General features: G+C 47.4%; 1 protein-coding gene across 1 annotated transcript; it reads right to left on the bottom strand.

The window, feature by feature from the left end:
* Positions 1–45417: 45417 nt before the first annotated feature.
* On the bottom strand, positions 45418–48623 carry LOC109764448 (uncharacterized). The gene is made up of 2 exons (XM_020323261.3): positions 47174–48623; positions 45418–45748 (listed from the first exon to the last, which is right to left on the bottom strand). Exons 1-2 carry the CDS (start codon positions 48615–48617, stop codon positions 45621–45623), a joined length of 1572 nt encoding a protein of 523 aa, XP_020178850.2. The 5' UTR covers positions 48618–48623; the 3' UTR covers positions 45418–45620.
* Between the last annotated feature and the right edge of the window lie 17748 nt (positions 48624–66371).

The following is a 66371-nucleotide window of genomic DNA, read 5'->3' on the forward strand; positions in this document are numbered from 1 at the left end:
GGTTGCCATTATGATTGCCGGCTGGCCATTGGCTGCTCCGAGAGAATGGTGAGGGCACTGAGGGCCTGGTGAGGTGACGCGTGTGGGGCTGCCGCGGGCCAGAGCTCGACCACTCAGATTTGTTGACGTTGCAGGGACGGACCCATGCGCAAGCGTCGTGCCAGCGCGAATGGCTCCAGAGGTAGATGTCAATCGAGCAGGCGATAATCACAAGCTGGTTAAGCATCAAAGGCAAATCAGCTTAGGTAAATGCAGGATGGATACATGCCACTGGGTCAGACCCGAGCGGCTTGGGGATGATGCAGCCCGAGGGGCGCCCCCAGCAAGGTAAACTAAAAGCATAAGCAATAGGGATACATGCCGCAGGGACGGGCCCATGTGGCCTGGGAATGATGCAGCCCTGAGGGCGCTCCCAGCTGGAATGAACTTGAAAGACGTCACCTGGTACCATTGTAGAAGGGGTGTTGGAGTAGTTGAAGACACGCGGTGAAGAGGCCGACCCTCACGAACCGCTGGGGCCCTGAGCCTCGGGAGGCTCTACTGGTCCAGGTGGCTCCCCGAGGACCGTCTCCATCTCCGCCAGGACCGCGTGATGCCTGGCCTCTTGAGCCACCAGAATGCTCTGCAGGTGACGCTGGAAGGTGGCAGCCGCGTTCAGCAGGCCGAAAAGCATGCGGACGTAGCTGTGCGGCAGACCCTCGCAGCATCCCACGCGCGAAGGCCGGAGGCGCTCCTGAGATGCGGCTCAGTTGAGCCCCGGGACATCAATGCAGACGCGCAGCCCGCCATCCTCGCCTGGATGGGGAGCCACGCCAGGCAAACGGCGACCGCCGCGTATGACTCTTGCTTCCTGAAGCTCCTGAGTGGTCTTGGTGATGAACTCCTCAGGGTTGGGATTCCCACGCCATGTGCCGTCCTGAGGGAAATGTGCTGCGAAGCACGCCTCCAAGTGCTGCCCGAGCGCCTCCCTTGTGATTTTGGCAAAGTCTGAGGCCCTCCAGAAGAGAGCCCCCGAGCCCTGCCCGAGGAGGGCGCCGGGCACGCCTTCCTGTGCGATGGAAGGTGGCGCCCCTTGCACGGGCACGGATCTTGATGCGGCACCTCCTGAGATGCCAACCTCCTGAGGCCTTGAGCTGAGCGGTGTCTTCTTCTTCTTGGGGATAGCCTCCGGAGGGTTCTCGCCCTTGCTGTCCTCGTCCTCGATTGATGCAGCTTGGAAGGCACACTCAAGGGAGCACACCGCATCTCTTTCTTCGCAGGGGACGGTGATGATCCCGCCGCTTCCAGGCATCTTGAGGACGTTGTAACCGTGGTGGGTCACCGCCATGAACTTGGCCAGGGCCGGATATCCGAGGATGGGATTGTATGGCAGGCGGATGTGGGCGACGTCGAAGTTGATGAGCTCAGTGTGGTAGTTGTTGTGCTGTCCCAAGGTGACAGGGAGGCGAACCTGCCCTATCGGGGTGGTGGAGCCGTCAGTAACTCCTGAGAAAGGCTTGGTAGGCTGAAGTTGATCATATGGCACTTGAAGGTTGTCGAACATCTCCATGGACAGGACGTTAAGCCTTGCGCCGCCATCAATGAGGGTCCTGGTGACTTGCACGTTGCTGATGACCGGGGAAAAAAGCATCGGGAGAACGCCAGCAATAGCCACACACTTGAGTTGATCTGCTGAGCTGAAGGTGATGGTGCACTTGGACCACCTGAGTGGGCGCGTGGCTTCAAGCCTGGGGAGGACTGCATTCACCTCGCGAGCAAACTGCTTGAAGATACGCTGAGAGGCTGGGGCCTGAGCTCCGCCCAAGATGCAACCGATAGCACGTGGCTCCCGGAAGCTCCCAGCCCCCTCGTCATGGTGGTGGTCGTCATTCCTTCTTGGCGGTGGCGGCAGAGGAGGAAGGCCTGCGTTGCCCTGTGGGCAATCCTCGCGAGGCTGATCCCTCCAGGCGCCCTCGCGAGGCTGGTCCTGCCAGCGGTCCTCGCGAGGTCGGTCACGCCACACCTGGCGGGGGCCTCGGTCGTCCCATCGTCCTCCGCCTCGTCCTCCTCCTCGGCCGTAGCCCCGGTCGTTGCGCTCGGGGCGTCGACCGAAGCGTCCTTCTCGAACGGCCCTGAGCTCTTGGCATTCATTGGTGTTGTCGGTGTGGAGGTTATGGTAGGCGCAGAACGGTCGGCTGCCCTTGGATGACTCCGGCTGGTCCCTGCCGTGCTTCATGTCTGGTTCTGCTGCAAGCACGGCTGCTCCTTTGCGCTTCACGTCCTTGGCCTTGGCCTTCTTCTCTTCTGGGTCAGCAGCTGGAAGCTCAACAAGGGAGAGGCGTCCCTCCTCAGCTCTTGTGCACTTGGTTGCCAGGTTGAACAGCTCCAGGGATGTGCACAACTCCTCGTGGATGGCGAGATCTTCCTTCATCTTGACGTCGCGGACGCCATCAGAGAACGCTGAGATGATGGCCTCGTCCGTCACCTTGGGGATCTTGAGGCGGGCGTTGTTGAAGCGCTGGATGTATTTCTGCAGGGTCTCTCCAGGCTGCTGCTTGATGCGGCGCAGGTCACCCGCGGCCGGGGGGCGGTCCCGAGTGCCCTGGAAGTTGGCGATGAAGCGGCTACGCATCTCGCCCTAGGAGGAGATCGAGCCAGGTGGCAGGTTCAGGAGCCAGGTGCGGGCACCATCCTTGAGCGCCATGGGAAGCCAATTCTCCATGACCTTCTTGTCTCCGTTGGCCGCCTTGATGCCCAGCTCGTAGAGCTGTAGGAACTCCGCGGGGTCTGCAGTACCGTCATAGCGAGGAGGCAGGTCCGGCTTGAACTTGCCCGGCCAGGCGACGCTGCGCAGCTCGGTGGTGAAGGCACGGCAACCTGTTGTGGCCACTGGAGCTCTTTGCTAGCGCGGGGCCTGCTCTTGATGGTACCCGCGTTCTGCCGCCAGGGGCAGCACAGGGTCTTGGCGCGCCGGGACGCGGTCTTGTCGTGTTGGTGCCGGGAGCATGGGAGCGCCTCCTTGAGGCCGAGGGATTTCATGTCAGCTTCTTTCTTGCCGCGCGGGCACTGGATGCGGTGGGTCACATCCAGGGGCCGCGCGCCTTGGAGCTAGGGTGCCGTCTTGGGGCAGAGGTGGTGGAGGCGCTCCCTGAGCCACGTCGCCCACGCCTGACAGAGGGCAAGGCAGCGAGAGGGACGGCGCGGGAGAGCCCCTGCGGCGCTGACGAGCTCGGTGATGCGAGCAAGCCATTCTTCGTAGAGGTCGTTGACGGTGCGGTAGTGCAGGAGCTCACGTGCCAGGAGCAACGCGGCCTGCGCGTCCGTGGGGGCGCGACGAGCGTGAGACGACGAACCAGCTGGGGTCAGTGACGGAGTTGCGGTGCGGCCTTCCCGCCGCACCGAGGGCTGCAGCGAAGATGCTTGCTACTCGTTCCCCGCCGGGCCGGTGGCGGCGTTGGCGGCAGGCGACGGAGAACGACGAGGAGGCCCGCCGACGGGAGCCGTCTGGGCGACGTGGGCGGCAAGAGCAGCTCGGCGCTCGGTGCGAGCTCGGCGAGCGTCTGCCATGGATGCGACGAAGCGATGGGACGAAAATCTGCGGAAAGAAGATTTCGGCACACCCCTACCTGGCGCGCCAAATGTCGGATATCGGGTTCCGGCAAAACCCTCAAGGTTCGAACACTGGGGTGCGCACGAAGATTTCTCCCTACCGAAACACGCCCTCAGCCTCGTCGCGATCCCTAAGCTAGATCGATGAACAACACAAGAGACACAAGATTTATACAGGTTCGGTCCACCGTTGAGGTTTAATACCCTACTCCTGTGTGTGGTGGTGGATTGCCTCTTGGGGTGATGATGAACAGTACAGAGGAAGAACAGCCTCGCGAGGAGAGGTGTTCTTGAGGTGGTGTGGTGTTCTACTTGGGAAGGATTCGATGCCTCTCGATGATCTCCTCCCTTCTTACTGTGGTGGCTAGCCCTACTTATAGAGGCCCTGGTCCTCTTCCCAAATATTGAGCGGGAAGAGATCCAACAATGGCCATCTTGAAAGGGGACAGCTAGCACAAGCTATCCTGACTAAAGGTGGTCTTCGCCTGCCAAAGCTGCTGGTGATGACGCCGTCTTGGGATCCACGGTGACCTCCGTCCTGCCGTCCTGCTGGCCTTGCTCTCGTTGCACCGATATGGAAACCTTTGCTTGATGCCTCGGTGTCACGACCGGTTTTTCAATAAAATAATTATTGATAGACCAATCCCTTTTACGGACCAGTAAGGAAAAATTCCTTCTCACTGGTAGACAATATCTTGGTCACAGAAGAAAAATACCAGGAGTACTGAATATAATACAAGGTTGAGCGGAGGATGCCCAACAATTTATTACATGCACGCCGCTAAAACAAGGCGGCGGATAGGGTGGCATACTACTAACTCACGATAATGACGGTGGTGGAAATATCACTGCGAAGCGAGTGATATGACTCCTGAAGACTACAGCTCCTCGAGCGTCGGAGTGAGGCTCGAGGAGACTTATTGCGGGTGGCGGAAGCGTATATAATACAAGTGACCAATATCCGGGATCGCACAGGACTGACTGGGACTCCTCTAGGCGTCGGACGCGCTATCAAAATCTTCATCCAAGAGATCGCCTTCGTCAACATCTGGCCAAATCAACAAGCCAGGTGAGTACTATGAAAGTACTCGCAAGACAGTTCGGACAAAAGATATAACAAATGCAAACATGAAGCATGAGAACAATTTAACCAGTGCGATCAGACATAGAAATAATAAACACTGGGTGCCAAGCGAGGGTCTGAATGACTCCTCGAGCGGAAACTGCGAGAATAGTAATACTGGTGCCAAACGAGGGTCTGAATGACTCCTCGAGAGGAAACTGCAAGAATAATAATAATGGTGCCAAATGAGTGTCTGAATGACTCCTTGAGAGGAAACTGCAAGAATAATAATGCTGGTGCCAAACGAGTGTCTGAATGACTCCTCGAGAGGAAACTACAAGAATAATAATAATGCCACAGTCGGACGTCTGAGCGACATCACATAAAGGGCTTATAACAGAAAATAAAAGACGAACATGCCACAGTCGGACGTCTGAGCGACATCACCTAAAGGGCTTATATTTAATGTAAGAAACAAAAACACGCCACAGTCGGACGTCTGCGCGACGTCACATAAAGGGCTTATATTGTACCTCAATAATACAATAGTTCGGGAACATAAATTATCACAAGTACGAGACAAATATAAAGTTAGTCCATCCACAGGAATAATAATTTAACTGGATTTACCACTTGAGCTTGTTCACCGGGGACAAGTTTTTCACGCGGATAGATATGGATATACTGATTACACTACTTGATCATGGATACGATGACTTGGAAGGAATTGACTCTGCAGAGTTTGTACTTAACCACAGCCAACGGATTTCAGTAGTCACAGGGACTAGTTCCGTTTACGGTGTTTTGGAAGAAACACGTCTAACCAGTACACACCCAATTCAACATTCCGAAGCCAGGGATCACCCTCAGCAACGTTCAAGAAAAACCTTGAGACGGGGAGGCTACAACCTCGCGTAGCATGGGATCAAATTTCTATATGCGCGCTCTAAGGGGGTGCCCCCCCTCTCGGTCCCAACCGGAAACACCCATGCCCCCTGACCGGATGACTGGCTTTAATCCTGGGCCAAGGTACCATCATCCCGGCCCCTCTGTTTGGTGTGTACACAGAAAGAGGTTACCAACTTACTAAACCGCATCCTGGCAAATGAAACATGTGGTAGCACGGAAGGGGGAAAGAACGATAACGTGACCCCGTCCACGTTAGCGTCAGAAATAGTCGGATGACGCAAGGCTGGTATGCTACAACAGTACCACCTTGCTGCCCTTCATGTCACCACATGATTAGGCCATCTCTCATCAGAGATCATCGCAACTATGAAACATGCGGGGGAAAAGAACAATAACGTGACTCCGTCCACGTTAACGTCGGAGAAAGTCGGATGACGCAAGGCTGGTATGCTACAACAGTACCACCTTGCTGCCCTTCATGTCACCACATGATTTGGCCATCTCTCATCAGAGATCATCGCAACTTTGGAACATGCGGGTAGTTGCCTTACAAGCAACGAGGTATTTACCGACACTCATATGCCACGCACAAAACTTTCAAGCAAACATGCAAACACCTGTCATATCAAATGTTCAAAACATGCTTGCCTGGTTCGGAGAAGTCGGAGTCTAGCTCGGCGAAGTACGCGGCTCCGTCACCTCTTCCGGAACCTACGGCAATCACGAAAACGGGCACTAACGTGAAAACCAATGCGTGCACAGAAACTTCTCCAAAAAATTTCCAAATAAATCCCATAAAAAACTAGACAGAAATTTAAGAAGGTCAGAAAAGGAATCACTCAAAAATTCCTTTTTATTAAAAAGTTATAAAGGTTTCTGTCCAGGGACCCATCTGTAATGAAACAGAAAAGTCCCAGGGTTTTAACTGAGAAAACAGAAAACGGTTCGACTGGAAATGCGCAAACTCAAGAGGGAAAGCGTATTTGCCCGAAGGCGCCAACAGAAAACGGTTCGCGAAAGAATAGAACAGAGGCTGACATGCGGGGCCCACATGTCAGGTTTGAAAAGCTCGCCGGCGCCCGAAGACTGCGGTGGACGCCGGCGTCGAACCACGGCGAGTTAGGAGGATCGGAGGGTACCAAGAGCTTCAGTGTCTTCTTCCGCGTCGGTGGGTGGTGGACTCGACCAACGGGGAGCACCACGTCGACGGCGACACTTTCTCCGGCGGGCGGCGGCTCGGGTGAGGGTGGAGAACTCCGGTGGAGGGCTGCAAACTTCGAATTGAAGCGCGGGTCAGAAGGAGAGATGCATAGTGAAGCTACTGGCAAGAGATGGGAGGCGGAGGCGCACGCACGGGAGCGAATCGAGCTGGATCCCGTGGCGGGTCACGGCGGCCGGAGTCGAGGAAGGAGACCTCCTCGAGGCTCTTCCAGTGGCTAGGCGTGCTCTAGGTGGAGTGCAGGGATGGTGTGGGTTCGAGTTGAAGCTCGGGGCCTCTATTTATAGGCGGATCGACGGGGTGGCCGTGAACGGAGAATCTCCGGCGAGCGATTACGGCGATGCAGTGGATTGGCAGGAGGTTTGAGTGGCCAGGCAGCATCAGTGGAGGTTACTGGTGTCATTCCCCTGCTAACCTCGGCTGGTCTTGGCGTAACGGCGTCGGTCCACGGTGAGGTGACCGCACGGGCACGGCGGCGGCAGAGAGCGCGCTCCGCGCCCTGCGGTTCACGACGAGGGTGGCAGCGCGTTTGGGGGAGTGGGAGGCCACGCGGCGAGCTCCGGTGGTTTGGGCGGCGCTGGGTGGCGCCGTCAGCGCCGTGCCTCCCGCTGGCGGCCGCAAAGCCGCCGCTGGCGTCGGTCACGGGGCGGCACACCTTCTGCTGCTCGTCGCTGACGTCCGCAAGGTGCCAGGCGTTCGTGCGGTGCAGGAACAAGGGGGAGGGGACGGGGAGCAAGGCGACATCGGGGCACTGTCGAGATCGACAACCATCTCTGAAGAAAACGACAGTAAGCCACTGAACTGTTCTCTGAACTTTCTGAACCTGATTTTGACAATGCACTGCAGGTGTTCTACAGAAAGATTTGGCAATGAGAAAAAAAATTCTGGAGCTGGTACTTGGTGAGGTGACCACTCAATGCACCCAAAGGCTGCCTGATTTTACTTGGAATTTTTGCAAAAGGATTTGAATGAATTTCACCAAATTTGACAAATCTGGTCCAAACATGCAGCAAGTGTAGTTTGAAAATTTTGAACTGAAGACCAGTGGATCTTCATGGATCTTGGTTGAGGGTTCAAAGGACTAGGGAGGGGAGTTGGTTTGGGGACAAAAATCCAAGCAGAAAGTGTAGCTCCTTTGTAAAACACCAATGGCTAGAATAGAAGACAGAAATTTGTTTGAATAAGATTTAAATGGAAATAATCACATGGGGAGGTTCAACTTGCTGGATTTGATGCAAATCATGATCCAAAGGTGAGGGAAGGGTTAGGAGAGAGTATTTGCACTAAGGCCATGGCAAGAAGGAATTGTTGAAAGTGGCAAAGGATTATTCCAAAAGCCATAGTGCAATTTTCAAAGAGGTTTTCAAAAGGCATTTTTCCAAGTGAAAAGCATTTTGTCTTGAGTCCAAATAAAAAGCAAGAACCTCCAAGACCAAAGACAGGTCTTGGGTGAATCCAAATAAAACTTTTGCCATAAAAAAATATTTGAAAGGGAGAGTTCTTTTGAAGAAAAATTTAAATCACCTCCCTCAAGTCAAATAAAATCTTTTGAAAAATCCAATTAAAAACTTGGGTGTCACAACACCTACCCCCTTACGAAAAATCTCGTCCTCGAGATTTCTGCTGATCCTCAAATAGATATGGATACTCTGCCCAGAGAAAATCTTCCCTTTCCCATGTAGCTTCATCCTCAATGTGGTTGCTCCACTGAACTCTGAAAAACTTTGTTGTTTTCTGACAGGTCCTCCGTTCAGACTCTTCCAATATTTTTACTGGCCTCTCTCTGTAGGTGAGATCTGGTTGCATATCAATGTTCTCATGAGGTACATGCTTATCCGGGTTACTCACACATTTCCTCAACTGTGAGAGGTGAAATACGTCATGGACGTCTGACAGTTCCTTAGGTAGGTCTAGTTGGTAGGCTACCGTGCCTCTTCGTGCCTTTACACAAAATGGCCCAATAAATCTTGGGGCTAGCTTCCCCTTAATTTTGAACCGTTGTAGACCCCTCATAGGAGATACTCGGAGGTATACGGAATCACCGGGTTCAAAGCTGACTTCACGATGCTTCTGATCATAGTAGCTCTTTTGTCGGCTCTGTGCTGTCTTGAGTCTGTCCCTGATTTGTTTAACTTTCTCCTCGGCCTCTTTAAGCATGTCTGGGCCGAAGATACGGCTGTCACCTATTTCTGACCAATTCAGTGGGGTACGACACCTCCGTCCGTACAATGCTTCAAAAGGTGCCATTTGCAAGCTGGCTTGGTAACTGTTGTTGTAAGCGAATTCGGCATACGGCAAACTCTCTTCCCAACTGGATCCATAGGTGAGCACACAGGCTCTTAGCATATCCTCTAGGATTTGATTTACACGTTCCGTTTGTCCATCAGTCTGAGGGTGGTACGCTGTACTGAAAGCCAGTTGCGTGCCCAGAGCTTGTTGTAGGTGATCCCAAAATTTGGAGACGAATTGTGTGCCTCGGTCTGATATTATAGTCCTTGGGACTCCATGCAAGCAAACTATATGGGAGAGATAAAGTTTGGCCACTCTTTGTGTGGAGTAGGTAGTCTTTACGGGAATGAAATGAGCAACCTTGGTTAGTCGGTCTGTGATGACCCATATGGCGTCATTCCCGCGTTGTGATCGGGGTAATCCGACAATGAAGTCCATTCCTATTTCATCCCATTTCCACTCCGGTATCCTGTTTGGCTGGAGTAGCCGTGCTGGCTTTTGATGCTCGGCCTTGATGCGCTGACATGAATCGCAACAAGCAATGAATGTGGCTATATCTCTTTTCATACCGTGCCACCAAAATCTTTCTTGAATGTCCTTGTACATTTTGGTTCCTCCAGGATGGATCGAGTATGGAGCGGTGTGGCTTTCGGTTAAGATTTGTTGCTTGAGTTCCTCAATGTTAGGTACGCAAAGTCTATCTCCGTACCATAAAGTTCCTTCACTGTCTGTGATGAACTCTGAAGCCTTACCAAGGTTCATTTTCTTCTTTATGCCTTCGATGCTGGGATGTCCCTGTTGAGCCTTCTTAATTTGTTCCACCAGGGTGGGTTGTATCTCTAGATTTGATACGGTGCCCTCAAAAACTAACATCATGTTGAGCCTAGTGAACTCTTGCTGAAACTCAGGCCTCAAGTTTTGCGGACCGTCATTGTCCGAGCTGGGGTTTCGACTAAGGGCATCTGCCACTACATTTGCTTTCCCTGGATGGTAGTGAATGCCGACATCATAGTCCTTGACCAATTCCAACCAGCGTCGTTGGCGTAAATTTAGCTCTGGCTGTGTGAAGATATATTTGAGGCTCTTATGGTCCGTGTATATTTCACAGCGATTCCCCAACAGAAAGTGCCTCCACTCCTTGAGTGCATGAATAACTACTGCTAGCTCCAAGTCATGTGTTGGGTAATTTTCCTCATGTTTTCGCAGCTGCCGTGAGGCATATGCGACTACTTTGCCATCCTGCATTAGTACACATCCGAGACCTTTTCGGGATGCGTCACAATACACGTCAAAACTCTTGTCAATGTCTGGCACAGTTAATACCGGTGCGGTTGTCAGCTTCTTCTTTAGTTCTTGGAAGCTCTGCTCGCATGCTTCCGTCCATACAAATTTCTTGTCCTTCTTGAGCAACTGTGTTATTGGTTTTGCCACAGTGGAGAATCCTTCAATAAATCTTCTGTAATATCCGGCCATTCCTAGGAAACTCCGCACATCTGTAACGTTGGCGGGCGGCTTGCAGTCAAGTATGGCTTTGACCTTTTCTGGGTCTACGGCCACGCCTTCTTGGTTCAATATATGGCCCAAGAAACCAACTTGTCTTAACCAAAATTCGCACTTGCTAAATTTGGCGTACAACTGATGTTTCCTCAATTCTCCCAAAACAATTCGGAGATGTTCAGCATGCTCTTCTGGTGTCCTTGAGTATACCAGAATATCGTCGATGAACACCACAACAAACTTGTCCATGAATTTCATGAACACCTTGTTCATGAGGTGGACGAAATATGCGGGGGCGTTTGTTAGACCAAAAGGCATCACTGTAAACTCGTATAACCCATATCTGGAAGTGAATGCTGTCTTGGGGATATCTTCTGTCCGTACCTTCAATTGGTGATATCCCGATCTCAAATCAATCTTTGAGAATACCTTGGCTTGTGCGAGCTGGTCAAACAAATCATTTATCCGCGGCATCGGATATTTGTTTTTGATGGTGACCACATTGAGGGCTCGATAGTCTATACACAGTCTCAGTGTCCCATCCTTTTTCTTTGCGAACAACACAGGCGAACCCCATGGTGAGGAGCTGGCTCGAATAAATCCTTTGTCCAATAATTCCTTTATCTGCTTCTTCAACTCCACCAATTCTGAGGGTGCCATTCTATAAGGCTTCTTATAGATGGGGGCGGTGCCAGGTGCTAGTTCGATGCTGAACTCTATCTCTCGGTCTGGTGGCATGCCTAGTAGTTCTTCGGGAAATACGTCAGGAAACTCGCATACCACTAGAACTTTTCTCAGTTCTGCAATGTCCACTTTGTTCAGTTTTGGTTGCTGTGATTGTGGCCTTTCTTGAGCAGAAACCATTATTGTCTTGCCGTGATGGTGAGTGAGAATCACTGTCCGATTGAAACAGTCAATGAATCCTTTGTTGGTGGTCAACCAGTCCATCCCTAAAATGACATCTAGCCCTTTACTCTCCAACACGATGAGATTTGCTTGGAGTTGTAGTCCTTTGAACTCAATGACCACTCCTTGGCAGTAACCCTGAGCGATTTGCTTATTTCCGGGGGACTTGATGATCATAGATTTTTCCAAGGGAAGTATCGGAAAACCATGTTGCAAAACAAAACTCTTCGAAACGAACGAATGGGAAGCTCCAGAATCAAACAAAACCGTGGCAGGTACTGTGTTGACAGGGAACGTACCGAGCACGATGTCTGGGGCATTCTGCGCCTCTTCCCTAGTCACATGGTTCAGGTGACCCTTCCTGTGGTTGTTGTTGGGGTTGAAATTGTTGCGCTTGGGGGCTGGATTGTTTCCACCATTGTTTGGCTTGGGTGCCGAGTTCTTTGGCTTTGGGCACTGTTTAGCATAGTGCCCTTCTTGACCACAAGCATAGCAGGTGACCCTGGACGGTATGTGTACTCCTTATCCCTGGCATGGAACTGTCCGACGGGCCTTGGATCAGTAGTCGTGGATCTCCTTGCTTCTGTTCGTGGAACCTCAGCCTTGCTTCGGTTGTTGCGAGCAAGAGTCGTCTTGTCCCTCTTTCGCTTACGGATATCTTCCAGACTACGGCGCTCATTCTCTAAGGTAATGGCCTTGTCCACCAGAGTTTTAAAGTCCGGAAAGGTGTGTACAATCAGTTGGCATCTTAGTGCTGGTGCCAGGCCGTCCAGGAATTTTTCCATCTTCTTGCTTTCTGTCATGTGCTCGTCGTAGGCATAATGAGACAGCTGGGTAAACTGACCATTGTATTCTGTTACTGACATGCCCCTCTGCTTCAGGTCATCGAACTCTCTCTTCTTGATCTTTAGGATGCTCCTGGGGATGTGTGCCCCACGGAAGCCTTCCTTGAACTCTTCCCAGGTGATGTTGTGTTCACTGGGGTGCATGTGTAGGAAATTTTCCCACCATGCTGCAGCTGCTCCAGTAAGGTAGTGTGGTGCATAAAGCACCTTCTCATGATCTGAACATTGAGCAATGATCAACTTCCTTTCAATGTCACGAAGCCAATCATCGGCTTCCAGCGGCCTATCGGTGTGAGCAAAAGTTGAGGGGCGAGTCTTCTGTAACTCAGATAACTTGGAATGCTGTTGATAGGGCTCACGGTGGTTTCCCATATTGATGACATGGTTCATCATCTCTTGGTGCTGTTGCTGGCTTTGCTCGAAGAGACGGCATACTTGAGACAGGGCTGCTTCGCTGTCTTGTTGACTGGACTGACCCTGAGTGAAATTGTTGCTAGTCTGTGTCCCGTAAACCTCTTCTGGTTGATTGGGCATGGAGCGAGTCCACGGGCGAGACATTTTTCCAGTCTGGGGTATTATTTTGCAAAACCCATGAGAAAAAAAACTGTGTAGCACAAGGAAAACTTTGCAAAGGCAACAATTTAAAAGATCTCAAGGTTTTCAAGGAAAAATATAAGCGGTTTCGCATGGAGAAAAGACTGCTTAACACAAATCTTACACGCGAAATACAAACACATGATACAGCACTCAGGATGTGCGTACACATTCCTGACATGTTATTTAGGCTAGCGGACTACTCCGGAAGGCAGCAAACACACCAATACAAACTAGCGTACAGATTAAAACAACACATCATACAAGCAGGCATAACGCGCGGCTACTCGGTGCTCTCAGTCGGAGATGGTGAAGATTTCCTTTCCCTTGCCGATGGCAAGACTCAGCGGTCCAGGAGAATCCACCTCCACCTCCTCTCTAGCTGGCTCCTGGCGCATAACGCTGCGCTGCGGTGACGGTGCGGGAGCGACGAGCGGCAGAGCGGGTGCGGCAGGCGGTGCGGCTCTGACTGGAGTAGGAGCGATGACTCGGTCGAACTCTTCAGTGGTAGGCAGACGGCGAGCAGTGGCCAAAACGGCCGGTGCATACGAGGCTGAAGACGAGACGAATGTCAGAGGCGGTGCCGTGTGGAGAAGCTCCTTCCTGCTGGCAGGACCGCCCCGGACTAAGTCCATGCGGGCAGCCACAAGATCGTCTACGAGGTTGTCGAAAGACTCCTCCAGAGCCTTGAGATACTCCACAACCATCTCGATGGCTTCATCTCGCTCTCCCCGATGGCAGGCGAATGCATAGTGACTGGTGTAAGGCACATGGCATGGGAGGTAGTGGTAGCGACGAGTCTTCATCGTAGGAAGGATGTCCCGAAGACGAGCTATCGCCTCACGGGCAGCCATCTGCATGGCATGCCTCTCCGTAGTCATGGCCCTTCCCACAAAATGGAAGTGGCGAGCAGCAGAACGTCCTCCCTTGAATTGCACCACAGCTTGGTGCATAGACACGTCGTCACTGAGCTTGTGCTGATAGAGTGTGAACTCCGGGCGAGCTGCTGGCCCGATCGTGAGCTTGGTGATGGAGACGAGGAGCTTGACAAACCCCTCGGGTACGTTCGTGAACACTCGATTCTCACAGCTGCTGCCAGCCATCTACAAAAGTAGGCAAAAATTCTGAGTAGTCATGTCATAAATTTATGATGACCAACAGAAAATAGCTACAATTGCAAAATGCTGAAAAAGCACAAAAGACGCTAATAACCGATTAGCGATCGCACCTAGTGGCTTCCTACAGTCAGCCTGGCTCTGGTACCAAGCTTGTCACGACCGGTTTTTCAATAAAATAATTATTGATAGACCAATCCCTTTTACGAACCAGTAAGGAAAAATTCCTTCTCACTGGTAGACAATATCTTGGTCACAGAAGAAAAATACCAGGAGTACTGAATATAATACAAGGTTGAGCGGAGGATGCCCAACAATTTACTACATGCACGCCGCTAAAACAAGGCGGCGGATAGGGTGGCATACTACTAACTCACGATAATGACGGTGGTGGAAATATCACTGTGAAGCGAGTGATATGACTCCTGAAGACTACAGCTCTTCGAGCGTCGGAGTGAGGCTCGAGGAGACTTATTGCGGGTGGCGGAAGCGTATATAATACAAGTGACCAATATCCGGGATCGCACAGGACTGACTGGGACTCCTCTAGGCGTCGGACGAGCTATCAAAATCTTCATCCAAGAGATCGCCTTCGTCAACATCTGGCCAAATCAACAAGCCAGGTGAGTACTATGAAAGTACTCGCAAGACAGTTCGGACAAAAGATATAACAAATGCAAACATGAAGCATGAGAACAATTTAACCAGTGCGATCAGACATAGAAATAATAAATACTGGGTGCCAAGCGAGGGTCTGAATGACTCCTCGAGCGGAAACTGCGAGAATAGTAATACTGGTGCCAAACGAGGGTCTGAATGACTCCTCGAGAGGAAACTGCAAGAATAATAATAATGGTGCCAAACGAGTGTCTGAATGACTCCTCGAGAGGAAACTGCAAGAATAATAATGCTGGTGCCAAACGAGTGTCTAAATGACTCCTCGAGAGGAAACTGCAAGAATAATAATAATGCCACAGTCGGACGTCTGAGCGACATCACATAAAGGGCTTATAACAGAAAATAAAAGACGAACATGCCACAGTCGGACGTCTGAGCGACATCACCTAAAGGGCTTATATTTAATGTAAGAAACAAAAACACGCCACAGTCGGACATCTGCGCGACGTCACATAAAGGGCTTATATTGTACCTCAATAATACAATAGTTCGGGAACATAAATTATCACAAGTACGAGACAAATATAAAGTTAGTCCATCCACAGGAATAATAATTTAACTGGATTTACCACTTGAGCTTGTTCACCGGGGACAAGTTTTTCACATGGATAGATATGGATATACTGATTACACTACTTGATCATGGATACGATGACTTGGAAGGAATTGACTCTGCAGAGTTTGTACTTAACCACAGCCAACGGATTTCAGTAGTCACAGGGACTAGTTCCGTTTACGGTGTTTTGGAAGAAACACGTCTAACCAGTACACACCCAATTCAACATTCTGAAGCCAGGGATCACCCTCAGCAACGTTCAAGAAAAACCTTGAGACGGGGAGGCTACAACCTCGCGTAGCATGGGATCAAATTTCTATACGCGCGCTCTAAGGGGGTGCCCCCCCTCTCGGTCCCAACCGGAAACACCCATGCCCCCTGACCGGATGACTGGCTTTAATCCTGGGCCAAGGTACCATCATCCCGGCCCCTCTGTTTGGTGTGTACACGGAAAGAGGTTACCAACTTACTAAACCGCATCCGGGCAAATGAAACATGTGGTAGCACGGAAGGGGGAAAGAATGATAACGTGACCCCGTCCACGTTAGCGTCAGAAATAGTCGGATGACGCAAGGCTGGTATGCTACAACAGTACCACCTTGCTGCCCTTCATGTCACCACATGATTAGGCCATCTCTCATCAGAGATCATCGCAACTATGAAACATGCGGGGGAAAAGAACGATAACGTGACTCCGTCCACGTTAACGTCGGAGAAAGTCGGATGACGCAAGGCTGGTATGCTACAACAGTACCACCTTGCTGCCCTTCATGTCACCACATGATTTGGCCATCTCTCATCAGAGATCATCGCAACTTTGGAACATGCGGGTAGTTGCCTTACAAGCAACGAGGTATTTACCGACACTCATATGCCACGCACAAAACTTTCAAGCAAACATGCAAACACCTGTCATATCAAATGTTCAAAACATGCTTGCCTGGTTCGGAGAAGTCGGAGTCTAGCTCGGTGAAGTACGCGGCTCCGTCACCTCTTCCGGAACCTACGGCAATCACGAAAACGGGCACTAACGTGAAAACCAATGCGTGCACAGAAACTTCTCCAAAAAATTTCCAAATAAATCCCATAAAAAACTAGACAGAAATTTAAGAAGGTCAGAAAAGGAATCACTCAAAAATTCCTTTTTATTAAAAAGTTATAAAGGTTTCTGTCCAGGGACCCATTTGTAATGAAACAGAAAAGTCCCAGGGTTTTAACTGAGAAAACAGAAAACGGTTCGACTGGAAATGCGCAAACTCAAGAGGGAAAGCGTATTTGCCCGAAGGCGCCAACAGAAAACGGTTCGCGAAAGAATAGAACAGAGGCTGACATGCGGGGCCCACATGTCAGGTTTGAAAAGCTCGCCGGCGCCCGAAGACTGCGGTGGACGCCGGCGTCGAACCACGGCGAGTTAGGAGGATCGGAGGGTACCAAGAGCTTCAGCGTCTTCTTCCGCGTCGGTGGGTGGTGGACTCGACCAACGGGGAGCACCACGTCGACGGCGACACTTTCTCCGGCGGGCGGCGGCTCGGGTGAGGGTGGAGAACTCCGGTGGAGGGCTGCAAACTTCGAATTGAAGCGCGGGTCAGAAGGAGAGATGCATAGTGAAGCTACTGGCAAGAGATGGGAGGCGGAGGCGCACGCACGGGAGCGAATCGAGCTGGATCCCGTGGCGGGTCACGGCGGCCGGAGTCGAGGAAGGAGACCTCCTCGAGGCTCTTCCAGTGGCTAGGCGTGCTCTAGGTGGAGTGCAGGGATGGTGTGGGTTCGAGTTGAAGCTCGGGGCCTCTATTTATAGGCGGATCGACGGGGTGGCCGTGAACGGAGAATCGCCGGCGAGCGATTACGGCGATGCAGTGGATTGGCAGGAGGTTTGAGTGGCCAGGCAGCATCAGTGGAGGTTACTGGTGTCATTCCCCTGCTAACCTCGGCTGGTCTTGGCGTAACGGCGTCGGTCCACGGTGAGGTGACCGCACGGGCACGTCGGCGGCAGAGAGCGCGCTCCGTGCCCTGCGGTTCACGACGAGGGTGGCGGCGCGTTCGGGGGAGTGGAAGGCCACGCGGCGAGCTCCGGTGGTTTGGGCGGCGCTGGGTGGCGCCGTCAGCGCCGTGCCTCCCGCTGGCGGTCGCAAAGCCGCCGCTGGCGTCGGTCACGGGGCGGCGCACCTTCTGCTGCTCGTCGCCGACGTCCGCAAGGTGCTAGGCGTTCGTGCGGTGCAGGAACAAGGGGGAGGGGACGGGGAGCAAGGCGACATCGGGGCACTGTCGAGATCGACAACCATCTCTGAAGAAAACGACAGTAAGCCACTGAACTGTTCTCTGAACTTTCTGAACCTGATTTTGACAATGCACTGCAGGTGTTCGACAGAAAGATTTGGCAATGAGAAAAAAAATTCTGGAGCTGGTACTTGGTGAGGTGACCACTCAATGCACCCAGAGGCTGCCTGATTTTACTTGAATTTTTGGAAAAGGATTTGAATGAATTTCACCAAATTTGACAAATCTGGTCCAAACTTGCAGCATGTGTAGTTTGAAAATTTTGAACTGAAGACCAGTGGATCTTCATGGATCTTGGTTGAGGGTTCAAAGGACTAGGGAGGGGAGTTGGTTTGGGGACAAAAATCCAAGCAGAAAGTGTAGCTCCTTTGTAAAACACCAATGGCTGGAATAGAAGACAGAAATTTGTTTGAATAAGATTTAAATGGAAATAATCACATGGGGAGGTTCAACTTGCTGGATTTGATGCAAATCATGATCCAAAGGTGAGGGAAGGGTTAGGAGAGAGGATTTGCACTAAGGCCATGGCAAGAAGGAATTGTTGAAAATGGCAAAGGATTATTCCAAAAGCCATAGTGCAATTTTCAAAGAGGTTTTCAAAAGGCATTTTTCCAAGTGAAAAGCATTTTGTCTTGAGTCCAAATAAAAAGCAAGAACCTCCAAGACCAAAGACAGGTCTTGGGTGAATCCAAATAAAACTTTTGCCATAAAAAAAATATTTGAAAGGGAGAGTTCTTTTGAAGAAAAATTTAAATCACCTCCCTCAAGTCAAATAAAATCTTTTGAAAAATCCAATTAAAAACTTGGGTGTCACACTCGGTACTCAGCGCCTGCGCTTGCCCCCTTTGCCCCAAACGGGAAACAAGGACACTGCACGGGCTGGCGCCCGCCTGGTCTCGACCGTCATGGCTTGCGTCATGGGAACCTCGCGAGGTACCCCTCGCCTTGACCTCTCCGCCTCCTCGCGAGCCTACCTGTGAGGCCGCCCCTGAGGAGGCCTTGTGCCGTCCGCCCCATGAGGCTTGGCCCCTCGCGAGGGTCTTGAGTGTCTGGTTTGTGAAGACGGGCCGTACTGGGCCACTGGTTGAGCCACGCTGCAGGCCGCAGGCAGGCAAGTCTGGGGACCCCCGTTCGCAGAATGCCGACACACCCCAAGGCCTCCTTTGTCCTTTGGCCTGCATACTAAGTCCCAAGCAGCCAAATATTGCTTTGGAACATCACTGCTCCCCCTCCAGAGGCACTGTCTGAAGATTCTGTCCAACTGCTTGATAATACCAGGAGGGATTAGCAAGCTGCAAAGGAAATATATTGGCATAGAGGTCAGGACCGAAGTTAGAAGCTGCAAACAAGAGCCTTGGTTTAACATGCATGAACTAGCAGTCAATCTCCTTTCCAAGGTGTCACCTAAAGGCACGAGGTTCACAATCCTTGGCCTGGTAGTTCCAAGTGGCAACCCTAGATAGGTAAAAGGAAGTTGCCCAATCTTACAACCCAAGACAGCAGCTAACCTGGTTGCTTCACTTTCATCAATATTTAATGGGATCATGGAAGACTTTGCAAAATTAACCTTGAGACCAGTAGATTGTTGAAAGGTAAGAAACATGTTCTTGAGAGCTACCAATTCCTCTTCTCTGGCTGTCAGAAAGATGACAGTGTCATCAGCATATTGTATTATAGGAAACTCCTGGTCATGAGTTGGAATTGGGACAGATAGAGTGCCATGTGCTAACATTTGATTAACCACAGATTGTAAAAGGTCAGCGGCTATGACAAATAAAAGAGGTGATAAAGGATCACCCAGTCTGACCCCCATTTGCACTTTGTTGGGGATATGACTACTGAGTATAAACCGCCCAGGTAGGGCCGGGTTATACCTGTAGCGAGTCATCCATATTGAAGCGCATGAAGACAAGGAGTATGGCGCTTTACTGAAGAGACTTAGAGGCCCAGGGCCCAAAGGCGGATTAGGGCCCGTAGACATAAACCGCCATATACTATGTAACTTGTGTTGTAAGATAGGAAAGGGTAGAAACCAAGCTGGACACGTGTATGAGCTGGCATCGGGATTCTGTAAACCGCCGGGCATCAACCTGTGTATATAAAGGGACGACCCGGCGGCGGTTCAAGGACAAGAAACAACAACTCGAGAGCTAGGCAAAGCGGATTCGCTCCCTAGTCATCGAAACCCCATCAATTCCACCACAACTGGATCGTAGGCTTTTACCTTCACCGCAAGGGGCTGAACCAGTATAAACTCCCCGTGTCCTTTGTCTGGTTTAACCCCTTTAAGATAATCTCGTTGCGATGGCTCCATGACTAAGTCCTCACACTAGGACATCTGACGTGATAATTCCACGACAGTTGGCGCCCACCGTGGGGCTATCGCACGATGGTTTCGAGTTCTTAAAGGGTAACTTCGAAGGACTCAAGGGATACGCAGTGGGCCGGATGACCAAGAGTCGTCGCGGCAAGCTCTACATCAACGACGCAGGCTGGGGCCCCGACGCCGGCTCAATTGAGTACGGGTAACGGGTCCCCTTTGGAGGAATTCATGTCTTCATTGGCAAGATTGGCGAACCGGGCCCTGAGCCGGACATCTGCGCCGACCTCATTGAGACGGATCAGCGTGCAAGCCCCGCCCGGGTTTAGCCCACCATGAAGCATGTGTTCGTAGGATTCATCAATGGTGCGGAGTCTGAACCGGAATCCAACGGTGAGACGGTCGTCTATTCAGATGGCGAATCATCCACCGGTGAGACCGAGTCACTATACCAACTGCAAGATGGCCGGTTTGGGGGCTGTTCCGATGACGACAGTATTCCGGACCCCCTTGAACCGCCAAACCGGGTTGCAATCTTAATGGCCGGTACGCAGCCCACGCAGCACTCCTCCGCTGCAGCGGCGATGATTTCTGGATCGGCGGCCGGGGCAGGAGGCCCTGCGCGCCCACCGGCTCAAGTCCTGTCCGGTTTATTGGACGCCTGGACGACATTGTTGACCACAGAGATTACCCTGGATGATCGAGATCAGCATAACGCAGAGGTCACGAAGCTGCGAGATCAGATAGCTCAGGCCAAGGAGGACTTGGCGGCTGAGGAAACCAGGATGGCTGAGGAGCGGGCCGCTTTGGATGCTCAGGTGCAGCGGATCCAGGCGGAAAATTACCGGCTCATGCTGGATCAAAACGCTTCAAACGACGTGTTGAGGAGGAGGCATCGTTCTCGTCTACCACCAGTTTATGAAGCAATGAACCTCTTTAACACGCCAGGAGCGGGAACCAGTAACCCGGCAGCAGTAAACCGGATCGAAGCACCTGGGACAGGAGCGCCGGATCAGCCACGGACGACAGACCCGCCTTGACGGAACCATGACCCGCCTCAGTACATGCCAACACCACCGGGTCACTTTTCGATCCCTTTGGATAACATGATCGCTGCGGCGTCGCGATTGGCGGCTATTCCAATGGAAGGCGAGTCTCCAGCAGCTGTTGAGACGCGGCGGGCAGGAGATCTCCTTCAAATGGCTATGGTTCAGCAGCAGGCTTATTCGTATAGTCGAGACAAGATTCATTCCACCCCTCGCCCGAGCCGGAGTTACAGTAGGCATATTGAAACTCCTGGTCATGAGTTGGAATTGGGACGGATAGAGTGCCATGTGCTAACATTTGATTAACCACAGATTGTAAAAGGTCAGCGGCTATGACAAATAAAAGAGGTGATAAAGGATCACCCTGTCTGACCCCCCCATTTGCACTTGAACTGCTTGCCAGGGATGCCATTAAGCAGCATAGAAGAAGACCCTGTAGAAAGGATCTTATTAACCCAGCCAATCCATTTATCATCAAAACCCTTGTGCTTGAGCATCTGCAAGATAACCTCATGTTCCACAGTATCAAAAGCCTTGGCAAAATACAATTTCAGAATGATAATAGGTCTCTTGGACTGTTTGCATTGATGGATGTATTCAAAAGTCCAAGCCAAACAGTCCTGAATTGATCTGCCTTTAAGAAAACCATACTGATTCTTATGAGTACAATTCAAAATCACCTTTTGCAACCTGTTGGCCAACAACTTGGTGAGAAACTTCAAGCAAGTGTTGGTTAAAGATATAGGCCTAAAATCATCCGGCCCCTCAGGAGATATCATCTTTGGGACTGAGAGAAGTTCTTATCAGTGTGAACTCTAGCTAGGGCTAACCACCTCACACTTTCCTTGATTTCTGGGTCCTCTTCGTCAATATCCACATCATTGAACTCCTCATCGTTGAGATCGAGTTGATCGAAGAAATTCTCCAGATCGGGATTTGTGGCCGCTGTAGCATCGCCGCTCATAGCAGAGTTGGCGTCCGAGGGGGAAGCCATTAGGTGTCGGTCAGGGGCACAGCCAGGGGCGTCGCTCTAGCCAGACTCTGAGGGGTAAGACTCTGGGGCGATCGGAATCGCCTCAGAGGAAGAAAACCCTAATCGCATGAGCATAGGAGAAAAATCAGTGCTACGCCCCTACGCCGATCTACACCGCGTCGGACTCAACCTGGCGCACGCATGCCGGTCACCACTGTGTCTGGGTCACGGCTTATTCTCAACACCTTCCTCATCCAAATGGCGCTCTGTTGCTTCAGCTATATGTTCTATAGGTTCTGGCGAATATCGTTTATCATCTGCACAACACAGGGAAAAGGTATCAGAAAGATAGACAACCATAGTTATCTAAAACAAGGGGGTGTTAACTGATCATAAGTAAATCTAAAACTTCTTCCTCATCATGCATCACATCCTCCTCTTTAGTGTCTAATTCTTCATCAGCTTCTACAGCTTGTTCAGGAGCACCAACATCCTCTAGAAGATGCAGATGCTTCCGTAATAGAGAAGCATGGATTTCCCTCAGGCAAGCATGTGATACAAATAAGAAATAAGCCTCGCTTTTATATGAGAGATAACGTTGATCAACTATACAAACATATTAGTTAGAGAAAGCAGCTCCACATGACTATTGGCCATTTGAACTAGACTGCAAATCATGTGGCTTTGAAGATAATGTTATGGAAATAAGGTCAAATTAAGGTACTTGTGCACCATTATACTTGTGTTGTACAAATAAGACAAAGAATAAATATAATGGCATTACCATCAACCACAATTGCTTTGGTCAAATTAAATATCCATTATCACAGAACTACGAACTACAGGCACGGCATACCTTTGCTTTGTATATATGAAGGCGTTTCAAAATGGCCTCCCAGTATTCGACAACTTTTGCAGTTCCCGAGCGCATCTGGGATTCAATTTGACTTTGCATCTCTTCTAGCTCTGTGGAAGTCTTACCCTTCAAGAGATATTTTACACCCCCCTCAATACTTGCATGCAAGTCTCTCTCTTAAACTTCATGGGGTGGTTCCTTTTTTGACGAAAAACAGCGGGCGCTGATTTCATTTCATTAAGAGAGAGGCCAAGAAGGCTAAGTTACAATGTTCAGGTTAGGAAGTCGGAATGTACACAATGTTGGGTTAGTAGGATCTAAGAGAGCTCCCTAGTCAGGAGGCAACCACATCACACCCACCAAGCCTGCATTGGACCAAAGTCTGAGCTCCTCATTGATGATACAGGATTGCCATGGGAGGGCTCGCTTTGTGTTTAAAGGTGCGGACGTTCCTCTCCTTCCAAAGTTGCCACCAGGTACAGATGATTAAGCAGTTGAGTTTTCTTCGCATCCTCGGGGGTAGTTGTTGCACTGAGTGGAACCACCAATCCTCGAGGGAATGGGGTGGTTCCTCACCACGCACCCTAGCCTGGTCCACGACATCTCTTTTCTGAGCCTCACCTAGCTTCCAATCACACACTACCATGAGTGCCTTATGAGTTCCAAATAAATTGGGACAACACGATAAACATTATTGATGAAGATACAAGCATGAAATGCAATAAACTTAATATTAGTTAGATTTTCTACCATATTACAAACCCACTCTCAAGCTTGGTTTCGTTTCAGTGAGGAACTAAGGGATAAATTGTACTCCCTCCGTCCCAAATTACATGTCGTAGAAATGGGTAAAATGGATGTACCTAGAACTAAAATACATCTAGATACATTCATTCACGCGACAAGTAATTCCGGACGGAGGGAGTATATACCAAGCTAAAGAACATGTCCTAACATACCATATCTCACCCTGAGTTTGTTGTTCGCGAGAGAGCCCGAGACTCTGTTTTGGTGGCTTGTGGCCATGGAGCATGTTGAGTAGTGACGACGACATGGTCCACTTTGCCGGGGAGGTAATGCCCTTCCGTTGTACTCTATCTGATAGCCTAGGGTTAGGGATTTCAGATTGGGCATTTTCATTTTGGTATGTTTTGGATTAGATCCAGTGTATTTGACCACTCTCAATTCGTTTTGAACTTAATCCATCCCCTCCTAACCATAAACGACTCGGACTTTGAAGGCGATGTGGAGACGATAGAGAATGGCCCTGTTGAGTGCTACTACCAGAAAATATCCAAGAAATTCGTAACATTCAAAGGTGCCATAACTGGAAGGAGGTTTTATAGATGTGGTCAGGATGTAAGTTGCAATCCCAGTCCTGCTTTTCTCTTTGAAATCCCATGTAAAATGCTTTGTTTCAACAATGTTAATACATGTCCTAATTTCTGTACTTGTAAAAATAGATTGTTGTCAGTAAGTCAGAAATAATTTTATGTGCATTATATTTATACAGTATTCATAATTTTTGTACTTTTAGAACAAGATTCAGTTACTCAATGCAATCCAGGTGTTTCTCTGAATGTCTGCATTGTAATGGTTAATGATCAAATTGGTTTGGAAAAAGAGCTTAGACATAGATATAGATATCCTTAATCTGCTTATTTGAAATGTTAAAATGATTCTTTTCTTATCTGAGCACCTATGTAGTTTGGATTATGGTTAAGTAACTCTGGTGCACATTTATGTACTCTAAGTAACTTATTTTATTGCATATTGGCGATTGTGGCTATGTTCAATGGATTGATATATCCTAAAGCTACTAAAAAACCACTTCAGTATATTTCGGCGAGATATGAAGATTGCTATGCTGCTAGAACCAAGGAAGGGGCTGATCATGCACATGTAGCGTTTAAACTTCAAGAGGAGGTTAAGACTGCTACCATGCAGTACAAGAACCTTGTTGTTGATGTTAACAAAATGGTCAAGGAACAAGTGCAAAGGGCCTATCAAGAAAATTATGGAAGAGTACAATGAAAGCTTGCAGAAGCAGCTAGACCAGAAGCAGTATGTCATAGAGGATATGAAGGCCATTCAGAAAGCCCAATGAGAACTAATCAGGAACATGAGGACTGAGCTGCATGAGTTGAAGAAGGATAGGGATATCGATTGACTCAAGAAGGAGATGTATGTGCTGAAGACTGAACGCAAAGACCACAAGAAGGATAAGAAACAGCTTATGAAGGACAAGATTGAGGTGATGCAGGAGAGGGATGGGTTGAAGATGGAGAAGAATAAGAAGCTGGAGATAGCCATTTCTAAGCTTACTAAAGTTGGAGAAATTCACAAGGGCAAGCTTCAGAAGATCAAGGGGATTTGTGATGAAGATTCTATCATTGAGCTTAGTGGCCGAGACTTAGTCTGATCTAGTGTTGTTGTATGCACTATGCTATGTATCTACTTTTATTTTTGTTGTTGTAAGCACTATGATACCTATCTATTTGTTAGAATTGTTGTAAGCACCATGATACCTATCTAAATTGCTGGTGTTGCAATGGTATGAACTATGTATGGGGTTTATTTTGGGTCCTACCTATTGTTTTATGCACTCTGCTACGTATCTAGATTGTCTGTGTGAACTATGAAGTCCACTTATCTGTCATGATGTTGCCAAGATGGATGGATGACTAGAAGAATCAGTTGCCTAGATCGAGAGTACTCCAAGATGAATGACAACAAGAATCAATAGCATGCACATAGAACTAGCATAGCATTGCACAACACTTGTGATATACAAATTGAAACAAACAACACAACATAGACCCAGCACCTGGAGTATAATAGGTTGCATACTCTTGCATAAGTGCAATTCATACAACTGGTTCAGACTAGAGGTAGCATAGTAGGTAATATCAAGGATCACAACAAGGACCCATATGATTGCATGCTAGCTAGGCTAACATCTGAACACATTGTTTGCATTAGGCATTACAAACTAAGATCAGTAGATCTACAAAATATACCACCAACATCATTAGATTCTTGGTGTGCCATGGCATGTGATATATATTGGCCTAATATATACTTAGTCTCCAAGCAGCCACCTCACTCCTCCGGGATGGACTTGATCTTCTTCTCCTTGCTACAATGCCACCTTTAAGCAATTCAGCAATCGCACTCTCAAGGTTCTTCTTCTCCTCTTGAAGAACATCCCTGTCTTCATTGACCTCCTTCATGGCCTTCCTAGTGTTCCTGATGATATCTGCCTGAGAAGTCAGGACGCACCTCTGCTCCTTGGCTAGCCTCATCTTCTCCATCTTCAGCTCCATCTTGCACTTCTCCTCTAATTAACTCTGCAAGCTTTGTCTTGACATCTTCAGCACACTTTGTTGCATTCTCATGTTCCATATGCTGCACCTTTCCATCTTGCCAATCAATAAGATGGACAACTTTCTCAGCCATGTCACTGAATTGCTTGGCCAGGAATTCATTTTGCTTCTCTACTTTGGCAATTTTTTTCTCTCATAAGCCTATCTGTCCATCACCCTACCACAATTCAGGTCATGAAACAGCTCCCATAGTTTTTTCAGGCACCTCTAAAGTATGACAGGCTAGGGACCATCAACCCACTAATTCACTCCACAGTCAATACATCCCTGCAAATTTGGTTGACAGCAGTAATTGTAATTCAGTTAAAACTACCAAATTCAGTTCAAACTATGATTCAGTTGACGGTAGCAATTTAGTAGACAGTATCAAATTCAGTTAACACTATGAAATTCATGCTGACACTATCAAATTCAGTTGACAGTAGCAATTCAGTTAACAATATCAAATACAGTTAACACTATCAAATTCAGTTAATAGTAGTGATTCAGTTTTCACTATCAAATTCAGTTAACAGTAGTGATTCACTTTCACTATCAAATTCGGTTAACACTATCAAATTCAGTTCTCTTAGAGCAGCCAACCAACTAGTGGTTGTAGGGGGGGGTTATTTATAGCCAGGGGCAACCCGACATGGAATGTCATTAATGCCCCTTCAGACATGACCGTTGTCAAGATAAGGATCCACTCGATAGCTGGCACGCGGCGTAGAAACGGTCAAAAAATTGAACCCTCAATTTCGTCGGGGCTCTCAATTTCCTCATGATAGGCAGATCGCACTGGCAAAATCCTAACTCCTCAGCTTGACCAAATTCATCAGCGACCAGATAAACTTCGTCATTATCGCTAGCAAAGTCGTCAGCTGTTCTGGAGGTTTCCAAAGGCTTCACCCAAAGCGGCTTGTGTATGTATAGGTTTGAGCATCACTTTGGAAATGTGAAATATGTTTCACCTAGACCCCCTTTAACAGTACAATTTTTCCTATGACTCAAGAATAAGAAGAAAGAAACTATGAAAACAAGTTTTCAGGCTTCAAAGTCTTCACATCAATTTCTTCAAAGGCCGTACCAATTTCTTCACTTAAAGAAATAAATTTTTAGGGGCCATCTTCCATAGGTTAAACCAAATATGCAGGGACTATAACTCCTGTGTACAGCCACAAACTCATTAGTCCCTTAACCCATTTGTCTTCAATAATCCAAAACCACTAAAGGGGTCCCTCGCTTTCTAGAAAAATTGTCAAAAATTGGCATCATATTTGGACCTTCCTAGATATGGATTTTCCGTGAAACGAAAAACAAGCGAAAAATAGGAACTGACACTCGGCACTAAATTAAGAAGTTAGTTCAGAAAGATAATATAAAACATATAAAATCATAATAAAGTGTATATAAATGATAATATAATAGTATTAAACAATAAAAAATTATAGATACGTTGGAGACCTATCAGCATCCCCAAGCTTAATTGTTGTTCGTCCTCGAGTAGGTAAATGATAAACAAAAGTATTTTTGATGTTGAATGCTACCTAACATGTCCTTGATCAAATGATATACCAATTGTGTTCTGAGCTAGGATCATAGTAATTCAAAGTAATAATCTATATCAATAATAAGCAAGTAACATCAAAATTTGAAAACAAAATCACTATTACTTCTCATGAATCAATTTCCTCAAAAAATACCAATTAATACTCAATGTCATATACATGTCCCCAATCAATCCAAGTCAAGTTATTCAGACATCTTTGAGGGAATCCTGGATTAAGGGGTCCTCGGGCGTCTGGACTATGTAACATGGGTCGGACTAATGGGCTATGAAGATACAAGACAGAAGACTTCTTCCTGTGTCTGGATGGGACTCTCCTTTGCGTGGATGGCAAGCTTGGCGTTCGGATATGTGGATTCCTTCCTTTGTAAACCGACTCTGTACAACCCTAGGCCCCTACGGTGTCTATATAAACCGGAGGGTTTAGTCCGTAGAGGCAATCACGCTCATACAGGCTAGAAATCTAGGGTTTAGCCATTACGATCTCGTGGTAGATCAACTCTTGTAATTCTCATATTCATCAAGATCAATCAAGCAGGAAGTAGGGTATTGCCTCCATCAAGAGGGCCCGAACCTGGGTAAACATCGTGTCCCCCGTCTCCTGTTACCATCGACCTTAGACGCACAGTTCGGGACCCCCTACCCGAGATGCGCCGGTTTTGACACCGACATTGGTGCTTTCATTGAGAGTTCCGCTGCGTCGTCATCAGAAGGTTCGGTGGCTCCATCAGTCATCTACAATAATACTTCCCTGGGGAAGGTTTTCCTCCCTGGCCAGATCTTTGTGTTCGGCGGCTTCGCACAACGGGCCAACTCGCTTGGCCATCTAGAGCAGATCGACAGCTACGCCCCAGGTCACCAGATTAGTTTTGGAAATCTGGACTATGTCGCTGATATCCGAGGAGACTTGATCTTCCAAGGGTTCGCGACCCCAACCTCTGCTTTGGCCTTAGATCCGGAGCGCATCGCCAGGTCCGAAGACGGGATTACTGAGCCCGCCGGACTACCTGCGACCATCAAGCCCAGTATGGGAGAGCCGGAGGAAGTAGTGTCGCTGGTAACCATCATGAAGCCGGACTCTTCTTCGGACACTGGTTCCGAACCCTCGGAGTCGGCATCATGTGAGTTCAGCCAAGGAGTCTCCCTCCCGCCATACTCCACGGACTCTCTTTTCTCTGGCCAATCCTCGCCTTTAAGCGAGGCTCTTGACTTAATGCAATCCCTTCTCATTACAGAGGAGCAACATCCGACCTACGCCCAGCCCGGACTAAGGGCTGATAGCAGGGAATTTTACGTCCCACCTACCACCCACTTCATAGCCATTGTTGAGGACTTGACTGAAATGCTCGATTACGGCTTCGAAGACATCGACGGTATGGACGATGATGCCAGAGAAGAGCAGGACCAAAACCCGCCGTTCACCGGACGCTGGACAGCCACCTGTTCGTATGACGTCTACATGGTGTATACACCCAAAGAGGGTAACGGCAATGACAAAGAAGATCCAGTTGAGGATAAACCTCCTGAGATACAGAAAAAGCGCCGACATCAGCGGCGCCGCTCTAAATCACGCCGTGGAAAAGACAGCAATACCGGCACAGGAGACAACAACACTGCGAATGATGCTGAAGACCAAGAAGACCCCATCGACAATCGGGAAGATGGGCAAGTAAGCCCTGACGACTAGGCCGTAAACGAAGACTCGGAGGACAGTAATTATTTCTACTCTCCGAGGACGAGGTGAGCCTCGGTGACGAAGACTTTATTGTACCTGAGGAACCTCTCGAGCAGGAGCGCTTTAAGCGCCGGCTAATTGCCACTGCAAGGAGCCTAAAAAAGAAGCAGCAGCAGCTTCAAGCTGATCAAGATCTGCTCAACGACAAGTGGACCAATGTCCTGGCAGCCGAGGAATATGGCCTCAAGCACCCAACCAAAAGTTACCCGAAGCGTAAACTGCTACCCCAATTTGACGACGAGGCCATCGAGCCCGTACCATCAGCGCGTAATGCGGCTGACCGACCACCACGTGGCCGGGAGAAAATGGCAACTCCAGCCGAACACCAGCCTATATTACCTCACCGTAAAGGTAGAGACATAACAGCTCGAGGATATACATATGACCTGCGGCAGGACCTGGACAGTAAAGCAGGTCAGACCAGATCGATCTACGGATCGCGGGGGCGTGCCCCGACGCGCGACGGTGGCTACCTAGCCGGACGTGACAAGCATAATCACGCCCGGGCCAAAAACCGCAGACGGACTCCATCCGAGCTACGTCGCGACTTGGCCCGATATAGAGGCGCCGCACACCCCCTCTGCTTCACTGATGAAGTAATGGAGCACGAATTCCCAGAAGGGTTTAAACCTGTGAATATCGAATCATATGATGGAACAACAGATCCTGCGGTATGGATTGAGGATTTTCTTCTCCATATTCATATGGCCCACGGTGACGATCTTCATGCCATCAAATACCTCCCGCTAAAACTCAAGGGACCAGCTCGGCACTGGTTGAACAACCTGCATGAAAACTCCATTTGTAGCTGGGAAGACTTGGAAGACGCCTTCCACGACAACTCCAAGGTACATACGTCCGACCACCGGATGTCGATGACTTAAGTCACATAATCCAACAGCCCAGAGAGTCAGCCAGGAAATTCTGGACTAGGTTCCTAACTAAAAAGAACCAGATCGTCGACTGTCCGGATGCCGAAGCCCTAGTGGCCTTTAAGCATATCATCCGCGACGAATGGCTCGCCCGACACCTCGGCCAGGAAAAGCCAAAGTCCATGGCAGCCCTCACGGCACTCATGACCCGCTTTTGTGCGGGCGAAGATAGCTAGCTAGCCTGTCGCAATAATAATTCAAGCGAACCTGGCACCTCTGAAGCCAGAAATAGCAACGGAAAGCCCCGACGCAATAGGCACAAGCGCCGAAACAATGGTGACAATACCGATGACACGGCGGTCAACGCCGGATTCAGTGGCTTCAAGTTCGGCCAGCGGAAGAAGCCATTTAAAAGGAACAATCTGGGCTCATCCAGCTTGGACTGCATACTCGATCGTCCAGGTCAGATCCACGGCACCCCCGATAAACCAGCCAATCATACCAACAGAATCTGTTGGGTCTTTAAACAGGCCGGCAAGTTAAATAGCCAGAACAAGGAGAAGGGGTCGCAAAGTGAGGACGACGACGAGGAGCCCCGTCCACCAAACACATGAGGGCAGAAGAAGTTTCCCCCTCAGGTTAAAACGGTGAACATGATATACGTTACCCATATCCCCAAGAGGGAGCGCAAACGCGCGCTGATGGACGTCTATGCGATAGAGCCAGTCGCCCCAAAATTCAACCCATGGTCGTCCTGCCTGATCACCTTTGATTGCAGGGACCATCCGACCAGTATCCGTCATGGCAGTTCAGCCGCACTAGTTCTTGACCCAATCATTGATGGATTCCACCTCACGCGAGTCCTCATGGACGGTGGCAGCAGCCTCAACCTGCTCTATCAGGATACAGTACGCAAAATGGGCATCGATCCATCAAGGATCAAGCCCACAAAAACTACCTTTAAAGGGGTCATACCAGGTGTAGAGGCCCGCTGCACTCAATCACATTGGAAGTCGTCTTCGGATCCCCGGACAACTTCCGAAGCGAAGACTTGATCTTCGATATCGTCCCCTTCTGCAGTGGCTATCACGCACTGCTCGGACGAACTGCATTTGCTCGATTCAATGCGGTGCCACACTATGCTTATCTCAAACTCAAGATGCCCGGACCATGCAGTGTCATAACAGTCAATGGAAACACGGAGCACTCCCTCCGTACCGAGGAGCACACCGCGGCCCTGGCAGCGGAAGTACAGAGCGGCCTTATCAAGCAGAATTTTAATTCAGCGGCCAAGCTCCCGGACACTGTCAAACGAGTCCGGACTACTCCGCAGCATGACAGTCCAGCTCGTTAGGAGTTAGACTAGCAATTCGGCCTCCGTCTCAGTCCCGACCAAATGGCGGCGTACGTACCGCGCGTACATAACTACACACTCAAAATACCATGGGCAGAGACAGAGGCATAACTAGATGGTGGCCCATAGTACGGCTTAACCTAACCTGGGCACAAATGCTTTCCCTTTTCTTATTTTTTATTTTCCCTTTTCAGGCTTCTTCTCTACAGGCCCCTCCCGACGGCCTGATCATCGGTCCTTTCGAAGGATGGATACACCAAGGTGGCAACCAGCATAGATGTGTGGGGGAATCTCTAGATGTTCTTTTTGACGATCATTCTACCTGTTTTCAGGACCCGCACGTAGCTCCCCCTTGATCTTGGCATGTTAAATAGCCCTGCTGCTTATCGCACTATTTGTACAAAATACGCTTTGATGTATTAATCAAATTATAATGGAAAACAGTTTGCGGCCCAACTTATGTGGCACTAGCTTACTACTTCATTTTATTTTGCTATTCTTATCGATTACACCCGCACACTTTGGTGCGCTTTAATTCGCCAGGGGCTTCATTATGCTTCATCCTACGGCAACAAAGTCCAAACACTTTTTACAGTATAGTTCGGCACCCCGAATTAGCATTATATGCATCGGCTCCAAATCATGTCTTTGGTCAATAGTTGGGTTGCCCGGCTCCTGTGCTTACTACCTTACGCTCCATCCTATCGGCTAGGGTAGTAAAGGGAGAACTATTACGATTGTGTTTCTGGTTTATCCGAGCAAACACCTCAGTAGAGAAAGCCGAAAACTGATTGTCATGATGCAGCGAGAGCTGGTCAGCTATTCGGAGGTTAAAAATCTTTTGCGATTTTTTCCGCCTTATGCGACGAATCGGCCTGCACCCGATCAGGTGTCTACAGCACCCTAGTCCGGATTAAATACTAACTAGGGGCTGCGCCTACATTTCTATTGTCAAACTCCTATGGCTAAGTGAGGGTGATAAAGCCACAGAGTCTGATTGCCTGGTTCGTTGCGCTAAACACCTCCTTCAAGGACCAAACTCTTGGATCAAGAGTGTTTAGATTCCATCCCGAACACCCCCGTACTACCTACGTGGGGGCTGAAGCCGACGACTGGCCAACTCTCAGATTTACTAAAACGGCCGCACAAGAGGCAAGATTTTAAATAATAAACAAGCATTATATTACATATCGGCTTTGTTTCATAATACAGGAAGGGATAACATGAATGACTTCATTCAAAGATGATGTATTTTGAACATTGGCCCTCTACAATGTGGGATCCCTTCAGGACATCATCAAAATACCGCTCAGCCATGCGATGCTACTTGCCCGCGGGCAGTCCCTCGGTCGCGAGCTTGACGGTGTCCATCTTCGCCCACTGTGCATTGACACGGGCGAAGGCCATCCGCTCACCTTCGATGCAGACCGACCGCTTAATGGCATCAAGCCGAGGGCAGGCATTGTCCAGTCGCTTCACGAGTCTGAAGTAGCTGCTGGGTATGGCTTCGGCAGGCCATAAACGGATTATCAAATCCTTCATGGCCAGTTCGGCCACCCTATGCAGTTCGGTCAGCTGTTTCAGCTGGTCGATAAAGGGCACCGGATGCTCTGGCGCAAGGTATTGCGACCAGAACAGCTTCTTCGTCGAGCTCCCCTCTTCGGCTCGGAAGAACTCTGCTGCATCAGCAACACTGCACGGCAGATCCGCAAACGCTCCTGGACAACTCCAAATTCGGGTCAGTAAGAGGTACCTTTTCTTCACAAATTTGCTCTGCATAATACAGGCCTTACCCGCCGCGATTTTCCTGGCCTCCTGGATTTCCTGGAGGGCGCCCTGGGCTTCAACCCGGGCATCTTGTGCACTTTGGCGAGCCTTGGCAAGTTCAGACTCTTGATCCGCAATATTGCGCTCCAAGGACTCACATTTCTTCATGGCATCCTGGAGCTCCTGCTGGACCTCACCGACCCTGGCCTCATGTTTTTCACGGGCGGCTTGTTCCTTTGCCGCTCTCTTCTGGGCCTAGGCCAGCGCCTTCCTGAGGGTCTCCACCTCGGTCGCCGCTCCTATGAAATATCATGACACTATGGTCAACACAAATCATTCATCCTTTCTGGATCTACAAAAGGTCATTGCATACCTTGCTTGTCCTCCAGCTGTTTTTTCACACGGCCGAGCTCTTCCTCGGCCCGCTCCAAACTCTGCTTCAGTCCGGAGACTTCGGCAGAAAGGGAGGTCGCAGCCAGCAACGACGCCTGCTTATTCACATAGACATGTATGGTTAGTCTCCTGCGAAAATTATTTGATCCTCTGTCTGGTTTTTCTTTCCGAACACCGGACAGAGTCTCAGGGGCTACTGTCTATACTGTGACATTCATTTTTGCATAATTACGTCGCATACCACAAAGCCTGTTAGAAGGCTGGTGCAAGCTTCGGTCAGTCCGCTCTTAACGGACTGAACCCTCTCAATCACCGCACCCATAAGGATACGGTGTTCCTCAACAATGGAAGCGCTTTGCGGTGCTTCCAGTAGAGTATACGGTGCCTCTGGATGGACAGAGGTCACCGCCGGAATAGGTGCACCTCCTTCTTTCGAAGGAGGTTGTTTGCCTGATTCCGGAGCCATATGGGTCTCCGGAATAGTATTCGGCTGGGGGCCAAATTGAATATCGCCCCCATCGCCAGTCTCCAGGGGGATTTGCTCCCCCATGTGTCCGGCGGCCAAGGTATTACCCCCGGCGCCGCCCTGACGGCCTCTTGTACTTCTACCTGGCCGGGGAAGGTCCTTTGGGACAGTGCCTCGGCGTCGCCCGTGGCCTTGGGAGAGGAGGCCGCTGGCAGTGACCCACTGTCCATCGCATTTGGATCCAGCGAACCCCCCAAAGATGAGGATCGCTGGGGGCTGTCGTGGGCTGGACTGCAGTGCATGATTCAACATGTTAAAACTACGAAGTGAAGAAATTGGATATATGAGTGCGTCAGTGCCTTTGAGTACTTATGATTCGGCCAGGGCTTATCCCTGGAGCGCCACTCCGAGCTGCTGTCAGTATCCAAAGTGGAGTTGTCCGCGAGGGAGGCTCTCCCCTTCTTGGACACTTCTGCCTCCAGATGCTTGGAGGCCGCCCTCTTCTTCCTTCCCCTCTCAGGGGGAGATTTGGTTTCTTCCTCCTCCTCCTCGTCCTTGGTGGGGGAGGAGTGGTTTTCGGCGTCTTCGGGCGTCACGTCTGAATTGCCCTTACGGCGGAGGCCACTTCTGGTCTCCTTGGCCTACTTATCTGGCGCCTGGTAGGGCGCCGGAACCAGCATCTTCGTCAGAAGTAGGATCGCTGGGTTTTTGGGCAGCGGAGCCGGACACTTGATCTGCTCCGCCTTCTTTGTCCAGCCCTGAAAAAACAAATAGGGAAGCTTAGACATCTTCCTTGAGTGTACAAGTAAAGGATACACCTTGGGATGCGAAACACTTACCGGACTGGCGGGATGGGCCAGGTTGTACCCACGGTCCTCAATCATCGCCGGCCACGTCTCGTTGGCCTTAAAGAGCACCTTCCAGATGTCTTCGTGCGTGGTGACGAAGAACTGTTGCAGGGTCTAGTGCTTGGCCGGATCGAACTCGCACAAATTGCAAGTCCAGCTTTGACAACAAAGGATCCGTCGGAAGAGCATCTCTTGGATCACGTTGACGAGCTTGATGTTCCTGTCCACCATGCTCTGGATGCGCGTTTGCAGCGCTGTCAGATCGTCCGACGAAGCCCAGTCCAGGCCCTTCTCTAGCCAGGAGGTGAGCTGCATCGGGGTCCCGGAATTAAATTCAGGAGCCGCGACCCAGGTGGCGTCACGAGGCTCTGTGATGTAGAACCACTGCTGCTGCCACCCTTTGACGGTCTCCATGAAGGTACCTTTGGGCCATGAGATGTTGGGCATCTTCCTCACCATAGCGCCTCCGCACTCTGCGCGTTGACCACCCACCACCTTTGGCTTCACATTGAAGATTTTTAGCCACAATCCGAAGTGGGGTGGGATGCGGAGGAAGGCCTCGCACACGACAATGAAGGACGAGATGTTGAGGAAGGAGTTGGGGGCCAGATCGTGGAAATCCAGCCCGTAGTAGAACATGAGTCCGTGGATGAATGGGTGGAGAGGGAATCCCAATCCACGGACGAAGTGGGGGATGAATACCACCCTCTCATGGGGCTCCGGGGTGGGGATGATCTGCCCCTTTGCTGGAAGCCGATGGGCGATTTCCTGGGCTAAGTGCCTAGCCTCTCGGAGCCTGGTGATGTCCTTCTCCTTGACGGAGAAGACCATCCACTTGCCCTGCGCTCCAGATCCGGACATGGTCGGAGTGCTTTTTTGAGGCGGAGAGGATGAGAGCTTGGGCGCTGGAGCTCAAGAATGGGGTGGGCAGAGAGAAAGAAGGCGTGGGTGAAAGGGTGAATCCTTATCTCCTTATAAAGGCAGCAAATATCAAGCGCCTCCCCACTCGCCTTAAAACTCGCCTATTCCCCAAGGGTCGTGCAAATGACACGGTTGGATTACCCACACCTGTATTGATGAGAATCCCGCAATAAGGGGACATGATCTCTGCTTCGACAAGACGTGCCAATAAAACCGCATCCTGAAACATTGAGCGGGAGGCTAAAAAATTGTTCGAAATAATGACCAGGCAGCAAACGTGATGTCACGCTCCAAAATTTGTCAGTAGATTGGACTCGTGAAATATTATACTCTCTACGTGTGTGTGTGTGTGGTACTTATTTTGCAGAGCCGGACACGTTTTCGGTGTTCGAAGGTTGTTTTGGAGTATTCGGAGGAGGAACCCGCCTTGCAATGTCGAAGACAATCTGCATGCCGGACACATCATCATTGAAGCCTGGTTCAGGGGCTACTGAGGGAGTCCTGGATTAAGGGGTCCTCGGGCGTCCGGACTATGTAACATGGGCTGGACTAATGGGCTATGAAGGTACAAGACAGAAGACTTCTTCCCGTGTCCGGATGGGACTCTCCTTTGCGTGGATGGCAAGCTTGGCGTTCGGATATGTGGATTCCTTCCTTTGTAAACGGACTCTGTACAACCCTAGGCCCCTCCAGCGTCTATATAAACCGGAGGGTTTAGTCCGTAGAGGCAATCACAATCATACAGGCTAGACATCTAGGGTTTAGCCATTACGATCTCGTGGTAGACCAACTCTTGTAATTCTCATATTCATCAAGATCAATCAAGCAGGAAGTAGGGTATTACCTCCATCAAGAGGGCCCGAACCTGGGTAAACATCGTGTCCCCGGTCTCCTGTTACCATCGACCTTAGACGCATAGTTCGGGACCCCCTACCCGAGATCCGCCGGTTTTGACACCGACAATCTTCCCATAGCAACAGCCAAGATCGTCGGTCAGGTAACCGGATTTATGACGAGCTCTTTTCTACAACTTAGCACTTCATTCAATGTAAGAACTACAAACTTTTGGTCTTAGCACTTGGGATGGCAAAGAGAAATAATGATGGGATTTTATGAGAAGTCAAAAATCAAGAAAGTCTCGCATCAACATGGCTTGATTGTTAGACAAAAGGAAGTCCTACAATCATTGTCGGGGTTACAAATACGGGGTAGGCGCAAGTATACTATTGGCGTACTGGAGGCCCAAGACTCGTATGAAATATGGCCCATAAGGTATTGTGCTAAGGGTATTTTCCAACTTTTGCATATGATGAACTACTTTGCTGGTGTGTTTTTTTGGCAGGTGAAAATTCGTCATTAAACTTTGTTGATTTCCTCTAGTTTGAGGTAATGAATTAAGTTAGTTGTGAAACAGGTCATTGTAGGATCGAAAGTATGTCTAGAGGTGGGTGATTAGACTACTTGAACAAATAAAACTTAACCTTCTCCCAATTTTAGTTGTTGGAAGATTTTAGCAATTCTAGCAAGTCAAGTTTCACCCTACACATGCAATTCTAAGAGTATAGTAGCGGAAAGTAAAACATTGTTGATGTAAGTAAAGGAGGGGTTCAGAGATTTCAAATGCAATGAAGACACGATGATTTTTGGCATGGTTCCGATAGGTGGTGCTATCGTATGTCCACGTTGATGGATACTTCAACCCACGGTGGGTAACGACTACACGAGTCCACGGAGGGCTCCACCCACGAAGGGTCCATGAAGAAGCAACCTTGTCTATTCCACCATGGCATACATCCACGAAGGACTAGCCTCACTCGGGTAGATCTTCACGAAGTAGGCGATCTCCTTGCCCTTAAAAACTCCTTGGTTCAACTCCACATGATCTTGAAGGCTCCCAAGTGACACTGAAAGTGCAACTAATCCTCGGGTGGTTTTGGTAATTCATAACAACATATATCTCATTGAACTAATGTCCCATCAAGTTAAAGATTTCAGGAAGTTCAATGATTGGCATGGCAAGGACTAGTGATTGTGGACCCCTCAAAATGCTAAGGACATGGATTGGCAAAAGCTCAAGACTCTACATTTTTGGTTAAGTGATCCAAGATCACATTGAGTCCATAGGAAAGCCAATACTATTAAAAGGAGATGAGGTTTTGATGATGATCTGGTTGCTCGAGTGCTTAGTGGTATTGCTCCAAAACCCTCAGCCACTTTCTCTATCCAAATCTATCCAAAACCCTAAATCCAACTCGGCCCCACTAAAACTTCTCTATCCGGACCCACCGAGTTCATCTGGACATTGCCATAGCCAAACCCTAACAAATCGGAGTCACCAATATGGTTCTCGATCACACTGGTTTGGCTTGCCCAACTTTCTGTAACTTGTTGCAATTATTTCGGTTCCACCGAGTTTTGCAATCGGTCACACCAAGATGGCTTGCCAAACTTCTGTACCAGTTGCAATTATTTTGGTCCCGCCGAGTTTTGCAATCAGTGCTACCGAGATGGCCTGCCAACCTTTTTGTTGCCTTATTGATTCACTTTGGTTCTACCGAGTTGATGCAATCGGTGCCACCGAAACGAGGCCTGCCTTCGCCATTGCACATTGGTCCCTCCGAGTTCTTTCTAGTCGGTCCCACTGAGACCTACAACGTTCATATCTTTTACACAGGTCGATGCCACCGAGATTTCTGATCGGTGCCACCGAGTTGGGTCAAATGTGTGTAACGGTTGGATTTTGTGTAGAGGTTATATATACCCCTCCACCCCCTCTTACTAAGTTAGAGAGCCATCAGAACGTGCCTACACTTCCACTACTCATTTTCTGAGAGAAAACCACCTACTCATGTGTTGAGATCAAGAGATTCCATTCCTACCATTTGAACCTTGATTTCTACCCTTCCCCAAGTTGCTTTCCACTCAAATCCTTCTTCCACCATAGCCAAATCTGTGAGAGAGAGTTGAGTATTGGGGAGACTATCATTTGAAGCACAAGAGCAAGGAATTCATCATCAACACACCGTCTATTGCCTTTTGGAGATTGGCGTCCCCTAGATTGGTTAGGTGACACTTGGGAGCCTCAGACATGATGTGGAGTTGAACCAAGAAGTTTGTAAGGGCAAGGAGATGACCTACTTTGTGAAGATCTACCCGAGTGAGGCAAGTCCTTCGTGGACAATGGCCATGGTGGGATAGACAAGGTTGCTTCTTCATGGAGCCTTCGTGGGTGGAGCCCTCCGTGGACTCGCGCAACCGTTACCCTTCGTGGGTTGAAGTCTCCATCAACATGGACGTACGATAGCACCACCTATCGGAACCACGTCAAAAATCACCATGTCCCCATTGTGTTTGCCTCTCCAAGCCCCTCCTTTACTTACATGTGCAATGTCTTATTTTCCGCTACTATACTCTTAGAATTGCATATGTGGGGTGTTGCTTTGACTTGTCATAATTGCTAAAATCTGTCTACAACTAAAATTGGGAAATGTTAGGTTTATTTGGTCAAGTAGTCTAATCACCCCCCTCTAGACATACTTTCGATCCTACAAGTGGTATCGGAGCTTTGGTCTCCATAAGCTTTGGTTTCCATTGCTTTGGTCACCGTAGCCTTGTTTCACAACCTAGGAGAGTATGGCGTTTAGTGAGTGTAATTATCACCGTAGAGGTCCTTACTTTGATGGTACAAATTTTGCTAGTTGGAAGCATAAGATGAAAATGAATATTCTTGGTCATAACCCCGCCGTTTGGGCTATTGTTAATATTGGCTTGCAAGGTGAATTCTTTGAGGATGGTAGAGAACCGGATCATGAAGCGACCGCGGAAGAATTGAAGATGTTGCAATACAATGCTCAATCTTGTGATATTCTCTTCAATGGTTTGTGCCCCGAGGAATTGAACAAAATCAGCCGCCTTCAGAACACAAAGGAAGTTTGGGATACTTTGGTTGATATGCACAAAGGTACCGAGTCCATCAAGGAATCCAACTTGGATGTGCTTCAAAGTCAACTTGACAATTTCAAGATGAAGATGGTAAAGGAGTCGATGAAAGCCTGAAATGTACTCTAGGCTTGCTCTCATCACAAATGAGAGTGCCGACTTAGGAAGTGAAGAGATGACCGACAAGTTCATCATCAAGAAGATCCTTAGAGCCTTGGATGGAAGATATGATACCGTGTGCACATTGATCCAAATTATGCCCAATTACAAAGATCTCAAGCCCACAGAAGTCATTGGAAGAATTGTTGCTCATGAGATGTCACTCAAGGATAAGGAGGAGCTCCACAACAAGTCAAGTGGTGCATACAAAGCTTCAAGTGATGCTCCTACAACATCAAGTGACAAGCTAGTCTTCAATGAGGAAATAAGTCTTATGGTGAAGAACTTTAACAAATTCTACAAGAATCAAAGCAAAGATAGAAGCTCCAACTCAAGATCCTACAATGAGAAAAGATCTTCTAGTCATGACCGAAATTGCTACAATTGTGGAAGACCCGGACACTAATCCAATGAGTGTACGGCACCCCACAAGAAAAGAGAAGACTCACCAAAAAGGAGAAGTAGAAGAGATGAATCACCTCAGAGAGAGAGAAGGAGTAGAGATGATCGTTATGAACGAAGACCCTCTCGAAGAAGCAAGCATTCGGAAAGGAAAGACAAATCATCAAGGAGCTACACAAGACGAAGACATCAAGCTCATGTTGGTGAATGGGTTTCCGGCTCCGACTCCGACACTCACTCTGATAGAAGTTATCACTCCGACTCCGACTATACTCAAGATGAAGGTATCGCCGGTCTTGCTCTAGTATCGTCCAACTCCTATGACATATTTCATTCACCAAATGAAGGAATTGTAAGATCCTTCATGGCTAAAGGCCCCAAGGTATCACACCCCGAGTATCTTGATTTCAATAGTGATGAAGATGAATTGCTAGGTGATGATGATTTGCTTGTTGATTAAACTAGTGATGTATGCTATAATGAACTTGCTAGTAATCATGATAGTCAAGATGAAATGAATGAAAATGCTAAGAAGGAGATTGAGCGTCTAACTAAAGAAATAAACACTCTTAAGTTAGCTCATGAAATAACTCAAGAAGATCATAGAGTGCTCCTAAGAACTCGTGAGAAGCTACGCTTTGAGAAGCTAAATTTAGAGCAAGAGAATGAGTTTCTAAAATCAATCAATGAGGATCTTCGAAAGAAGAGTTCCTCTTACATTGCCAAGCGTCTCCTCTTGTCTACTTATATGCCACAAGTTAAATCTAGTAAAAAGAGTAAGAAAGGTTCTTCTTCTAGTAGTAACATGACAATGTTAAATCCAATATTGTTGCTTCTAGTAATTCTCTTGATTCCACTAATGATTCTCTTAGCCAAGTTACACTTGAGCAAGAAAATAGCTTATTTAAGGGAATTATAGATAAAGGTGTTTACAAGAGCCTTGCCTGGAGTAAGCAATTCGAGGAGATTGTACGCAAGCAAGGAAGACACCGGAAGAATCAAGTTATTGGTTTTGAACGGAAGTTCAACGCTAATGGAGTTGAATGGGAGGAAGATCAATACCCCAAGACGAAGTTTGTTCCTCAACAAGAGAAGTATGACCCCAATTCTTTTGAGGGAACACAAGCTCAAGATGATCTTCCACCACAAAACCACAAGCTAAAAGGCAAGGATAAACTTCAAGAAGAAATTGACTCATTTGAAGAAGCACCTCAAGCCATGGTCAAATGGGCTCCCAAGACTTCATCAAGCTCTACTTCATCAAGTTCAACTACAACTCCAAGGATTCCCATCAAGTAGATGTGGGTCCCAAAGAAGAACTAGATCGTTCTTGAGGGTGACCCCGCCAACATATTTCACTCATATTCATTTTGGCAAGAACTTGTGCAACCAACTTCCACATCTTGCACTAGTTTATGGAGTCACAAACCCTCTTGTTGGTAAGACAATGGACAAGGTAACTCAATGCATTCATGGACATCATCATATGTGAAATTCACTATTTGTCTATGGATATCCTTGTATGTTCCTTGTAGGACTAATCCATGTAGGTATTGTAAGTGCAAAATTCCAAAGGATTGCTCCCAACTCTTGATGGACTACATCAACATTGAGCATCCACATCTTCACTATCTACATGAAGTCATCATCGACAAAACCCAAGGTTAGTTCATCCCTCTTTGGGGGGATATCACATATAAAGGGAGCTTTGCTCTAAAAATGGAGCTAAACCAACTCTAATGGTGTGAACACATTAATGCTTTATGTAAAAGTGGCAACCCCACTTGTGCTTAAATGATGAGTATGACCTATGATCAAATGTTCTCATTTTACTCCTAAGTCAATATACTCATATATAGATGACCTAGTCATCATCAATTGCTTGATAGATGCTAGAATTGGTTGTGCATGTTTGACACATATTTCATTTGCTATCTTATTGTGTGAGCATGTTGGTATGCATGTTTCTTCATTCGAGGACATCCATTTGTTGTTTTGATTGTCTTGGTTTTTCTGGCCAAGTGGATGTACAAGAATACCTAAGCACCTCCTCTAGCTATCTATGCTTTCTTGTCTCAAATTCTATTCTTGCTACATCACAAAAATTGAACAAGTAATTTTCGGACCCTCTGGGTGAGGCACACTCGGAGTCACCGATCTGAGAAGGACTAAGCTCCAAAACCTTCTATGTGCATTTCGGTTGAACCAATTCACTCAAACTCGCTCAAACCGAAATCACTTAGATTGATCTAGTTTTCCTTCTTGGTGTCACCTAGTTGAACCGTTTCAGCATCACCGATGTGCTATACTGCTTGCAGTTACACATATCGGTGTCACTGAGTTGTTCCACTCGGAGCCACCAACAGCACACGGGTATATATACATCTGCGGCCCGTACATTGAAAATTTCTTCAAACTTCATGTTCTCGCACCCCGTTGTTGTCGTCGCCCTAGTCTTTGGATCGTCGCCTCGTCTCCTGCGTGCCCTCGCTGCCGGATTCCATCGCCGTTGTCGGAATCAGGGCTCCGGGGACCCAAAGGTTCGAACACTGGGGTGAGCTCCTTCTTACCGCCTCGTCCCTACCAACAGCTAAACCACGACGAGGCTGTGGCGAGAGCGAGCTAGCGGGAGTGGATCGGTGACACAGCGGTTACCCAGGTTCGGGCCACCTTGCGGTGTAAAACCCCTACATCCTGCTTGGTTGGGATTGCTCTGGTGGGAAGGAAGTGAGTACAAGGTTTAGGGTTCCGAGAGGTCTCTCCTACAGCGGCACTCTACCCTCCTTTTATATCTGCCTTGGTCCTATTCCCCCGAAAACATTGGCGGGAGGGTTGCCACACAGCGGCAATTTTCAAGGGGGATAGAGGCGCAGTCTATCCTGACAAAACGTGGTCTTCGCCTGCAAAGCCACCGTCCATGATGCGTCGGTGGGTTCGGGGATGACCTTCATCCTACACGCCCATCGTCTTGGTCTTCTTGCATCAATCGGGCAACCTTTCGGGGTTGCTTTGGGAACCGGCTTGCTGGCCCTGCTCCCTTAGCACAAAAGAGGAAATCCTCCTCATCCGCGCCTATTGGCACGGCCTCTGGTGTCATTCGTCGCCGCGCGCGCCACCCACGTGATGATATTAGACCAAACAATCGAGCCGAGCGGTGCATGCCTCGCACGCCTCAGGGAGGGTGCCTCGGGAGGCAACCTCGGGGGGCCACCTCGCGAGTGGGCCTCACGAGGCTCTTGGTGAAGACGTCTAGTCTTCTCAAGATGCCTGCCAGCTGAGGAGGGGTATCATGAGGCCAAGCTCTGGTGAAGGGTCTTGTCCATGACGCCCGCTGGTGGGCCACTCGTTGGGCTCTTGACATGCGCCGCGCCCTAACTGCCGGTGGGCCGGGCACGACGCGTGGCACATGATGGAGCTGGGGACACCCCCACTTCTCCCACGAGAACATAGTTCGAGCTCCACTTCAGTCTGAACATAGTCGAATCTTCGTTGCCGCCCACGAGAAGATCATAGTGGTGGTGTGGTCGGCAAATAGCCACCACACCACAAGTTCATAATTTTTAAAATGAGCGTGAGTTCCAAAAATGTTTGAATATACAAAAAATGTTCAAGAATTCAAAAACAAATCATGCAATGAAAAGGAAACAAAAGGAAAAGAGAACAAAGGGAAATGAACACCAAAAATATTTGCTCGATACCCTCCAACGCCCCCCCCCCCCCAACCACAAAAAAATCTTCTTGTTGTATGAGCTTGGTATCTAAAACCTATTAAATTTAAAAAATATTTAGGAAAATTGTTCAATATGTGTTTTATTCAAAAGCTCAGTGTATACTAAAAAAAAGGTCATCGTATATTACAAAAATGTGTGGTATCTATACAAAAAATGTTCATCGTATATTAAATTTTTCAATGCATATATAAAATATTTATCATATATTAAAAAATGTTCAGTGCATTCAAAAATTTTCACTATATACTAAAAAGTTCATATGTATTAGAGAAAATGCTCGTCGTATCTTGCAATTTTTTGTGAAAAGTGTCAAAAAGAATAAAACGAACAAATACAAAGCAAAAACCAAATATGAAAAAAAAAAAAGAAATAAAAAACCACACACAGAAAAAAACAATTTCTAGTGACAAACAGAAAAAATGAAGCCAATAACTCAGCATGCACGCTTCTAGCTGGGCCGGCCCATCTGCCCTGGATTTAACGAAGCCTCCTCTATTTGTCGCCTAGGATCCACCCTAGTCGCATAAGCGAACAAAATAAAGCAAATGGTTATGAATGCCATCTGATATGGGAAGCTGCAAGAATGCCATCTGACATGGGAAGCTGCAAGAATGGGGCTTTCAACTTATTGAAGGATATAACTTGGAACAAGGCGAGAGGATGCATCGGAAAACACCTAACTTTGGGAGGGAAAGAAGTACTTATTAAAGTTGTTGCTCAGGTGGTTTCCGGTCTACTCCATGATAGTTTTAAATCACCAAGGGGCCTCTGCCAAGATATCAATTCAGCCATCCGGAAGCTTTGGTGTGGTAGCAAGAATGGACAGAGGAAAACTTGGTTGGTTTCTTGGGAAGAGATGACAAAAATGAAGTTCATGCGTGGACTTGGATTTAGAGACATTGTGATCTTTAACATGGGTGGACTTGGAAGTAATGCGCAGAGCTACCCTTGTAGAGTTGTAGTCACCTACCAAACTCATTTCATTGCTGGGTGCTTCACCGACCCTAGGAAAAGAAAAGTTCAATTCTCTGCCCAACATTCTTTCCATTGTACCTGGCATCCTTTTTCGAGCTTGTACATATAAAAATCTAGCCACAAAACTAGGGTACTTTGTTTCTAATCTCCCACTTATGCATTGAAGTTGAGGAAGTAAGCGACAAATATTTGTCTCATCGCGCAGTTCATGTAGCAACCGTGCTGTCATACATAATTAACGCCTAGCACGACTTTCCTTGAGTTGCCCTCAATTTCATTTCCATATATGTCTGTCATACATAATTAACGCCTAGCACTACTTCTTTCCTTGCGTTGCCCTCAATTTCATTTCCATATATGTCTGCGCCGAAAGAGAAGATGTTCAATCTCAAACTTAAACTCTTAAACATATTACATGATCCAGAACATGTATCGATTACTCTAATAGATGCTCATCAGTACACCATCTTCATCACATCTTTGATTTGAGCGTCGCCAAAGTGTTCAACACCAGTCACCAGATTCCAGGCCTTTACCTTTGCAGACTTCAGCTTACGCTTCTTACGCTCAATCCAAGCCACCCCTTTAAGTAAAGAAAAAAGTAAGGGCATATAAGATGAATTGGCACTTAAAAATAATGATGCACGCAATAATAGTTTTAAAAAAGAAACAGACAAACATGAAAGAGATATGACGTTGAATTGGAGTACATTGGTAAAGAGAACAGTTTTACCCTCAATATTAATGTAAATGTAATGGCGCATCATATACTTGATATGGTTTCAGATGGTAAAAAGAATATAGTAACGACATCATGCTCTTCACTGTTAGCTCTGTGTTGTATGTTTGTTTTTGCAACGATCAAAGCTTTGTCAATCAGCTAGAAGGACTACAACTGACATGCAGGGAACTGGTGTCGACCATGCTGCAGATGGGCCCAATTGGGACAACATGTGCAGGGATGTAGGGTGAGAGGCATGAGAGGATGAACAGACGGAAGGCCCATTGCCAGAATTAAGAGGAAGACAGTCACATGAGAAGGCCGGTGATGCCAATACTACAGGAGTTTTACCTAATGGCATTCCCATGGATGGATAATGGCTTCCAGTATCCATTTACACGGTATAAAGTACACGCTATCTGAAACAAAAGGATTCTAACAGAAACAGCCAAATATAAGGATTCTAACAGAAACAGCCAAAGATGTGACCTGATTGACCCAAGGTAACACATAAAAGCACATTCTAAAACTTTTGCCAAAAGAAAAATATGTGGAAAAAGCTTCATATATCATCTGAAGGTACGAGACATTTGCTTTGATATAGAATAGAGGCTTTATGCATTGCAAGAGAATTCAAAGTGGATAGTCCCATAAAGAGCAAAAGATTCAACAAGAGAAATAGAGGATTCTAGACTATGAAGGACAACTCGGTGGCAGAAGGATCAAAGCTATTAATGATATACAGAGTAGTGCACCTACACAACTGGAGCTGCTAAAACTCAAAAACACTTGAACAGCCTAACAGAAGATTCATGGCAACAACATATTAAATGCTTTGATTAATTAATTTATTACTATAATATGGCGACACTAGAGGTCCGTGATGCACGTCAGAAGGCAGCAAAATAGAAATTTTGAGACAGGAGTAAACATAGGGCAGAGAATAACATAGGGCAAAGAACCCTGATTAGTAGAGCGGTTGGGTCTAGAAGTCGTTGCCCAGAGAGTTGCTAACGGAGGGGGGGCTCTTTCGAAGAGATTCATTCAGAGAGCGGATAGCATACAGGAGCTACCAAGCATGCACCAAAGTCAGAATTCAAATTACCCTTGAGAATCCTACACCCAACCGGGCAGCAGATGTAGTGCGTCATCACAGGTAAACAAGCAAAAAACAAGAGTGTTACAGAAAGCTAGGCAAAGGCAACCATGCTAAGTCATATGTAAGAACTACAAAAAAAGGGACATCATAGCATTTTTTAATATTATAAGAGAGCTTCTTCTAGTTACCTGTTGGGCTTTCAAGGTATTTGCAGAAGACAGTTGGAAGTAGGGAGATATCAGGAAACCGGTTATCATGAGCTTCCGCACCCCGAGACTCGGACTCAGGAGTACATGACCGCAGATGCGCATGATTGTCAACCATGATCATCCAGCCCTTGCCATGATCCTCTTCCCTTAACAGGCAGCACAGAACATCCGGGTCATCCACGGTCATGATCGGGAACTCGGGGAGACGCTGATGTATGTCAAGGGCTTTGTAACCAGGTTGCGCCCAAAGATAATCCAGGTTGATCACACAATGCTGCTCCCACTCGAACATGGGGTTCAAAGTCCAAATGGTGATTTTCTTGCAAGGCTGATGCCGCTGCACTTTCCTTTTTCTCTCAGGGAGCTTAAGCCATTGCCAGGCACCATGGAGACTGTCATGGTAGTCATTGTCAATGTGGACAAAGCGCATGGTGCCTTGGGTGATGGACACACTTCGGAACCTCTGCGGGGAGTACCTTTCAACACGTACCTCATCAGAGAAGTTATTTTCTCCAGGGAAAGGCACAAAGCGGAGCGCCGAGGAGTCTGGAGTGGACGTGGAGAAGTCACATAGCAGGACACCGCTGAAGTAGTCAATCCAGCACAGGAAACGGCCATCACAGGCGAGCACATTATCGGTTGACCAGAGTTCGGGGAACTGTCCGCCATTGCCTGGGTCCAATTTGCGGATGATTTCCCACTTTCCAGTCTCGGAGTTGAAGACGCAGAGTTCGGCACGCATGCCATTGCCCTTTCTTTTGGGGTAGACATTGAGGTCGGCAACGATGTAGCGGTCCTCCGCGAGCCGCAGGATGCCTGTGGTGAGGTTGTCCATCAGGAACGGCCTCTCCCTCTCCTTGGTGTACATAGGGAGCGGCTGCACCGAGGGGGAAGGACCGCCGGCCGTGTAGACGAACAGATCTGACGGGGGGTCCCAGTAGCAAGACCGGCTCGGGTTGGTGATGTCGAAAAGGACGAGGTTCTTGTCCGTTGCGGGCGGGGTGGCTGGGGTAAGTGGAGGTTCCTCCGGCAAGTGGAGGTTGAGGCAGGAGATCCTTTTTTGAGGAGCCGCGAGGGTGAAGGACACGTAGCAGGAGGGGCCGCCGTCCATGTCGACTGGAGCGGCGGTCTTGTTCTTGTTGGCAGCCACACGGGCAGCGTTTAGGCCGTTGTGGCAGCGGGTGCGGCCTCTGCGATCCAGCATCGCCCATCTGGGGAAGACGACGGACTCCTCATCCGGCTCCGGCGCGCCTCCGGTGTCCATGGCGATCGGCATCGGGAATAAAGCAGCCGCCGCCGCCGCCTCGCTAACCCTAACCCTAGCTTTTGGTGGGGGGACTGATTTTGTTTCGATGGGGGAACTGATGGACGGGAAGGAGGAAGGAAGGGCGACAGGCTCAAGTAGCACAGCCATCGGTCTCATTGGGCCAGGGAGGGCGACAAACTAGCAGGCCTGGCTCATTGGGCCTGGTACCTCAAGAAAGGGGAACTCATCACGCCGAAGTGGACAAAGTGGCTGGGGCAGTATTGATGATTGAGTGTAATGCAGCTTTCCTTGGAAGAAAAATGAAAAAGAAAGTGTAATGCAGCTAGCACTGAGGGAGCATCAGCATCGGCAACTCCGGGCAAAGTACCTACGTACTTCCTCCGTTCCAAAATAAGTGTCTCACCATTAATACAACTTTGGGACGGAGGAAGTATGAGTAAAAGTTATAGTTTGTTTGGTTTGTTGGTGTAATGTTAATCAATACTGCCATGAAGCATCGACCCACGTTTAGCTAGCTAGCTCCACTCATCGTCTTCCTATGTATCTCACTCCCAAGCCTGCATCGCTCGGGGCAATGAAGGCGTACCACACCACACTCCAGGCGTTGCTGTTGCCCAGTCCCGCAACGACGACAATATTCGCAGGGAGCTTCCCGGTGGAGTTCGAGCTCCAGTTTAGTCTGAACAGAGTCGAATCTTCGTTGCCGCCCGCAAGAAGATCATGGTGGTGGTGTGGTCGGCAAATATCCACCACACCACAAGTTCATAATTTCGAAAAATGTTCATGACTTCCAAAAATGTTTGGATATACAAAAAAATGTCCAAGCATTCAAAAACAAATCATGAAATGAAAAGGAAACAAAAGGGAAAGAGAACAAAAAAATGAAAACAAAAATATTTGCTCGATACCCTCCAACCCCCCCCCCCCAACCAACCACAAAAAAACTTGTTGTTGTTTTACGAGCTAGGTATTTAAAACATATTAAAATTTTAAAAAATATTTAGGAAAATTGTTCAATATGTGTTTTATTCAAAAGCTCGGTGTATACTAAAAAAAGGTCGATGTATATTACAAAAATGTGTGGTGTCTATACAAAAAAATTTCATCGTATATTAAATTTTTTAATGTATATATAAAATATTCATCTTATAATAAAAAATGTTCAGTGTATTCAAAAAATTTCACTGTATACTAAAAACGTTCATATGTATTGGAAAAAATGCTCATCATATATTGCATTTTTATGAAACTTGCAAAAAATTAATAAAAAAAATTAAAAAGCAAAAACGAAATATGAAAAGACGAAATAAAAAAACCACACACAGAAAAAAAAATTCAATTTCTAGTGACAAAAACGAAAAAAAATGAAGCCGAGAACTCAGCATGCACGCTTCCGGCTGGGCCGGCCCATCTGCCCTGGATTTAACGAAGCCTCCTCTATTTGTCGCCTAGGATCCGCCCTAGTCGCATAAGCGAACGAAATAAAGCAAATGGTAAGAATTCAAAAACAAATCATGCAATGAAAAGGAAACAAAAGGAAAAAAAGAACAAACAAAAACGAAAACCAAAAAATTTGCTCGATACCCTCCACACGCCACCCCCCCCCCCCAACCAACCACAAAAAAACTTCTTGTTGTTTTATGAGCTAGATATTTAAAACCTATTAAATTTAAAAAATATTTAGGAAAATTGTTCAATATGTGTTTTATTCAAAAGCTTAGTGTATCCTGAAAAAAGGTCGTCGTATATTAAAAAAATGTGTGGTGTCTATACAAAAAATGTTCAATGTATCTATGAAGTATTCATCATATATTAAAAAATGTTTAGTGTATCAAAAAATGTTCACCGTATACTAAAAAAGGCCGTATGTATTAGAAAAATACTCATCATATATTGCAAAAGTTGTTGAAAATTGTGCAAAAGGAATAAAACAAAAAATACAAAGCAAAAACCAAATATGAAAATAGAAATTAAAAGAACACAGAGAAAAAAATCAATTTCTAGTGATGAATGAAAAAAATGAAGCCAAGAACTCAGCATGCACGCTCCCGTCTAGGCTGGCCCATCTGCCCTGGCTTTAGCGAAGCCTCCTCTATTTGTCTCCTAGAATCCACCCTAGTCGCATAAGCGAAATAAAGCAAATGGGCTAAAAATGGGGCAAGGAAATTTTAAATGTCCTAATGAATCTCTATCCGATTTTTTTCTAGAATGCCATCTGACGTGGGAAGCTGCAAGAATGGGGCTTTCAAGTTAGTGAAGGATATCACTTGGAACATGGCGATCGGGCGAGGCATCGAAACCCAATCATTTATGTTCGTATGTACATCCCACACGATGAATCCTAAAAAAATATTTTCGTTCGTATGTATATCACACACAGTCAATCCAAAAAATACGTTTCCGTTCTTATGTGCATCCCACACAGTCAGTTCAGGGAAAACGTTTCCATTCGTATGTATATCACACACAGTCAATTCAAGGAATACATTCCGTTGTTATGTACATCCCACACAGTCAATCCAGGGAAAACGTTTCCATTCGTATGTACATCACACACAGTTTTATGTGTAGGCTCATGTTTGAAAGGTGTAACTATCACACACGCTCTGCCTTGGTTAACTGTTTGCTTTTATCAACTACATCGCACACGATTTGATGAAGAAAAATTGTGTGGCATTGGGCTATCCATCACAAGCGCTTTTACTGCTAAAACCGTTTGCAAAGTTCCATGACACATTTAGGAGGTTTATTAGTTTACAATTAATAATTCCAGTATTATGCAAATTCACATTTAATATCGAACAGTTGTTTGCCAATTTCATATCAGGCACATAAATATATTATAATATCACAGTACGATAGCTACATGAAAACAACATAGTACAACATATAGCTAGTTCAACTTCATAAGAACAATATTAGAACAATATATTCATTTCCCTAATTGAGATCATCCAGGCTCGTCTTATCCACCTCTGCTTTCAGTTCAGTAAGAACCTGTTTTGCACTGGTCAACTGGGAAAGTGCCTCCTCCTTCGCCAACGCGATCTTAGCAAAGTCTGATTTAAAAAATCTGAGCTCATTCTCCACCTTCCTCTTTTTATCTCGCATATTCAAATATTCTTCATCATTGACAACATTTTCTCTAAGCCTACCTCTGTTCTCTTCCTCATACATGCTCCAGAGCTTCGCTAGGCACATCTTCAAAGACTGTGGCCACTCTTGATCAACCCACTCCAAGTAAGAATACTTCCATTCATTCTATAATATTTAAAACTAGATCAGTAATAATTGTAGGGAAAATGGGTTTCTAGCAACATAGAAAATCACCAACGCTTATTTTGAAAAACTGAAGAAACATGTTAATTATGACATATCTTCTCAAAAAGATCAATGTGTAAATGAATTATTTGCTACTGAGACAACAACCAAATTCTGGAACATCAGAAGTTATAATTAACTACAACAACGCTACAAGTTCTTACTCATGTATAATAAATAATAAATTGAACATTTTATGAGGAAGGTAAATATAACTGCAACAGCATAGCGACAATATTTGGATGATAGCAAATTGATACTAACAGGTGTGTACATGCACAAATTTAGTAACATAGAACTAATAGCACTAAGGCCGTCCACTATGTATGCCAAAACTGGTGTAAAGATAACTGTTGCTACATCTTGCACAGGTGCCCTGCATTGGCGAGCCGATGCAGCGAAAAAAATAAGGGACCCGGACTCCGGGGCACCTAGTTGCTCCGATGCCCAGTTCCTTCGTGCCATAAAGATTTAGTATTTTACTGCTTGGCTGCTCGGATGTGTGGACCAAAGTTGACTACACAAACTGCTGAAGCGGTGCCAAATAATTTTCTAATGGCACCGCTGATGAGATGGCAACAATTTTAGATATTAGGTACAAACTGTGACACTGTCTTAGGATGCGTTTGGTTGAAGGTGTGGTATGAATGGGTTGGGACCGTGACAGTGTCTGAATCACATCTAATAAATGATTTATAACAACGAAAGAGGGTCTAACCTTCTCTGCACATGCCAGAAACTTCCTCCCACTATCCACAGATTCAAACGCAACTAGCTTCACGCATGGAGATTGATGGTGACAACGAGCAGATAGATCTTTAGCCATCCCGCTCCATTCGTTGCCACTGATGGTCCTAGGGATCTACAAGAGGAAGAAATTACTCAAATCGACCGCCGGGTAAAAATCCTTCATTCCAAGTCATAGCCCGAGGGAGAGAGAAGAGAGGCACGCCCGGGTGGTGAAGGAGTCGTCGCCGGAGGAACCACTGGAGAGGTCTTTGAAGAAGACCATGGCGACCCCGGCGGTAGGATGCGAAACGACGTGAGCGAGGAAGCGGCTATAGCTTAGGAAGGAAGGAAGGAGGAAACAGGGGAAATGTGACTTGTGGTCGGGGAGAAAAGGGGGTGGGGAAGGGGGGAGGGGCGGGGGTAGATATTTTGGCGGTAGGCCAAAATTTTGGAAATGTGGAGGGAAACTTTGTGCGCGGTGCCGCCGGACCATTCACTTTGAACGAGTGTGTGCATTGCAAACGATTCTTCTGCTTTACGCGCATGGGATGAGTTTGATAATTCAAATTTTGGTGGAAATTTCCCGGGTACGTCATTGCATAATTTAACATCGCTTGCTAATTTGGGCACACAAAAGAGCGTACAGCAGACATACCACACTTACTCAATCGAGCAATTTTAGTAATTAAACATTGCTCTAACAAAAGACCAGCATTAAAAACAAAGCCTAAGTACGCATAGCTTTAACAAATCGGCCGCCGCGCCGGCCTATGCATCGCCTGTGTGAGATGAGACGTCGATGAGTTGTCCTGGCGACATGCCGCCGTCGGTGGACTCCGCGTCCCCCCTGCTGAAGTCGACTGCATCCTCGTCCTCGTCCTCGGCGCCGCCCTCAAGGTTGTAGTACTCGTAGTAGTGGCTGCGCTAGAGCTCGCGTTGGTACTCCACCGTCGATTCCTCGACGGACAGACTCTTCTCTACCTCGACCTCGGCCACGCGCAACTCCTCTTCCCGACGCTCCTCGATCTCCGCTGCCTCCTGCATCTCCAGCTCCCGCTCGGTGACCTCATGAGGAAGCAGGTGCTCCATGGCCACCGCCGCCTTTTTGGACGTGGGTTGCATGCTGGATTCTGAGGTGGCCTGGAATATCTTGGCGTGTGCATCCTCGATCTTGGCGTGGATGGCCTCGACCCGGGCCATGGCGACATCGGCGGCACGGACAGCAGCTCGAGCGCTCTCGGTGTTTGCAGCCGTCGTCGTAGCAGCAGCTGCAGCCGTCTCGGCTGCTGCAGCTGCCCTGTCGGCTGCCGCAGACGCCCTCTCGGCGGAAGCAGCCGCGCTCAATGCGGATGCGGCGGCACTCTCGGTGTAGGCGACGGCGCTCTCGGCGCAGGCGGCGGCACTCGGGGGGGACGCGACCATCGTACGGGCCTTCACGAAGCGTTTCCACGGCGTTATCTTTGCAAGAAGGGGGTGCGGGAATGGGGATCGGGATTCGTGGATTCGGGGGTTGCCGGCACTGGAGCAGACGAGCCGGTGAAGCTTGAGGAGAAAGACTTAAATAGACCCGGATATTTTCATCGCAAACGGTTCCTAGAAAACAACTGTGTGTGATGTAGATATTTTTTTATTAGCTGTGAAAGACGAATTTGGAGTAAAGTGGCAACGGATGGTGTTTTAAATGTACGAGAAAATTTGTAGTACTAATACAACTGCCATGTCAAAATTTGGAAAATTTCAGGGGTCATTTGACCTTTTAAGACATTTAAGTGATTTTCTAGCCATTTAATGACCGAACTTGAAATTGGAACTACATGTACATGCAACAGCTAACCATAACGGTTTGAAAAGTCATATTTTGTGTACTTGTGTGCGATTTAAAACCATGTGCAGTAAATTGGAGGAATTTTCAAACATATTTGTCTAACGGCTATGACACAATTAAGCATGGAGTGCCATGGCATTTAAATTCCAAATAATTTAAAAAATATCAGAAACACATGAAACCTTGGTTGATGTAATTGTTGGGGAACGCAGTATTTAAAAAAAATTACCTATGATCACGCAAGATCTATCTAGGAGATGCATAGCAACAAGATGGGAGAGTGTGTCCACGTACCCTCGTAGACCGAAAGCGGAAGCGTTTAGTAACGCGGTTGATGTAGTCGAACGTCTTCGCGATCCAACCGATCCAAGTACCGAACGTACGGCACCTCCGTGATTAGCACACATTCAGCTCGATGACGTCCCTCGAACTCTTGATCCAGTTGAGGCCGAGGGAGAGTTCTGTCAGCACGACGGTGTGGCGACGGTGATGATGAAGTTACCGGCGCAGGGCTTCGCCTAAGCACTACGACGATATGATCGAGGTGTGTAATTGTGGAGGGGGGCACCGCACACGGCTAAGAGAAGACTTGGTGTGACTTTGGGGTGCCCCCCTCCCATGTATATAAAGGGGGGAGGAGAGGTGGCTGGCCCAAGGGGGGGCGCGCGCCATAGGGAGTCCAACTAGGATTCCCAATCCTAGTTGGAGTCCCTTCCTTCCAAGAGAGGGAGAGAGAGGGAAGGAGGAAGAGGGGAGAATGAAATAGGGGGCACAACCCCCCTCCCTAGTCCAATTCCGAGTGGCCATGGGGGGCGGCCTCCCTTGTTCTCTCCTTTCCACTAAGTCCCATGAAGGCCCATAAACTTCCCGGGAGGGGGGGGGGGGAGTGTTCTGGTAACCCCCGGTACTCCGAAACTCATCTGATACGACCCGAACCATTCCGGTGTCCGAATGTAACCTTCCAATATATGAATCTTTACCTCTCGACCATTCTGAGACTCCTCTTCATGTCGGTGATCTCATCCGGGACTCCAAACAAACTTCGGTTCATCAAAACACATAACTCATAATACAAATCGTCATCGAACGTTAAGCGTGCGGACCCTATGGGTTCGAGAACTATGTAGACATGACCGAGACACATCTCTGGTCAATAACCAATAACGGAACCTGGATGCTCATATTGGTTCCTACATATTCTACGAAGATCGTTATCGGTCAAACCGCATAACAACATACGTTGTTCCCTTTGTCATCGGTATGTTACTTGCCCGAGATTCGATCGTCGGTATCATCATACCTAGTTCAATCTCGTCACCGGCAAGTCTCTTTACTCATTCTGTAATGCATCATCCTGTAACTAACTCATTAATCACATTGCTTGCAAGGCTCATAGTGATGTGCATTATCGAGAGGGCCCAGAGATACCTCTCCAATACATGGAGTGACAAATCCTAATCTCAATCTATGCCAACTCAACAAACACCATCGGAAACACCTGTAGAGCATCTTTATAATCACCCAGTTACCTTGTGATGTTTGATAGCACACAAGGTGTTCCTCCGGTATTCAGGAGTTGCATAATCTCATAGTCTGAGGAACATGTATAAGTCATGAAGAAAGCAATAGCAGAAAAACTGAACAATCATTATGCTAAGCTAACGGATGGGTCTTGTCCATCACATCATTCTCTAATTATGTGATCCCGTTCATCAAATGACAACATATGTCTATGGCTAGGAAACTTAACCATCTTTGATTAACGATCTAGTCAAGTAGAGGCATACTAGGGACACTCTGTTTGTCTATGTATCCACACATGTACTAAGTTTCCGGTTAATACAATTCTAGCATGAACAATAAACATTTATTATGATATAAGGGAATATAAATAACAACTTTATTATTGCCTCTAGAGCATATTTCCTTCAGTCTCCCACTTGCACTAGAGTCAATAATCTAGATTACATAGTAATGATTCTAAGACCCATGGAGTCTTGGTGCTGATCATGTTTTGCTCATGTGAGAGGCTTAGTCAACGGGTCTGCAACATTCAGATTCGTATGTATCTTGCAAATCTCTATGTCTCCCTCCTTGACTTGATCACGGATGGAATTGAAGCGTCTATTGATGTGCTTGGTTCTCTTGTGAAATCTAGATTCCTTTGGCAAGGCAATTGCACTAGTATTGTCACAAAAGATTTTCATTAGACCCGGTGCACTAGGTATGACACCTAGATCACATATGAACTCCTTCATTTGCTGCTTCCGAAGCAGCTATGTATTCCGCCTCACACGTACATCCTGCCACGATGCTTTGCTTGGAACTGCACCAACTAGCAGCTCCACCATTCAATATAAATACGTATCCGGTTTGTGACTTAGAGTCATCCGGATCAGTGTCAAAGCTTGCATCGACGTAACCGTTTACGACGAGCTCTTTGTCACCTCCATAAACGAGAAACATATCCTTTGTCCTTTTCAGGTATTTCAGGATGTTCTTGACCGCTGTCCAGTGATCCACTCCTGGATTACTTTGGTACCTCCCTGCTAAACTAATAGCAAGGCACACATCAGGTCTGGTACACAACATTGCATACATGATAGAACCTATGGCTGAGGCATAGGGAATGACTTTCATTTTCTCTCTATCTTCTGCAGTGGTCGGGCATTGAGTCTGACTCAACTTCACACCTTGTAACACAAGCAAGAACCCTTTCTTTGACTGATCCATTTTGAACTTCTTCAAAACTTTATCAAGGTATGTGCTTTGTGAAAGTCCAATTAAGCGTCTTGATCTATCTCTATAGATCTTGATGCCCAATATATAAGCAGCTTCACCGAGGTCTTTCATTGAAAAATTCTTATTCAAGTATCCTTTTATGCTATTCAGAAATTCAGTATCATTTCCGATCAACAATATGTCATCCACATATAATATCAGAAATGCTACAGAGCTCCCACTCACTTTCTTGTAAATATAGGCTTCTCCAAAAGTCTGTATAAAACCATATGCTTTGATCACACTATCAAAGTGTATATTCCAAGTCCGGGAGGCTTGCACCAGTCCATAAATGGATCGCTGGAGCTTGCACACTTTGTTAGCACCTTTTGGATCGACAAAACCTTCTGGTTGCATCATATACAACTCTTCTTTAAGATATCCATTAAGGAATGCAATTTTGACATCCATTTTCCAAATTTCATAATCATAAAATGCGGCAATTGCTAACATGATTCGGACATACTTAAGCATCGCTACGGGTGAGAAAGTCTCATCGTAGTCTACTCCTTGAACTTGTCGAAAACCTTTCGCAACAAGTCGAGCTTTGTAGACATCACCGTCAGCGTCAGTCTTCTTCTTGAAGATCCATTTATTCTCTATGGCTTGCCGATCATCGAGCAAGTCAACCAAAGTCCACACTTTGTTCTCATACACGGATCCCATCTCAGATTTCATGGCCTCAAGCCATTTCGCGGAATCTGGGCTCATCATCACTTCCTCATAGTTCGTAGGTTCGTCATGGTCAAGTAACATGACTTCCAGAATAGGATTACCATACCACTCTGGTGCGGATCTTACTCTGGTTGACCTACGAGGTTCAGTAGTAACTTGATCCGGAGTTTCATGATCATCATCGTTAGCTTCCTCACTAATTGGTGTAGGAATCACTGGAACTAATTTCTGTGATGGACTACTTTCCAATTCGAGTGAAGGTACAATTACCTCATCAAGTTCTACTTTCCTCCCACTCATTTCTTTCGAGAGAAACTTCTTCTCTAGAAAGGATCCATTCTTAGCAACGAATATCTTGCCTTCGGATCTGTGATAGAAGGTGTACCCAACAGTTTCCTTTGGGTATTCTATGAAGATACATTTCTCCGATTTGGGTTTGAGCTTATCAGGTTGAAGCTTTCTCACATAAGCATCGCAGCCCCAAACTTTAAGAAACGACAACTTGGGTTTCTTGCCAAACCACAGTTCATATGGTGTCGTCTCAACGGATTTAGATGGTGCCCCAAAACTATAGCGGTAAATCAGTAAGAGACATCATAGATCGCACCATATCTAATAAAGTGCGGTTACAATATTCGGACACACCATTACGTTGTGGTGTTCCAGGTGGCGTGAGTTGCGAAACTATTCCAGATTGTTTCAAATGAAGACCAAACTCATAACTCAAATATTCACCTCCACGATCAGATCGTAGAAACTTTATTTTCTTGTTACGATGCTTTTCCACTTCACTCTGAAATTCTTTGAACTTTTCAAATGTTTCAGACTTATGTTTCATTAAGTAGATATACCCATATCTGGTCAAATCATCTATGAACACTACAAAAAAAAGACACTTCCGCGATGATATGTGTTTGTCACAGTAGGTCACGTTTTCTATCATGCATGTACATCCATGACAATTTTATGACAGAATCAAGATAGTCATACCTGTGCTGTCGTAGAAGTGTTCCATGACACCATCAAAATTATCATCACGGAAGTGTCCACTTCCATGACGATAAATCACGCGTCATAGAAGTGCTTTCGTCAAGGGTGACCGACACGTGGCATCCACCGTAACGGGACGCCGTTAAGCTATCGGGTCTGGTTTTGGATCCGATAACCCGTTAACAGCCCGGACCAATGAGGATTTTCCACCTGTAAAATTCTCATTGGCCGGAGGAAACACGTGTTCGCTCACCGTTGGGACAGATGTTATCCACTCATTGGACAGGAGGCGCCTATGATAGGTCGACACGTGGCACGGCCCAACAGTGGCCCATTCCGGTGAAAAGGCCGGCCCGTTTGACTTGGTCAAAAGGTAACGGGCCGGCCCACAGAAAGCCTGTTAACGGCCTGTTCGTATATAGCCCATTTACGGCCCGCTATCTACCAGCCCGTTATGGCCTATCGGAATGAAGCCCAGTAGCTTCATCTGGGCCGTCCAATATGATTCCAGCCCGTTGTAACTTCCGGCCCATGTATGGCCCATGATGTCTTTCGGCCCATATGAGGTCCTCTATAACTCTCGGCCCATTAAAGGCCCGAGATGAAACTGGCCCATAATCAATAGTGTATCGCTTTATACCCATTAACGACCCATTATTCCGTCAGCCGTTTCCAGCCCGTGTTAACTTTTGGCCTTCTAAGGGCCCATTTATTCTTGGGCTCATTTAGAATTCGGTTAGTTACGGTCCGTTACTGGCCTATTCCATTGGTGGGCCAAATTAAGCCCGTGGTTACATTCGGCCCGTTTGTGGCCCGTTAACCCGTTGGGCTATTTTCATAGCGTTATCAAATACGGCCTATTAACGGCCCGTTATGGTCCACGAATAATACGGCCCATGTTTGGCGAAATAATGATACGCCCCGTAGAAGGCCCATGGATACTACGACCCGTAGAAGACCAATGGATCCTACGGCCCGTAGAAGGCCCATGGATCATACGGCCCGTAGAAAGCCCATGGATCCTACGGCCCGTAGAAGGCCCACAGATCCTATGGCCCGTAGGAGGCCTATGGTTACAACAGTCCGTGTGTTGCCAAAAATAGGTTATTGTGGCCACTAGAAAAACGCGGAAAAAGAACTGCAGTGACTACAAGCAAACAACTAAACAAGACAATAGGCATCAAAGTTCGCCACCAATGCAAATATAGGGAACAAAGCAGCATATTACATACACTGGCCATCAAAATTGGCCACCAGTGGAAATAAACGCGGCAGCAAAACAAGTCCATAACTGAAACAACTTCAGAAGAGCTCAAGAAACGTTATCCTGGGTATCCACCATGCTGGCAATAAGCTTAGCAAGCTTATTAGCTTTGTCCTGTTTGGCGCTAAAATCCTCCAACGCTTGCTGTTGCACCAGAAAGTATGCATCTGAATGCTCCAGGGACTTCCGCAGTCCTTCCGCTTCTTGTCGCAGCACAGCTGATCGATGTCTTTTAGCTTGTAGTTGAGACTCAAGAAACCGAACTGATTCAGACAGTGAGTTTGAATAGCTTGTGCAAGCGGTAGTGGCCAGTAACTCGAACAGTAAACCAAGACAAGACTTTGGGGTTGCCTCAATGTCTTCAAGATAGTTTTCCTTGGCTGTTTTATCAGCTTTGTTGGAGACCAACAAGGATGTCTCACGATCCTGAACCTTATCTGCATTACTTCCTTTATCATTGCTTAATAAGGCACTCTTCCCCAATATTCTGTCAGCATTCTAAAAGAAGAAACAAGCAGACACATAACAGGTTTAGCATGTACTAGTATATGAAACTCATTTTGGTGAACCAGTTCATTAGTAAGGTGGACAAGATTAAATTACCAAGTCTTCTATTGCCAAGTAGTACATTATAAAAGCATCAAACAAACATATATCTATGTCCTATGGTCACTGCATTGTCTTGTCAAATCAAAATAGAGACACGGTTCAAATCATATCAGTTCAAGAGAAAGCAGCACTGAAAGAATACAAAGCGTGGGAAACTACACGACACGACAAGATTTCAGATGGGTACCACGGGTCTACATGTACAACAACACTATTGGCCCTGTTATGATGCTGGTAATGTGCATGATATGAGAAGTCAACTATATACACAATTGAAATTGAAATCAACAAAGCTATTTATAAGAGCAAACCTGTTAAAGAAACATGCGTAAACATACATGGTGTGCCATTGGAGTTTCCATTGGATCGTTCAATTTAAAAATAAGTTTGTATGAGTAAATACAGTGATACAAGAGCAAAGCAGTATGCATGATAGCAATGGAATCTTAAATGAGAACAATTGTTCTTCAGGTTTAAGCACTTGTTCTACATGAACAGAGTACAGTAAGACGCAAGCATATAATACTTAAAATAAAATGAGCTCATAGACCTTACCACATTCTTGGTTCGGGACCAGTAAAGAACAAGGCGTTCCCAGTCACCGTCTAGTAAATGTGTCTCAGGAGAACGTAAGGGAATTTGATGAGTTTCTTTGCCAGTGAAGTATGTTTTCTTCAAGTAATTCTGATACTTCCACCAAGCATTCTTGAAGATAGCAGAGGTATTAGCACAGGTCACCTCATCCTGAGTTTCCAAATCGGTCCTTCTCTATAGAGAAAAATGGGAAAATTTGCTGTATTATAACCATCATGCACGTAGAATGTATGGGACAAAGCAAAGTAATTGCCATGAATAACATTACTTACACATAACTCCTGGACAAACACCTGCAACTGGCATTTTCCTTCATCTTCAGTATAATATTTCCATGATGGGAAGATACGCACATAGGATTTAACAACATCAAATGCGATAGATGCTAAACTATGAATGGCTGGTTGTGCTTCCTCCACAGGAATAGGTGTACTAACTGGTGGAGTTGGGGTTCGCCGTGGTAGTAGTGGCGCTTTGGGCACTGGAGCTGCCTTACTAACTGCTCTTGTTTGGGAGCTCTGTGGTGGAGATGGTGCCGTGTCAACAAGAACTGGGTTACTATCTGCTGGGGTTGGGGTTAGATTGGGTGAAGCTGGTTCTCTGTCCATCGCAGTAGGGGTAAAATCTGCGAGAGTCTGGGTTATGTGTGGTAGGGCTGGTTCTCGTGCATGTAGAACCGGGGTGCTATCTCCACCAAGAGGTAGCACTGTTTTATTTGAAGACCGTGTTTTTACTCTGCTAGATACTGCCATCACCCGCTCTAATTCAAATGGCTGATAAATAGGAAACATAGTTGAATGTACAGACATTGTATGAGAGACAGATGCAATAGATAGTGTGGAAAAAAGAGGGCATTAAATAGTTGACATGTATATTGTTTAACTAAAACAGATAGCATGACATAATTTCACATATATGATGTCTATCTAAACTGGATAGCATAACATAACATAATTCAAAGATATGATGACTAACTAAATAGGATCGCATGACATAATTCACATACATGTTATCTAAGTAACCAGGATCGCATGATTTAATTCACATATGTGATTTATATGCTAAGCGGAGGGCATTCGCATATATGATGTCTGAACTAAGAACATGGTGTTGAATATTGTGTATATGATGTCTAAACTATGCAATGCAAGACACCATATGCATGATATGAGCAGTAGAACCGTGCCAAGTTAGAGCATACACCTCGGTGGGGGAATAGGACTGGTCATCTGTCTCGGAATCCATCTCTGAGGAGCTATCGGGACCCAGCAAGAGATCTGCTTCGACAGGTAGCACTGTTTGCTCTGAAGGCCTTGTTTTCACTCCAGATTTTTCCATCACCCACTCAAACGGTTGATTCACAGAAAGAGTAGTTTAATGTACAAACATTGTCGACAAATGGAAATTTAATGAAGAAAAGGATGGGCTAGATATCATTCAAATATATGATGCCTGGTTAAACAGGATGGCATTGCACATTTCACATATATTATGGCTGGCTAAAAGACATGAGACTGCATAATTCCCATATATGATATTGAAAACTAAATAGGTGGCATTACAGAACATGTCTAAACTAAGAAGATGACATATATGATGTCGAAAGTAGGCACTGCAAAGCAACATATGCATGATATGACTAACATCATCATGCCAAGTTAGAGCAAACACCTTGGGGGGTAAATAGGAGTGGTCAGCTGCGTCTGCATCCGCCTCAGAACAGATATCTTCCTCTGGATTACAATCTGGAGAGGGGGGCGTAGGGTTTGCCATTGAACCCGCCATGGACTGATGTCTGCATGACATTGTATTGCCGCGCAAAACTCTTCTCTTTTTCTGTACATGTTCAGCATGACTGTGTATAATATCTGACATGCATACAAAAAAAATATAGTGAGATTATGTAAGGAGAGCATGCAGAAATCTAGAGTAATGGTAACAACCAGTGGATGGATCCAAAAATAATGATAGCAGGCTGATGATTGCTTTAATTTAATAAAAAAACAGATGATGATTGCTTTACTATTTGTTTCCCACCCAAGATGAACAACATAGGCATACCCTAGGTGAACCAGATATTAGACAGAGATACTATTCATTGCTGCCTCGATATGTGCCCCACAACTAATTTAGAACTCAAGTTTGAACATCAATTTGGACCTGACTTGGAGTCTAAGAGGTGAACAGGACAATAAAGTAGTAGGTAATATTTAGCAATGCATAACATAAGCAGAAACAAAAGAGTGCGACCTCTCTTGTGGACCCGTGTACTCAGGTTCATCTGCTGAGTCGATGATGGTGATGTCGTTGCGGTGGGTGCCGGCGGCAGGGAAGGAGATCTGAGGCGGCGAAATACGGTCAGGAGTCGTGATGTCTGGTTTGGTGGATGCTTCTGTCGATGGAGCAGCTCAGGTGAGGCGGACGACGTCGCGGCAGGAGTAGGACAAACCACACAAAGTTTTCTTCGACACCTACCTGTAACTGAAGTAATTCTGTAAGGGCTCATTTGGCTTGCATGATTCTAAAAACGCAAGGATAGGTCATGGAAAAACACCGGAATAGGATAGGAATGCACATCGGAAACAGATCATTTGTGAACATAGGATTTTTGTCAACTTGGGTGTTTGGTTCACAGGAATTGGAGGAGCAGAGGAATGCAAAGAAACATGGCCAAAATAAAGTGAAACCATATGAAAGCGTGTACAGTTAGAATGTTATTCTGCCACTAATGCACTTGGTCTTGTTTTCATGCATAGGATTTTGAAAAGTAGGTCCAGGTGGATGTTTTGCTCCATTCCTTTCAACAAAATGCATGAATAATTGAATAGTAGAGTGCCGTAGGAAAATTTCCTATTGCTATGTTTTTCCGTTGAACCACAATAGCCCTAATGGACCGAGATGAATATAGAGTAATAAGTGATGCGACAAGTGTACAACCTCTTTGCCGTAGCCGTGTCGACCTCAGCATCATTGGGTTAGTCGCTGAAGAAGTTGAGGCAGAGGTGGCTGTCGGAGGTGTGGAGGAAGATCTGAGGAATCTGTAGACAGCTTCCAGGGCACTGATCTGTTGTGATGGATCGTTCCGTCGTTGGAGCAGCTCCGGTGAGCCGTAAGACGTCAAGGCTGAAGCAGCACAAGACAAACATCATTAATCTCAAGTGGGATTCTAATAGCATCTCCAATAGATGATGTAAAATGCATTACCAAAAAGTGATATATGTAAAATTTACATCACCAAAAACCACCTGACTACAACATATGAGGTAAAAACTGTTGACTCTGAACTTAACTGTCGAAACTGAAATTTACTTTGGAATCTCAATGTTACTGTCGAAACTGAACGCAATGGTAGCAGAGAGGTACTTCACATGGGATAGTTTAGGGAGGGCCCGCAGTTCATCTTCAACCTGCACCCCCCTGAGCCACCAGCCACCACCAGCCGAACCCCATGCCGCCTCGGCGCCCCGAAACAACTCCCCACCGCCGGTCCGCCGCCGCCCCGAAACAACTCCCCACCGCCGGTCCGCCGCCACCTCGCAGCCCCGAAACAACTCCCCACCGCTGGTCCGCCGCCGCCCCAGCCAGCCCTCTAGCCCCCCCGCACCAAGCTTTTTCTCCGGTGATCCCCACGCCACCGCGTGCCCCCACCGCCGGCGAGCAGCACCCCACCCAGAACCCTAATATAGATAGTGGGGTACCTCTCCGGCAAGCCCCCCTTCCTGCTGCGGGTGGTTCTTCCTTAACTCCAGTGAGACCCCCCACCCCATGAAAATCGACTGACCCAAAAGTCGATTCAGTCGACTGAAGTGTAGCTGAATTGGAGCAGAGCAGCAGCATGAACAAGGGGGAGAGCAACAACAGCAGCGTGAGCGAGCGAGAGCCGGAGCAGCAGCAGCTGGGCGAGCGAGCGAGAGCCGGAGCAGCAGCAGCAGATCCGACTGGTATGGACGCCGCCGCCGAAGGGGCCTCGCATTGGGGGAGAGCCGTCATGGAGATGTCGCTCGCGGTGCCGGCTTCGAGGTAGCCGCTCCATGGGGGTGCGGGATGGAGCACCGTCGGCGCCGGGAGGTTGAGTTAAGGAGAAGGTGCAATGCGATGAGTGTACAACCTCTTTGGTGGCGCCGAGTGGGCCTCGGCTTCGTCGGAGGAGTCGGTGAGGATGCTACGGTTCCGGTGGAGTGGGTTAAGGCGGCGCTGTGGGGATGGAGCAGCCGCGATAGACGAGGCGATCGTCGGAGCAGCTCCTTGGAGGTGGAGGACTGGGCGGCTGAACCGGCGGGACGATGGGATGGACGACGTATTCTCATCCTGGGAGGTGGATGAGGGACGTCGAGCTATTGCGTTGGACGACGTCGTCGGGGAAGAGGCTCTGGCTGGGCAGCGGTGAGGTGGCGGATGGAGGAGGGTCGGGTTTCGCGGCTAGAGCGGAGAGGTTATGTCGGCCAGATTTCGAATGGCGAAAAGGAGGCGATGGGAGGGGGGAACCATGACTTAGGGACGCGCTTGTCCAAAATGTAGGGTGTGTTACAAAAGTACCCCCACCGATTTGAACTAGCGGCCCTTTTGGCTCAGGGTTAGAGGGGGATTTCACGTGTCAGGATTTGGCTGCTCGAGGGAGTTTTCGCGCGCATTGTAATTTCGGGATAGCAAGGCGCGGGTTGTGAAGGCGCCAGTTTTGGGAGCACGATATCTGAATTTTCGGGATATAACAAGGCGCGGGTTGAATTTTAGGGACAAGCCTAACGTGTAATATTGTACTTGTAGTACTTACCAAATCAATTCGCACTTCCCTCAACGAAAAAAACGAAAAAATAAAACTATTCACACCACACAAAGAGAGAGTCTTGTCCCATTTTACTATACAAATGCTATTCAAAGCTACTCCCTCCTTCCATCTATATAGGGCCTAAGAGCATCTTCACTAGGCCCCCCAAGAAGCCCCCCAGGAGCACTTTTTTAGCCTTGGCGACAAAAACCCTCTCCACTCACGCCCGCAGAGCCTCGTTTTTCTCCGGTTTTGATTAAATTTGAGCCCGGCGATCCCACCCCAAACCCAGCCCCCCGGGGGGCAGCTGGGAATGCCAGTTCTACCTTTTTGCCTCATGTGTCCCCACCTGCAGCC

The sequence above is a fragment of the Aegilops tauschii genome, chromosome 5 (genome assembly GCF_002575655.3).
Source record: "Aegilops tauschii subsp. strangulata cultivar AL8/78 chromosome 5, Aet v6.0, whole genome shotgun sequence".
Classification (NCBI taxonomy): Eukaryota; Viridiplantae; Streptophyta; class Magnoliopsida; order Poales; family Poaceae; genus Aegilops; species Aegilops tauschii.

What these genes read in the sequence shown, in the direction of transcription:
- LOC109764448 (XM_020323261.3), bottom strand. Translation starts at nt 48,617, where the DNA reads ATGAGACCGATGGCTGTGCTACTTGAGCCTGTCGCCCTTCCTTCCTCC. An exon ending in ATACCTTGAAAGCCCAACAG is followed by an intron (nt 45,749 to 47,173) that starts GTAACTAGAAGA and finishes CTTTACTTAAAG; the next exon opens with GGGTGGCTTGGATTGAGCGT.